At 42.0% G+C, this 72,089-nt stretch overlaps 3 protein-coding genes across 5 annotated transcripts; 2 read left to right on the top strand and 1 right to left on the bottom strand.

The window, feature by feature from the left end:
* The first annotated feature begins 1,679 nt into the window (after nt 1–1,679).
* On the top strand, nt 1,680–23,440 carry snrka (SNF related kinase a). 2 transcript variants are annotated; one of them, XM_083989150.1, is made up of 8 exons: nt 1,680–1,923; nt 2,660–3,356; nt 11,590–11,731; nt 15,963–16,175; nt 16,930–17,064; nt 18,896–19,094; nt 20,178–20,284; nt 20,382–23,440. In XM_083989150.1, exons 2-8 carry the CDS (start codon nt 2,768–2,770, stop codon nt 21,562–21,564), a joined length of 2,568 nt encoding a protein of 855 aa, XP_083845276.1. In that variant the 5' UTR covers nt 1,680–1,923; nt 2,660–2,767; the 3' UTR covers nt 21,565–23,440. The 2 variants fall into 2 exon arrangements, with proteins under 2 accessions (XP_083845276.1, XP_083845277.1); XM_083989151.1 differs by lacking the exon at nt 1,680–1,923 and having other exon boundaries at nt 3,286–3,352.
* A 3,864-nt stretch (nt 23,441–27,304) lies between these two features.
* Nucleotides 27,305–47,483, bottom strand: ano10a (anoctamin 10a). Of its 2 annotated transcripts, XM_083989673.1 has the most exons (15): nt 47,455–47,483; nt 44,726–44,861; nt 44,449–44,646; nt 43,550–43,684; nt 43,288–43,407; nt 42,933–43,117; nt 40,111–40,495; nt 36,238–36,293; nt 36,056–36,130; nt 35,571–35,759; nt 35,295–35,486; nt 33,664–33,792; nt 32,116–32,232; nt 30,252–30,268; nt 27,305–28,329 (listed from the first exon to the last, which is right to left on the bottom strand). In XM_083989673.1, the coding sequence occupies exons 2-15, from the start codon at nt 44,853–44,855 to the stop codon at nt 28,263–28,265; spliced, it is 1,995 nt and encodes a 664-aa protein (XP_083845799.1). In that variant the 5' UTR covers nt 44,856–44,861; nt 47,455–47,483; the 3' UTR covers nt 27,305–28,262. The 2 variants fall into 2 exon arrangements, with proteins under 2 accessions (XP_083845799.1, XP_083845800.1); XM_083989674.1 differs by lacking the exon at nt 30,252–30,268 and having other exon boundaries at nt 47,455–47,481.
* On the top strand, nt 47,068–66,609 carry abhd5a (abhydrolase domain containing 5, lysophosphatidic acid acyltransferase a). Its single transcript, XM_083989675.1, has 8 exons — nt 47,068–47,133; nt 47,504–47,584; nt 57,928–58,013; nt 58,102–58,477; nt 61,129–61,283; nt 62,924–63,035; nt 63,190–63,376; nt 65,199–66,609. Exons 1-8 carry the CDS (start codon nt 47,102–47,104, stop codon nt 65,286–65,288), a joined length of 1,119 nt encoding a protein of 372 aa, XP_083845801.1. The 5' UTR covers nt 47,068–47,101; the 3' UTR covers nt 65,289–66,609.
* The last annotated feature ends 5,480 nt before the right edge of the window (nt 66,610–72,089 follow it).

Below are 72,089 nucleotides of genomic sequence, written 5' to 3'. Positions count from 1 at the left end.
AACATGAAAAGAGAGCTGTTTGCTTTTCTGGCCTTAAAAGCAGAATGTAAAGGGATCAGAATGCATTATCAGATAATGGTGTTGTAATATTAGTTGGTAGCCTATCTTACCAGGTATTTTCATAAGAATGCCCCGAACACACAGGAACGGCAGATGAGGGATCTGGAGAGAAGTGCACAGAGAAAGATGATCATATAATGTGCCTATGACTGAGCTGTAAATGGATTTCGACGACTGTGGCATGAAGATAAATAGAACCAGAAGGTTTACTTTATGGATGCCGGCTGCCGAAAAATACCACAGAAGAAGAAAATTTCAAGCGTGCTGCCTTGAGCACTGGAAAAGAGAGTAACGACCGAGGGGGCAGTTGTCGGTCTGAGAAGTGAAGCTCACTTCCGCGTTCAAAAAACTGCAATCCCCTCAGCTTCCTCTGGGGGCTGGTGTCAGAAGGGAGCAACTCTCCATTGACCCCCATGTTAAAATAGCCGACTTTACAGCTTTAAAAAACATATTTACAGCCTGGTACCATTTATCTTTTTGGTCTCAACCGATAGTTTCTACCCCCGCACACACTCTGAGGGGGGTGAATTTTTTTTAAACTCTACCGTTTTACTATTATTAAGTTTAAATTTTCGCCAATTAGGGCGCGGAAACGTTGAGTGACAGGTCCGGAGACCGCTGCTTCAAGGCCAGTGGGCGGGTTCTCGGCCGGCTAACCGCCGCACCGCTCCAAAAATGGAAAGTAAAATCCAACATGGCGCAGTTCAAACCCTCGTAGTAGCGGCACAAAACAGACTCCCCCAAACCAATGGGTGACGTCACGGGTGCTATGTCCATTCTTTTTACATGCAATGGAAGCGCCTCCTGATGGCGGAATATGGGTATTGCAAAAGCGCCAAAGAACTGACATCTCTGCATTGTTGGTGAATGAGCAAGTGTGGTATTTTTTAATAATTTAAGGACATTTATAGATCACCCACGTTAATAGCATCATCGTGGATCCTTTACAGATGAATATTAACACATATGCTAGTAAAAAAAAACACACAAAAAAAAAACAGTTCTCTACATTAATGTTTCAATCTACATTTTGTAATAAACAAATTATAAGTATATTTGATATGACCAAGACACCTAAAAACAAAAACACGGCCGTTTTCATCAATTTACAAGCACATTGGAGTGAATCGGTTTTCTGGTCGCTTTTGCAATACCCATATCCTGCCACTCGGGGCGCAAAACCCTTAAACCCTTACCACGGGAGTCAACTCTCTTTTCCAGTGCTCTAGTGCTGCCCAACATGGGTCTTTGGCGCCCCCCTGTGGCGCCTCGGGCTCATAGACCTACTAGTGATCTCCCTACTTCATTACAAGTAGCCTACTAACGCCGTTCTAAACGAGACTTTATTAAGTTAAGAGGTTATTAAGTAAAGACCTTTATAGTTCAATGTTAAAACTTTATTGATAAATAAGTCTGTATTGCTTTTGCAAGTTTGAAAGTATATCTTTCTAGCTGATGAAATATTAAGTTAGGGTATTTGGCCGTGGTTATTATGTTGTTATGAATAGCGTATCTTGAAAAGTGGAGGTGATTTTCCTACGGCAGTCCTGGGGCTGTGACCGGTTTGGAAATGTCGATTCTTTTTTTCAGCACGTGAAGGCAGCATCATAGCTCCACCACCTCGGCTGGGAGGATATTACCATTCCGATTAGGGCGACTGTTGCCAACGATGCAATTCTTCGTTTTAAGAACAAACATTGGGCACGGGCACCTCCTGAGTGCCGCGGTCATCCGTGACAGCCTGCACCATACTCGTCTTCTCTCATAATTTGCGCTAAGCTTCACTTGATAGCATCCAAAGGGTCCAAGGCATCCGGCGATTACTGGACTCAGGGCTTTCTGTTTACCGAAGACACTGGAGAGGTGAGCTTAGCGAGTCATAGTAACTTTAGCATGCTATACGCTACATGCTAACCACGGCTAGTTTGGAGATATTAGAAAGCCCCGGTGTGGCCGTGTGGCCAGCGCTCTGTTGAATTTATATAAACTGTCTGTGTAGAAATTCTTGGCGGGTAGGTTTGTGGATTAGCTGGCAACGTTGTAACGCTGCAGTAGAGAAGCAGTTAACGTGAGCTTGCTGACGTTGATCAATCACTGTACATCTAGCTAGCCCCTGCTAACGTTAGGCTAACGTCAGTTGCTTGTGCTACTGCCGGGCCCGTTATACAACCGACTTGTGGGCCGGTTTATCAAACTCGGTGGACAGTCGACAATATCTGTGACAATGGGACTCGTGTATTTGTAGTTTGAGCCGTGTTCAACGTGGTTCATTGTAGCAGGACGAGGCACGAGACATGAGGATGTATGAGCTAACGACGGTGCAGCAGCCATTCTGTCAAAACAACAGCTACGCCTCCTCCTGCTGAATAATCGTGGGGTTGGTTCAGGAACTAAACTAAATATTATGTCAGTGCAATGCTTTAATTGGGACCTATTTCAAATGTGGCATTGTTTTGTATAGCTAATACATAATGAAAAGGAGGTTGGGCAGATACAATAGTATTGTCAGAAATATAACAGAATCAGGAAAAACACAGTATTTGTACACAGTTGGTGTTAATTTGACCTGTTATAACTCTGTGTCTTTTGTGTTATTTAGGAAACTGGAGCCATGGATTTCTTCTTCTGCCTTTGATAAACCAAACTAAGCTGGACCCACACATCTCAGCCAACCAGTCCCTACCTTTCCTCATCACTGTCTCCAGATATGGCAGGCTTCAAGAGGGGCTATGATGGCAAGATTGCTGGCCTGTATGACCTTGACAAGACACTGGGCCGCGGCCACTTTGCCGTGGTTAAGTTGGCACGGCATGTCTTCACTGGGGAGAAAGTGGCGGTCAAGGTGATCGACAAGACTAAGCTTGATACTGTGGCTACGGGTCACCTTTTCCAGGAAGTGCGATGCATGAAGCTGGTCCAACACCCCAACATTGTGCGCCTTTATGAAGTGATTGACACTCAGACCAAACTTTACCTTATCTTGGAGCTTGGCGATGGAGGGGATATGTTTGACTACATCATGAAACACGAGGAGGGTCTGAATGAAGAGCTGGCCAAGAAGTATTTTGCCCAGATTGTCCACGCTATCTCGTACTGCCATCGGCTGCATGTGGTCCACAGAGACCTCAAACCAGAGAATGTGGTGTTCTTTGAGAAACAAGGGCTGGTGAAGCTCACTGACTTTGGATTCAGTAACAAGTTTCAGCCGGGGAAGAAGCTGACAACCAGTTGTGGATCTCTGGCGTACTCTGCACCAGAAATACTGTTGGGCGATGAATATGATGCTCCAGCCGTAGGTATGCAAAACATGTAGGCTGATGAATGATGCTAAAGTAATGAGATGAGTCACACCATTAATTAGAACATGGCAGGATTATACTGCAATGCTACCAGACAGGATGTGAACAAGATCTTTGATTCAGATCGTTTAGGGAACTGTATAGATTTTACCCAGAACCCAGAATTTCACTCCAGACCAGCCTTGTTGCCTGCAGTGTCAGCTCAGTGTCCAGTCCACTTTAAACCCCCTTGCATCCCGTCTTTGTGCCTGAACAGAGTTGTGGTATTGTTGTTAACAACTTGGCTGTTGGTTTGCTCACAGAGTCTGGATGATGTTATGTCTTCAGTTGGGAACACACTACATGTGTGGTGCGAGCCTTGCAGCAGATATCACCTGTCAGCTATTGCTCTACGTAGAGTTTGCATGCTACTGCAATTTGGGATGTTTCTTTGTTAATTCAAAAAAAAAAAAACCCTAGCCAAGTCAAGTATAACAGTCTCCACTTACAGATGCACTAATGTTAAATATATTTCTTCATGTCTGTGCTGCATTCAGATGCAGGCTAGAACCAGGGCTGCACGTTAACTGTTTCAGCACATAACAACAAAAAACGGCCTCTGTAGTACTAACTACAGAGGCCGTTTTTTAGCACAGGACCAGAGAGTAGCACAGTTAGCACAATGCCCGTCCCCGCCAATCAATGCAGCTCATCACTTACACAGTAACATCAGCAAGTGTAATTCATATATACATAATGTAATACAATTATAGAATAATAACTCGAAATGTTTTAGTTACTAGGGGTGGAACAGTTTACAAATTCACGGTTTTCGGTTTGATTCGGTATACGTTGATCGTTGGAAAATCAATCATGTCTTGTATGTTCAGGTACAAACTGAAAGAATGAGGCAGTCTGACATCTTATCCATCATTGTGACAGTCTGAGGTTAAAACAAGTAGGTGAGATTCTGGCTGCAAGAGAGGAGACATTGATTGATAGTTCCAACATACTTTTAATTTATTGGGCAAAGAAAGTTATCTAACAAATGCTAAGAATGATTAGTTATTCACTGAAATATATAACCTATATTTATTAATTGTGGTTCTTACAAAAATTATATCTTTTAAAATATAAAAGCAAAAATGTCTCTTAAAGCTCTGCCCCTTGAATTAGTGCATACAAAATAATTAAACTTTAGCCTACTACTTTCACAACCACATTATTTACCAGCAACATAAAGTGAAACAGAGGCAGAGGTGTCCTGCCACAGTCTCGTTTGGGCTCTCACCAAAAAAACCCACTAAAATTATTGTGGTGTTCAACAGCATATCACCACCTGTCCTCTCTGTCAGTCAGCCTCGTCTTCCTCCTGCTGCTGCTGCTGCTGCTGCTGTACAGGTCGCGCTGGAGCTAATAAATGCTAAACGCTAATCGCTAATTGGTTGCGATCATCATGATCACACACGCGGTCCCATACAGCAGACCTATACAACGCTGCTGACACATCTTCTAGCTCCGACTCTTTCACTCGCCATGCTCACAAACGTTTCCACAAGTGACCAGCTGATACACTGCTCTGCTGCTTCTTCTTGTTTACCCATAGCACCATGCTACAGGGCAGATTAATTCTTAGCACAGGCATGTTGATGTAGCATGTGCGAAATATATACCACACTGTACAGCCCTGGCTAGAACACAAGACATGTTGCTGCTGCTGCTGCTGCTGCTGCTGATGTGAATATGACATCAACAGGTATTACCTCTGTCTAGTTTTGCTGCTCATGGCACAAGTGGAAAAACAGCTGATAGATCTATGCTTCAGATCACACAATACAGCCGTTAAGTGTTTTGGGTGTGTGTTTGCTCTCATTTGTTGCTGAATTTAGGATGAGATAACTTGAATAAGAAGCAGGCAACAGCCATATGGGCTTCTGCTATCCCAGGGGTTAGCAACCTTGTTTGGGCCCTTTCCCACCATATTAAAACCCACTCAGAGCCATAAGACCTATTCCACCATTAAAATGACATTCACGAAAAAACAAGCCCGTCGCACCGAATGCACGCCTCTTATGTTGTTGCTTTGGGTTGAGAGCCACATGACACAATTCTGTTGTTTTATTTGTTAGGATTAGCTGCGCTCTAAAGCACCGCTAGTCTTCCTGGGGTCCACATTTAAAACCAGTACATTTACAATCACAACACGGAAAATAACAAGACAAGTCAACAAAAACTTAAATTAAATCTGCACAGTCTACATTGACAGTATGTGCGCGCAAAAGATGCTACACCCCCCCATGCACAGACACACATGCTTTAACCAAGGATGTAGCCAAAAACACTTAGGCCCAGATAGGCAGAGAAAACGGTGCATTCTAGGGTCAGCTGCAGTATATTCTCTTTCATTAATAAGGGAAACCCAAAAACATGGCAGTTTATATCAGGTCTATGTCAGTGTGCCGTCATTCTTTAATTTCTGTGGTACAGCAGCCAACCGTCCACCTGAATATGAAACACAAATACATCAGTTCAGGGTCCCATAAAGAAATATATATTTTCAAAATAATAGCTTATTCAATTATTTGTCTCACCTGGTTAATGTGATTTCTAGGGCTGACCCGATTATCATATTTTGATAGTCGAAGCTTCGCAGACATGAAATTGATCAAAATCAAAGTTTCGATGGCCCGGGGGTTGCACGATCGTAACGTCTGGGGGGGGATTTTTTGCGTCAACCCTAGTGATTTCTACCCCTGAACTTCACTGCACAGCATAAGATGTCACTTTGATTTTCACGATCTTGCAAACTCTCATCTGTGAAGCACGAGCGATTTTTGTAGTTGACGGTGGAAAAAACCTGACGTGACGCATATTTTGATCGACAAAATATTAAAACAAGTTTTATTTTAATGTCACAAGAGCACTTCAATCTCCAAAAGAAATTACTATTACAATTGAAAAAACGAAATTGTCATTATTTATTCACATTATTATTTTTTTTTCAAAATGAGCTGGTCCTCTCTAAACCACGGGAGCCACAGCAGAGGGATGAAGGAACCGCAGGTTGCTGACTTCTGTGCTATCCTGAATATTCACAGATGAATTGTGTATTCTAGCTGTTTGGATGTAGCAGCACTCGACGGTCATCATTTTGCAGGGTGCCATAGGCCAAGTGTTACGAGGTCAGCTCTACTAGCACTGACGTTCATGGGTGTACCATTGGACTAAATTAACCAGGTCATTGATTTTCTGTGAGGTCTGACAGTGAGCAGACAGACGGATCGTGTGTCTGTCCATAACTGATATGATACCTTTCACAACAGGGAGGTGTAGGGCACGTGAACTGGATAGTAACATGTGCTCAGTGAAGCTTGTTTTGCAGCTGGTGTCATTGTTAACTCATTGAGTGCCGCGCTCCTTTCCAAAGTTTTAGTCAAGTGTACCGGCAATTTAGACAATTTTTGACTTTTTATGTAGAGCCACAGTGTATTCTATATTATTGCCACCAACACATACTGTGGCTCAATTGAAAGGTTTAACTTAATGCTTCAAGTGGCCACAAACCGTTTGTTTCTACGTGCCTCTGTTCCTGAGAAAAGTCAAGCTAAACATGGCTGGGTTTCACCAAAATCCCTCCTTTTTTTCTAGAAAAGGAGATAGAGCGTCTTTTATGAAAGCTGCTCTGTTTGTGCCTGTCGCTCTTCTCACACTCGCATTTCTGGATCAAAGGGCTCGTATAAGATAAATATATACAACAATTGTTGTTCTATTCACAAAACCACCAGCGGGGGCGGGGGGGGGCGCCACTAAACAACAATAACACAGACGCACCGTGCCGTGTCACAGCTTCTCGCCGCGGAGCGTGAGGGTCAGTCGGCCACCGCGGCTCGGGAAGACCGGTCCCGCCGGTGGTCGCGGTCCTTCTGTGGTACGGGTCGGTGATGCCGGTCTGCTTTGGCCCAGAGACCATCAGATTTTACCGCGGGAGGACTTTGGGGAGGACACGGTGTTGCTCCAGCTGAAGACCGGGCGGACTGTCGGCTGAGAGCTTCCTGGTTCAGCTCCGAGCAGCTGGAACAGCTGGAGCAGCAGCGCAGGTGAGAGCAGAGCAGCTGCGCTGCATCTGCATGCAGAACTCGTTTGCAGAAGCCGAGTTATGATAAAAACTTCCAGATCATGAGCTGTCATGTGACTTTGATCGTCATCTATTTCAGTTCTCCTCGTCGTAGAGTCCCCAAATTTACATATAATGTGTATTAAAGTGTCTATTTTCATAATTTAAAAAAAAAGCAAAAAACGTAAAATTACGTTGTTGGCACTCAACGCATGGGAACGAAAAACGAGAAATTACGTGGTTGGCACTCAATGAGTTAATGTGGCGCTAATCCTGAAAAAGGCTGAAATTGGCTGCATGATTGTTTATGCATGTGGAGAAGGCAGTCACCTTGGATTGTTTGATTCCTATTGGTATTGTCACCATAAACTGAAGATGTGCAGCAGAGAAAATGCATGAACTGAACTGTGGTTAATTTCTCTTCGAACCTTGCACACAAACCCACACATTTTGAAAACTGTGATATTGGATACTAGGCCCCATGGCATGAAAAATGTGATTTTGGTTATTTTTTCGTGCTTGGGGAGGTCTCTGGGCCACGTATATACTGCCCCATGCATCAAATTGGTCATAAACGGAGAAACACACACCGCCCATTTGTAGGAACATTCTCTTTGAGACGAGCAGATAGCACTTCCTCCTTTCTGTGATGTCACACACAAGGTAACTCCGCCCACCGTGACCAGTTGTTTTTTTTCAATTTGTATGAATGCAGCTTAGGTTTCAGTTACTTGCCTGTGATTGGCCCGACCACATGCCACTCTAAAACAGTCAGCCAATCAGAGGAGAGGTTCTCATTCTCTCTTCTGATTGGCCAAATGACCTGTGCCTGTTAGAACTCCAGAAAGAGGCAACAGAAAGGGGCAATATAAACGATATTAAGCAGATCACAGGTACTCAAAACCAATGATACATTTTGTTAGGGACATCAGCAGGTAAATAAACCCAGAGAAAAGTGCACAGCATGGGGCCTTTAACCCTGGATAGTGCAGAGGGTAGTATGTTATTCTGCAGTACTGCCCTGTACTGCTTGGGCAATATTTCTCAATAAAGGCAGTCCATTTCTTGAAGCAGTACCTCATCTAACAGCTCTGAGATTGTTGGGAATAAAATGAATCGTGGAGCGACTAGCTGTATGTGGTACATATGGACCTAATAATCTGAAAACATTACAGGAGCCAAGGCTGGTGAAGTTTGCTGAAGTGTGAATATGAGCTGTGTTGTGAACACATTTGTAGAACTAAATATGTTTCTTGAAAGAGAAGTTGAACAGTTGATGTGTACATGGGATCAAAACACTGGGTGCACAGAGACAGCAAGATGTTCCATGAGAATTACTGATCCCCCCCATGATTGGCTGCTGATCATGATTAGAAATCTTTTTTTTTGGTCTCATTTCCCATAGTATTTAAGCCTGCAAAGCACACCATGCATCTGTCTTTAAACCTGCCTGTGTAGTGATGTTTGTTTGCATAATGGAGTGCATCCATGGTACATGTTCAGTTACCTTGTGGCTCCTTCAGAGGTTGTGAAACTGAAGCAGACAAGTGTAAAACACTGACTTTTCATGTTTCTGTGTACATGCATTATTACAGATATAACTGTTAGGAGAGTGGAGGATGGATGGAAGATTTTTCTCCCATTACAGATGAATGATTTTAGTCACTGTGAAAAGGTGGAGTGTTGTTGATAGTAACTGATTGGTATGCCTTCAATTTCAACATGTCAACTTGAATATTTCATTTGTTTCTTGCATCTTGATCTCTTGCATGCCAAACACTTAAATGATCAGATCTTTGAGCACTTAAAAATGTAAACAGGCTTCAACTGGATTTAATGTTATTTTAGTTCAATCATTTTTGATCATAAAATTGGTTGACTCTACATGTACGCTTACCTGTCCAGATCTTGCTGTGTCAGCTTAAAGACATGTATTATAGACTGATCTTTGTTAGAAATTGATGCTGGAGTACTCAAGGTGGACTTTGAGAATCTTTTGGCAACCCAGTTCTAGTTAACAAACTGGTGTCTGCAGCTGAGAGAAGCACTGTGTGTTGTGCAGTCTAGTCCCCCGTCTTATCTTATTCACTATGCTGGCACGTGATACACCCAAACCATGGCTGTGTGCAACGCTAATATAACATATGCCATCTTCAGTGCCTGGCAAAGCGTACCCAAATCACCATGCGCGAATGTCTGGGGAGCCGGCTGGACTGCAGGTTTTTCCCTGCCTGTCTGCAAAGGCCATGGGCGCTCAAACCCATTCAATGTAGACACGTGTCATGTGCGCTCACAACTCAAAAGCTGTAGCAGCGCTCATTTGATGCGACGCGGTTGTTTTTCCGTGCACGTCCGCGGCGCACAGCTACACAGACCTGCTCCTCCCCTGGTGTTGTGTCCCGATTCCCAGTTTCCCACTGAGCTCCGCCCTGTTTGAAAGGCGAAGGAAGCCCATGTGTGGAAAGACGTTGCCTCCAAGATGTAAAATGTGTGTTACAGAAGAGAAACACACATGTTAGGACCAATGACTTGTATCATCAGAACAGACCTGTCCTGTGATGGTCAGCCTCCTTGCATATTTAAGCTGAAAATCACAGCTTGCTTGCTAAATGTCCAGCCCTAGAAGAGGGGTATGTTTGGTAGATTGCAGCATACTGTACATATGGGAGAATGGGGATCAGGAGGATCAGGAGGAGGACAAGTGAGAGATGTGGGTATGAGAGATCAGGGTTCTAAATTAACACCCACCAACTCGCCAGATGCGGGTTAAAAATCATTTTGCGGGTATTAATAAAGACTTACTTTGGCCAGTTTGGCCGGTGATGCATGAGGCTAGGGCTGCCCCCAAATAGTCGACCAAGCACTGGTCGACCAAAAAATCATTAGCCGACCAAAATGTCATTGGTCGATTGGTCGCAGGAAAAAAAACAAAAACATTTGGAGCCGTGTCTTGTCAAAATTAAGTCAAAATCAATGACTCTGTATGAATCTGTATAATGTACACTGAAAGAGGAACTAAGCAGGATTTCTCCCGTGGCTATGCTACATTTTTACCTCAATTAAAAAGCCCCAGAGTGATTGTGATAGTTAACTACATGACCTGTGACTGGTTACGAGTGAGAACGGAGGCTCTCTGCCTTCACCTGGCGTCTCTCTCGTTGTAACATCAGTGTAGTAGGCTACCTGGCCGCCCCGCGGTGTCCGTGTCCCAGCTCTTGTCTCTGTGGCACCGCGACACAGACGCGCTGCGTAACATAATGTTTAGAACAGTTACGTAATCCACTGCTCCATTTATTGATTTCTCGCTGGCTTCGTTGTAAACACATACACGTGGCCAGGCGGAGGTTAGGAAAAAAAAGCGACCAGACGAGTTCCTCTCTAAACGGGTGTATTAAGCCCATACAGGGGATTTAAATGAGGAGGGGGCGTTCAGGCTCCTCCGTTCCTCCGCTCGCCATGGCCACGCTGCACTTAACAAGTGTGTTTATTAAACATGCGCGCAACTTTTTTGGACAAGTTGTGACCTGCACAATCACCACGCTATGAGATAATAATGGAACGTTACGAATCGGAGCCGTTTTCGAGGTAAATACAGAGTCTGCTTGCTGTAAAACTGTCCCTGAACGCAACGCACATCAGCGGTTTTGCATGAATTTACCACTAAAACAACTCTGTCTGGTAACATTACATTATTATCTCATAGTGTGGTGAATGTGCAGCTCACAACTTGTCCACGACAGCGATTTGGAGTTGTTGGATTGTGTATTTGATGAGTTTGATGAGGGAAACCAAGAAATTCCTTTAGTCTCCGTAGCGTAGCTCTGAGCAGCTCACGGCTCTGCTCCGCCGTTCTAAAAATAGCTTGCACCGACAATTAAAGGTAACGAACCTACTGCTATGACTATAGGGATTATGGCAATGGGCCAATTTGCCAAAATGTTGAACTATCCCTTTTAGAAGAAATGATTTGTATTATAATGAAATACTTTCATATTATGTTGAAATGTGTCCAATTCAGAACAAAAGCATTTCATCAGTAGGCATGAAGCTCACTGTGTCATATTTACATGATTCACTGTAACTGGAAGTTGGATCATGTATTCATTGTATGCTTCTTTGTACTTTCCTCCTCCTCAGATATCTGGAGTCTGGGTGTGATCCTGTTCATGTTGGTGTGTGGCCAGCCACCCTTCCAGGAAGCAAACGACAGCGAGACCCTCACAATGATCATGGACTGTAAATACACTGTACCGGCCCACGTCTCCAGTGCCTGCAAAGAGTGAGTGGAACATTCACAGAGCTCCTCCTTTTGATGAAATACTCTGACCTCGGAGGCATAGAAAATCCAAGATAGCCTTCAGTCTGCTCTCTTTCTTTTTGTTTTCATGAGTCTTGCCTGTTACTGTTTTTTTTTTTGGTTATATCACCTTGGCTGAGGTTACAGGTTTCAAACTGAGGCAGTGCCAAGGTGATGCAAAAAACTAGTGATCCGTCAGAGAAAATGATCAATACAGTGTCATTTCTGTGCAGGAATAGCTTGTACAAATGCTAGCATGCCTTGTGACTTGCACATTTGCTTGGCTGATGCCAAAGTATTCTTCATCAAATTGTATGTTACCAGAGCGCATTATTTCACCAAAAGCCTTGTTCACAGCTACACACTACACTACTACTACACACACTGCAAGCTTCTCTGCAAATGGAAAAGCCTGCCCATGATTACTGAGGGCAGCAAAGTTCCCTGTCACACCACTATCTTATTTATTTTATTTAATGTATTTGTTGATTGGCATGTTTATGAATGTTTTTCTACTGAAGTTCAATATGCAGAGTTAGCTTACTGCTAATTTGCATCCATAGGGATGCAAATGCATAGGGACTGATCGTTGGGAACACACAGTGTGTGATCAGTGCTCATAGGAGTAGAACTAAAACAATGAATCTGAAAGAATCCAGATGAGTTGATCCCCTCCTGCTGCCTGGAGGGTCAAGACAATGGAGAGTTAGCAGCAGAGGATACATGTACGTACGCTCTACACAAGCATACAACAGTACAATATCCATACATTTATTTGTTGGCAGAAAACGGCAACATGATAACTAGTGTCTAAGGTTAACGAGTGTGGTGTATGCACATTGCACATAGAGTGACAAAGTGTAACAACAATTGTATAAAGCATGAGAGATAGGCACAGGTAGGGGTGTAAAGGTATACCGTACTTCGGTATACCGCGGTATTGTAAAGCCACGGTGGTGACACCGTGAGATTTCCAAGCTCACGGTGACGGTAATTAATTAATTATTTTAATATTATGCGGCGCTGCGGCGCAACTCCACTTACACTTGGGAACTCAAAACATTTCACTTCACATTCACATGCAAGTCGGCCGGAAATAGCTCGCTCCTTCGTTGGTTTCTCTTTTTTACCCCTCTCCGGAGCTCCCCCACAGTTCTGGCAGCCTGACCGGTCTCTCTGCACTGCGGCGCCGCGGAGCTCCAGGCCCCGGTCTTTCTGCTCCTCTTCCCCAGACACAGCACCCTGTGGCCGGTCACCCAGCGCCAGGAGTCTCCCTGTAGCATGAGGCTGTGCTAACGGCTGCTAATGGCGGCGCTGCTCGTACGGTCGCCGCGGTCCCGTTGCCGGGGACGGCGACGGCGGCGACTGGCACCGCCTCATTACCGGCAGCTGGTGCACAGCGGCGGCATCGGGGCTGGCGCCGCTGCTATTAGTAGGCTAGCACCGAGCACAGCCTCATGCTACAGGGAGACTCTTGGCGCTGGGTGATCCAGGACAGGGTCCTGTGTCTGGGGAAGAGGAGCAGGAAGAGTCAGGGCTGGAGCTCCACGGTGCAGAGAGACCCGCTCAGGCTGCTGCAGCAGCGGTGCTGAGTTTATGTTGAACAGGTAATCTTTGGTTTTATTGTATATATATGTATATTTATTGCATACGAGCTCGGAGGGGAGGGGCGGGGGTGTGTGAGAAGTGCTTTTTTCAAAATTTTCTCATCCTCTTTCAAATCGTAGACCATAGTTTTAAGTGTAAACCAAATATAAGTTGTATTACTTTACATAAAGCATGTACTTTAATTTTAATACCGTCACCGTGAAATACCGCGGTATACTGTACTAATACCGTTACCGTACCGTACTGTAAAATCCCATACCGATACACCCCTAGGCACAGGTCAAACATACGAACCCATGCGCTGTGAGCAGCACATCACTGTGCTACAGGGTCATCCTCCTTCCTCCTTAGGCGCATTTCCACTGCAGGAAGCACCGAAATAAGCTGCTTATATAATAATATAATAATAATATATATAATCATAATTATTATATAATAATAATAATATGCTTTTTTTTCACCGGCGAAAAAAGAGAGAATAAGTCAGTAAAAGCATCCCTAATTAGAAATGAGTATGGAAATCTGCAATTAATGCAACAGTTTTTTGTTTCTTTTTAATTGAATGATTAATGTTGTTGTATATGCAATAACTTACAGGCTTTGTTAGTTTTAGGTTCAGTATGTGCAAAAAGGTAATTTCAAAAGGTCCTCAAAAAAACAACCAGTCCGGCCCTCGGCGTACCAATTTTTAAATTTTGGCCCACGGTGTATTTGAGTTTGACACCCCTGTTCTACACAGTCGTTAACTCTCAACGCTTCAATAGGTAGATCTGAGGTCATATATATATATATATATATATATATATATATATATATATATATATATATATATATATATATATATATATATATAAGGGATCTTGGGCTTAAAAAGGTTGGTGACCACCGGTCTAGTCTGCTCACACTCACACATCACAAACACACTTAGAGATTTGATAGAATTTGAAAAGATTTATTCACTGGAGCCAAAATTAGAAGGTGGTTGCAGTTTTTTGAGCCTCAATTTGTATTTGTCTGTCCGTGTCCATATGCAGATCATAAGCCTTATGTCAGTAAAGGTTATTTAGCTTTTAGTGCTTGTGTCATAACCTTATCTCACCAAAGTCAAACCATGTATAAGTCAGCCTGTGTTTTTTTTGTGTTTATTTTTTACTTTTTTGGAAATGGTTTGTAAGAATAGGTTACTTGTACCCTACTGTTTTCTTGTTTCAAGCTCTCTTTTCCTTCAGATCTGCACAACCTCAACCTCAGGATGGGCTTCATTGTACAGCTGACAAAAATGGCTGTTGTCTGGATACTTTTTTGCCTTTTTCCAGCTTTAGTTTCAGTAGAGTCGGTAGAATATATGTCCTGCCTAATCCTATTAAACTGCAGTCTCAGCTCTTAACAGTTTTATTTGTGTGGAATTAAAGCTGCTACTCGACCAGCTGTACTTTGACATCCTGAGCTCAGGCTGTCACTGTACATTAGACACCACAGAGCAGCCGTCGTTCAGCAGATGTATCCATCCACACTGAGAGGCAGTGGTGTAGTCTCATTTTTTTTAAGTGGGTAAACTGATTTTTAGGTGGGTAAACTGTTCATACTTGTATCACTGGTGGTTCTCAACATTTTTTACATCAAGGACCCCAAATTGACACAAATTAGACCACAGACCCCCATGGACAAAATTTTGAAGCAAACACCAGAAATACACAAACAATCAATGTACGTTTAAATTAGGTGTACATTTTTGAAAGATTATAGAGACATTTCTGGAAAAAAAAGTGGTACAATTTCTCAAAAAAAGTTTAAACATTTCTAGGAAAAAGATTTAAAAAAAAAAAGAAAATAAACAAAAAAATTTAAAACATTTTTAAAAAAAAGTGGTAAAAAAAAAAGTAAAAAGTTTCTTTAAAAAATGAGAAAGTGGTAAAATTTCTCAAAAGAATTCTAGAAAAAGCAAGACTTTAGATAGTTTTGTTGTACTGGGTATACTGAAATATTGATGCATTTTCAGTGGGTATACTGAGTATACCTGAGTATCACATAGACCACTACACCACTGCTGAGAGGCTAGCTCATGGATGTATTATGGGCTAGCTGCACATGTTGGCGCAACAACAGGGGCTGCTGTAAAGGGCCGTCAGGCCTAGGATACTGCTTCTTTGGTTTCAAACGGAGCGGTCAGATAGACTGAACCCCCTGAGCTGATATCTGTGCCTTCTTCTTCTACTTCTCAGTCCCATGGTACATGAAATCCTATTTCCACAAACTTCAGCACAGATGAGGTCTTTAAGACCCAGTAGCACCTGTTCTCCAGGGGGAACTTGTCTTATCTGTTGTCACTTTGAACATAGCAAAATCTCAGAAGTAATTCTGACAATAAAGTACTCAATCAATCAATCAATCAATCAATCAATCAATCAATCAATCAATCAATCAATCAATCAATCAATCAATCAATCAATAGCATCTGGGATGGTTGCACTATCTCGACCAGTCATACCCTTCAGTCATTACAAACCAAATGTTGGTTTCCTCTGCTCTTACATCATGTGACATCACTGACCTCTTTCCATCACACATCAATTAAGATGATATTTGGACTCTCTCTCCTCTCTAGTCTTATAGACCGGATGCTTCAGAGAGACCCCAAGCAGCGAGCATCTCTGGATGAAATCGAGAGCCACACCTGGCTGCAGGGGGTGGACCCATCCCCAGCCACCAAATACAACACTCCTCTGGTCTCCCACAAGAACCTGTCTGAGGAGGAACACAACAGCATTATCCAGCGCATGGTGCTGGGAGACATAGCTGACCGAGATGCCATTGTTGAGTAAGTGGACACATTAAACCCAGTACTGCCCCAGATCATTGGTGTATGAATGCGTATGGTGTGTGTGTGTGTGAGAGAGAGTATGTGAGAAGTAGTGTAAAGCACTTTGAGTGGTTGTGTAGATCACATAAGTGCTAATGTAGCGGTTTTGGTACCCATCATTGCGTTGTGTAGTTTTAACATATGAGGCAGACCTTCACCGTTGGCAACCTGGCTGTTTATTTTTCACACATGGACTGACCTGGTAGAGGAATCAACATTACAGTCAGTCCAGTTCTTCTTCTCACACACACACACACACACATACACGGCTGAAAAGTGTAAAATGAAAAGAAAGTGCAGGTTAGCTAATACGTGTAGTCCTAGTAGTTTTGTAAACAAAAATAAGAGAAAAACACCGTCAACTTTTTATGAAAAAGGACGAGCTCGACCGTTCGGGAGCTATATGCTTAAGAAATACCACTTGAACCACCCCTTAGTAATGAAATTAAAGTAATTAATATGAAACGATAGCGGAGCTCGTAGCTTGTGCACCTACCAGAGAGACAGCAAGGTCTGACTGCTGCTACCCCCCAGGGTGCACCACCCTCAGACTGCTCTCATATAAAATGACTTTACCATGCAATATTTACAAAACTCTAAGCTTTTGTGCACAGCATGTCGTTCTAAACATCACAGTATGCCACAGTTGCTGTGTCCATTCTCTTCTTTAATGTCTATGTGATATGTCTCTCACGTGTTTGTGTTGTTTTAGAGCCCTGGAGACCAACAAGTACAACCACATCACAGCCACCTACTACCTGCTGGCAGAGAGGATCCTGAGGGAGAAGCAGGAGAAGGAGGTCCAGACCCGCTCGTCCAGCCCCAGCAACATTAAGGCTCAGTTCAGGTAGAGAGCAATGTTAGAATAACAGTCAGAATGACACAAACATGAGAACTCTCTGCAGCCAGAAGGAGCGACCCCCCATGGTGTTTTGAGAGGGAGTTCATTTGTATAAATATAAACAGAAAAGACAAACTGCTGAGTGACCGATAGAGAGGAGCAGCATAGTTTAAAAACAAGAACAACATGTTGTTCTGTGATACATTTGTCATAAATGCTTTCTAAGCATGTAAGAGATGATTTCATAAACTAGAGCCATAGGCTGCACATCTTTAAATCAGATTTCTGGGAGGGAGAATGAGAGAAAGGAATGAACATAGAAACAAACTGATAAATGTACCATGGTCAAAAAGAACATGAATGGAACAGGGGATGAATTAGTTTATGGTGTAAAAATGTCAACTGAAAATGTCCTGGAAAAGTCCTGGAAAACCATTTCAAGAAAAGAGTGGAACCCTGTGGTAGTAGTAGTGCAGGCAGCAGCCTTAAAGGGATAGTTCAACATTTTGGCAAATTGGCCTATTGCCATAATCCCTATAGTCAGTAGGTAGTAGTATTTTTAGAACGGTGGAGCAGAGCCGCGAGCTGCTCAGAGCTACGCTACGGAGGCTCATGGGATTTCTTGGTTTCCCTCATCAAATACACAATCCACTCCACAACGCTCTGGTGGACAAGTTGTGACCTGCACATTCACCACGCTATGAGATAATAACACAACGTTACCAGACAGAGTTGTTTTAGAGGGAAATACAGAGACTGTTGATGAAAAACTGTCCCTGAAGGCAACGCGCATCAGCGGCTTGGCAGTTTGCCAAAATGTTGAACTATCCCTTTAATAGTGTGTGTGTGTGTGTGTGTGTGTGTGTCATAAACTCACATGCATGTGTATTTTGAGCAAATTATATTACAGGTAACGGCAATCTGATAAAAAAGTTCAGTGCTTCATCACTGATTGTTGACCAGGAATTGAAGTAAATAACAACTTAAGTATTGTGTATCCAGCTGGAGGCTGTGAGACTTAAAGGTTATAGCTACAACATTTTCATCAAAAGGATTCATTTTTAAAAACTAATGCATCCACAGAATGTCTAGAGGGGTGCAGAATAAAAGTATTCATTTGACTGAATTTTAAAAAAAATAGTATATAAATAATTGTTTAATACATTTTGGCGGGTCCGAAATATATAAATATTTACATCTGGTTACGTTGGCAACGTCGGCATGGAATGATCTCTGTGGCAAAAGGTGATAGCTACAAGTTGAATTCCTCCTGGCCAGTAGGTGTAGATCTCACACTGCTCTCGCTCCAACCTTCTGTTGTACTGGTCGCCAGTTACAGCAGTAGACACATGACATCAACATTCTAATGCTGTTGCCACAGAGATCATTCCATGCCGACGTTGCCAACGTAACCAGATGTAAATATTTATATATTTCGGACCCGCCAAAATTTATTAAACAATTATTTATATACTCTTTTTTTTTTTTTAATCAGTAAAATTAATACTTTTATTCTGCACCCCTCTAGACATTCTGTGGATGCATTATTTTTTTTAAATTAATCATTTTGATGAAAAAGTTGTAGCTATAACCTTTAACAAGATACATAGCTTGTCTTTGGCCTTGGTGGAGCATGTTAGTTTGAGTCCACAATGTCCCTTTACTGCATGACAGAGTCTTTCTCCTCTACTGTGCATGTTGAGGCAGACTTTGTTGAATTATTCCACTGTTCACTGTTTCTGAGTAGAGAAGCTGTGGTGCAGTCTGTCAGTGCAGCATATTAGATGAGGACAAACAGTATATCTTGTGATCAGATTGCCTTGTGATTGGTTGGCAGGCAATCCTGGCCTACCAGAATGGACATGCACCAGGACATAGAGGACAGCTTGGCAGCATCCTCCATATCCCACGCCGGCGGCCCCCAGTCCCCGGCTCGCAGTGCAGAGAACCTGCTGAACGGACACCGCTCCAAAGGTCTGATGGAGCTGGGCCGGCGGGAGGAGACGGTGACGGACTCTCTGGGTCTTCCAGCTCAGGTACACATGTCCTCATAATACTGGGAAACAGTTTGACTCTGTTTACCTCACTTTGGCCCGTTCTGTTTGCCCTCTGTCTCTGCACACTGAGACATTAGGGATGGGTTGAAAAACATTGACCCTCTAATCCACTGTGTCCACTGTAGGTGCTCTCTGCTTCATTAGCTAACCTCTGCACACCAAAGACAAGAACATGACAAATGTAATTCCAATGAAGTCACCAGTGAATCTCAAAGAAGCTGTATGTGTGTTTATACACACTGTAGCAGGTACACTGGCCAACACATGTGTTCTTCCTGAAGATGTGTGTCTAAACAGTCGCTCATGTTAAAAAGAATTAAAGGAACTTGGGGCAGGATTTGTGAAAAAATACAAATACATTTAAAGTTTTTTAATGCTAATGGGTGATGAAGCGTTCAAAACCAAAAAGAATGAGCCCACCCACTTGTTGCCTTGTGTACTGCATAATGCTGCAATTCTGGGTCCGAATTCCCCACGCTGTCCTGCAGACGTGACGTCAGAAGACGCTGCATGCGCATAGGCATTCGAGAAAGCGCATGTTTGTCTTTTTTTTTTTTTTTTTTTTTATTTCTCAGTGTTTTATCTGTTTTTCTTATTGCTTTTATATGCTTTTAATTTACTGTTTTGTATCTGTTGTGCAGCACTTGGGTAACCTTGTTGTTTTTAAAATGTGCTATACAAATAAAGTGGATTGGATTGGATACAGAAAAAGACAAGCGAGGTAGACCCAAACTAGTGTTTGGGTAACTGTCATTTTGCTGAATGAACGCACTAACACTGTCAAAGAATTATCCTGCCCCAAGTTCCTTTAATTATTATTATTGGATAGAATAGCACTAATGTAATTGCTTCAGGGGCCCATCCTAATGTAAACTTTGATGCAGTAAATTGAACCTCTAAGCTGCTGCATTAGTGAAAAGATGAGTGTTTTCTGAGAATCTCGTCCAAAAATTGATATTGTTACTGATGTATCTGAAATACACTGAAAATATACTCTATATAATATGTAGCCCTACTGAACAGCCAGCTTGAATTGACTTGGTCTGAAAATATCTCCCCCAGGCTTGTGCTGCCACCTCCGGCTCTACTCTGGGATCTGGTTCTGGGGTGGTCAGGGCCGCCGGTCCCTCCACGTCAGCAGCAACCAAGCAGAGAACCTGCCTGTTCAGGTCTGATCCACCTGGATCCACAAATCTACTTCTTACTTGTATAATATATCCTTCCTATTCAGCCAGAATAAACATCTAACATCTGATTGTTTCTCAGGGTTGAGGAGGATGAGGAGGAGGAGGAGGAGCAGGACCCGTCCCTCCTCCCCACCCAGGTGATTTTGCGGCGGAAGCCCCCGTCGGTCACCAACCGCCTCACGTCCAGGAAGAGCGCCCCGGTGCTGAACCAGATCTTTGAGGAGGAGGGGGAGTCTGACGACGACTTCGACGCGGACGAGGGTCTGCCGCCCAAACTCAGCCGTGTCAAAATGAACATGGCGGGGAACTCCACCAGCCTGAGCTCGGGGGCCGGCTCTTCCCCAGGGTCCACGCACAAACGCTACCACCGCCGCAAAAGCCAGGGGAGGGGGTCGTCGTGCTCCAGCTCGGAGACCAGCGACGACGACTCGGAGAGCCACCGGAGACGTCTGGACAAAGACTCGGGCTTCAGCTACAGCTGGAACAGACGGGACAGCAGCGAGGGGCCGCCCGGCAGCTCGGGGGGGAACGGCGGGGGGGGCAGCAGCTCGGGCCGGGGGGAGCCTCCCGGAGACGGAGGAGGCTCTTCCGCTCCGGATCGGGGAAGTCCTCCCGGAGGGGGCGAGAACGAAGGCGGAGGGGGCGGCGGCGGCGGAGGGAGCGGGGGAGGGGGGCGGGAGAACCCCTCCAGCTGTTGTCACAACAGCGGCGGCGGCGGCGGCCCCTCCCTCGGCGGCCCCGCCCTCAGCGCTCTGTCGCACTCGGCCCGCGTGGCGAGCCGCGGCGCCGGGCTGGTGGAGAGTCTGAAGATCATGAGCCTGTGCCTCAGCTCGCAGCTGCAGCAGCACCACGCCGGGGGGGGGGGGCGCAGGGGCCGGGGGGAGGGGGCCGGGGGAGGGGGGGTGGAGGGGAGGTTCATCATAGACCCTCGCGGCCTCTCTGGAGGGGCCGTGAAGATCCAGAAGTCGGCCTGGAGGATGTGCATCGGCTCGGCGGCGAGCCTGGACACCGTCACGCTGCCCACCACCGCCGCCGTGCTGCCCCGCTCCCACCACCGCAAAACGCCGCTGCACGACCCCCCCGGTCTGAGGGGGGGGGCGGGCGACAGGAACGCTCACAGCAACCTGAGCCCTTTGAAAAACGGCATGCTCCAACTACCTCTGTGTGAGAAGACCATCTCTGTGAACATCCAGCGAGGCCGAGGCTCCAGGGACGGTCTGCTCTGTACCTCGGCCCCCGCCAGCTGCTGCCAGGTGATCTGAGCCCCCCCTCCACGCACACACACACACACACACACACACACATACACACACCTTCACCTGGCGCTGCCCCTCCTATGACCTCTGCACCTCCTTCTCATGGTCAACTCAACACACCGGTCCACGTTTCCCACTCTGGTCCCGTGTTGCTGTAGCTGATACCTCAGCCTCCTGCAGTCGGCTCTGAGCTCGGAGCTCGGAGCTCCACAGCTCCTCTGTGCTGGGATCATGTTGCTTTTAACTTTTATGAGTGTCTTTTTACCTTTTCATTTTATCCTTGTTTTAAGTCTCCAGCTGCTTCAGTTGAGAGGAACTCGTATTTTCTTATTTACAGTTTTTTGTTTTTTTCTGGGCAAATTGAATCGTAGGCAACTGGACTTGTATTTGTCTGGGAAGACGTTTCGCCTCTTATCCAAGGAGCTTCATCACTTCGTACGAAACAAGTCTCACTAGTCCGTACTAGTTGGACTAGCCTCTTATCCAAGGGGCGAAACGTCTTCCCAGACAAATACAGTCCAGTTTCCTATGATTCAATTTGCCCAGAAAAGAACAATGACCTGGATGAATGAGAATATCCATAGACATCTTTCTTATTTACAGTTTTTTTTAAATAAATGACAACTGAAAGTTTGATTTGATGAACAACACAGAGGTGGAAAAACATTAAGAGTTCAAACAGAATGAAGTTGTAGTTTTATCTCAAAATAGTAACATAACAACAACATTTGTATCAAAGTCATCATTTTAGCTAAACATTTGTAGTATTTCCAGAAGTCCTAATTGTAGAATAAATATTTAAAATATTTTGAGAAAAAGTTGTAACTTCATTTCAGGGTGACATTTTTCCTTCCTGCTCTCTGCTCCATGACTACCAATGGCTCCAAGCCTCAGTGTGAGAGGAGCAGAAGACCACAGGTGTGTTTGTGTATTTACTGACAGCTGTCAGACCGCCCCGCACCCCCCCCACTCTGCTGTAAGGAGAACCAGGCTTCACAATTAAAACAAGTTGTAGCATATTTCAGCAAAATACTGTCAGAATGTCTCGTCCTGCAGCTTTAATGAAATCACTGTCAGGATAAATAGTGAAATATCTTGAGACTATTTGTAAATGTTTATTCTAATATTGTTTTCTCCTACAGTCAGAACATTATTCTAAATGACAACATCTTTTTCTGAGTTTAATAATTGCCACTTTTCCTTTTAACAATTATTTCTCATCAAATTCTAATTTTCCCTCCTCGACATTGACCGTGTTGATCTGCTGTAATGTTAGTTTGTGAAGCAGCTGAGAGGAGGGAAACGTACAGTCTTCACCTCCTTTGACCTGGTTGTGAGCTGGAGTGAAATCAGATCCTTTACCGACTCAGGGATGAGGGAAGGTTTTAATGTGAGTGGCCTGTGACCCAGTATCGGTTTTTAAAAAGCTGCTTCAGCAGGATGAATTTGGCTCCATCACCTCCAACAAGGCCGAGCAGCGTCGCAGCTCAGCTCTCAGAATGAACAGAAAGAGAAGATCACCACCTCTCATGGTGGTTATTCTTGTGTGCACTCCTGTGGTAGCAAACAGCTGATGATCTCCACCTGTGTGCTACATTATTACTGCTGTCTATTTATTTAAATCTATGCTATTATTATTTTTTGGGTGTCCAAGCAGCAAACTGCTGCTGGGAACCTCATTGTTATTGTTGTCCTAAGAGCCCAAGCACTGATGTGGCCGGGTCCAACCGCTCTACTCCAGCAGGCACTGTCCAAAAAGCACCACCCTAAATCCCAGTTTAGTTTTTATGTTTATAGCCCCGCCTAGTGGCAACAGGAAATGTCTTGTTTTCAATGTTCATGTAAAGATGGCCGACCATGAAATATCAACTCATTTGTTAAGCACACAATCTATCTATCTATCTATCTATCTATCTATCTATCTATCTATCTATCTATCTATCTATCTATCTATCTATCTATCTATCTATCTATCTATCTATCTATCTATCTATCTATCTATCTATCTATCTATCTATCTATCTATCTATCTATCTATCTACAATAAATCAGCTGTACCTCCTACAGAGCTTTTTTTCAGCATATCTGCTGAATCACTGTAACCTATGGTCACTTCAACGGTCCATTATTTTACATTTTTGAAAATCAATTCACCTCTTTATCTCCACAAGTCTTCTTTCTGGTGCTACAAAAACACACAGGCCATCTGGGGAAATACTGGCCACAAACCATCCTGCTTCAGTCCTGCTTTAGCAAAGTTTCAATAGCAAGTCATACATATGATATCAGAGCTGCTTGGACCCTGGTAATTGCCACAAATGGCTCTCTTTTATTTTTTTATGACATTGTGTTGCTGTTGTTGAAGAGACACAACATTTGTTGCTCTTGACGAACACAGTGTGTTGTGATTCCACCTCAGCTGGCTCCTGCTGGTTCAACCTTGTGTTGGGTGTAAATAGCTTGTTGATAAGTAGGGTTCATTTTTTAAAATGTCAACATTTTAAGAATAAACCTGCTGTGTTGACATGTCAATGTCTCGATGGTTAAAAACAAAAAGGGTGTGTTGAGGAAGTATTCAGACAGCTTCTCTGTGTCACATGTTACATTGCAGCCTTGTGCTAAAATCCTTTGGTTTACACTCAATACAAGTTTCTGAGTCAATGCCAATGTTTCAGTTGTAAAAAATGAAGCTGCAACATAACATGTGAAGACGTGAAGGGGTCTGAAGACTTTGTGAACTCTGTGCAGAAGAAAATGATCATGACTCGCAGCTTTAAAGGAGCAGGCCAAAAGATGAACAAATGAGAGAGAGGGGAGAGGAGATACTTCTTTAAGGGCATTGGCAATAAGCTTAACTGTGTGTTGCAGCTGTCTGTGCAGAAATGTTTTCCATTGGTTTCATTTTTTTTAAACCCAAACAATGGCCATATTATAATGAAAGAGAAAAAACGGAAAAAGCTGTTTGAAAACATGTTTTTGTCTTTGGTCTCTTGTCTGTTTCATGAAAACCAAATGTACATAAAGTTGTAAATATGGTGCTCTCTCTCTTTATCTAGAACAGCAGAGTGAACCTCTTGGTGCATAGCTGTAAATGTAATTTAGCCTTATGATAATTAGTAATACTGTATGAGTGTCTCAGCTAAAAATAAATCTGTGTGAGAAAAGTGACATGATTCTCTGTGGTCTTAATCAGCTGTATCCAGGTGAACAACGTGCATGTTTTTCAATGTTTGACATTCAGTGACTCTGAGAGGAAACAGTCAGCTGCAGAAATGTTACTGGACCAAAAACCAACACAAGAAGCAAAAGAGAGAAAAAAGAGGATCTGTAACTGACAGGAATATTCAATGTACTATTCTGTAGTTGGTACCTGTTGTCAGATGTTACATATAGCCATGGTAATATCCAAAAATAAAATGTGGAATATTGTCTCATACATGTGGTCTGCTGGGTCTTTCTTCTTAGACCTGAATCAAGCTGGTATCACCTCATCTACTAGAAAATACTGGTGAACTCACTGTAAATAGGAGTTGTGTCCACCTGATGAATGTTAGTCCAGTGTCTCCAGGTCCAGGAACTGAACTCAGAACCTCCTTGCTGGGAGGTGGGACAGTGACTGCTAACCACATAGCATAATAAGATTCAAAACGGCTGTTTACCTGGGGATGTCTTATTTGTAATATGTCACAGAGAATGTGCAACAGCTTGTGATCTAATATATCGAATGAATGAGTACTTCACCAAATATGTGTGTGATTTTCTATTTCAACATACATACAGGTACAGTATGTAAGAAATCTAAAGCAACTGGCCGTAAAATCCTCTTAATATGTCACAGAGACTCAGGAATAATGTTCATATAACATATGGAACTCACCAACAACAATAGTACAGCCAGAGTATTCGCATTAAAAATATTTTTTTGCAGACTGCAAATCATGTTTATGTTTTGAATTTACGTGTTGGCATGTTGCGCCACCTAGCCCTCTCTTCCAGTCACAGCGGTGTCAGTGGCATTTCAGCCTCCGGTCTGGTCCACTGAGCTGCCGCTATGGCTGGGAGATAAAACAAGATCACTGTGTTTTGAATTTGACTGCAGTTACCGTTTTTGGCCACATTCTTACATATTGTACCTTTAAAGGGATAGTTCACCCTAGAATGATATTTCGCTCATTATCTACTCACCCTCATGTTGACTAAGGGCTGGAAGAATTATCAGAGTCCACCGTCCCTTCTCTTAGTTACAGGGGGTCTTGGCGTAGCAGTGAATTTCAATGCAACGGTTGCAAAGGGACACCAGAGCTCTTCGTAAAAAAACACACACAAAAAAACATCCAAATACCTCCATGCTGCTCGTATGTAATGTCCGTCTTGTGCTGAAGCCCCAAATTGCGTAATTGTCCCGAAAAAAAATTAAATAAGTCTATATTTTAAGCTTGTTTGTAGCGGAAGCTTCTCGTCTTCTTCTTCTTCTCCTATTCCTGGTCCGTCCAAATATCGCGTGATTTGCGCCGGCGTCATTGCGGTTACTGCGAATCACGCGATATTTGGACGGACCAGGAATAGGAGAAGAAGAAGAAGACGAGAAGCTTCCGCTACAAACAAGCTTAAAATATAGACTTATTTAATTTTTTTTCGGGACAATTACGCAATTTGGGGCTTCAGCACAAGACGGACATTACATACGAGCATCATGGAGGTATTTGGATGTTTTTTTGTGTGTGTTTTTTTATGAAGAGCTCCGGTGTCCCTTTGCAACCGTTGCATTGAAATTCACTGCTACGCCGAGACCCCCTGTAACTAAGAGAAGGGACGGTGGACTCTGATAATTCTTCCAGCCCTTAGTCAACATGAGGGTGAGTAGATAATGAGCGAAATATCATTCTAGGGTGAACTATCCCTTTAAGATTTAATGGGTGTCCTGAAGGGTGCAGGTTTAACATCTATCTATTAGACAGGTGGGACCTGAACCAGCTTTAGCCCTATGTCGCCATTTGTATCAAATTTGATACATGAAAAGTTTTTGAGACCTCTACATCCTCACTGATTTCTTTCCCCCTGAAAAACTTAATGTATACAATCAGATACATGCAATGATCAGACAAACCAGCAGGGTGCAGTTATTTATGCACCAGCAGCCTTCACTTGGGACATCCAATATGGCCGCTGTCAGTCACTGACCCAAATGTGTTTTCTCTTGAATATTTTTGCCAATTTTGAAAAAGTTAAGGTAAGAAAAACTTAAAAAATGTTACTGAAACTTCAATAGGATTAGTTACTGCATTGATGCAAAGTAAAATTACTTAATATTTCATAACTTATTATTTTATAGTAGAACCATGTTGAAAATGCGTGTATCGAAATAGATACAGCAGGTATGTAAGGTCATTTTCTATGCAAATCTGATATTCAAAAAAAAAAAAAAATACATATATATATATATATATACATACATACATACATACATACATATATATATATATATATATATATAAATTTTGTCAGAAGGTCCAACAAAGGGTCCAATTTCAAAATTTTCGGACAATTATTTCATGGTTCAGGCTTTACAGGGTTAGCATATTAAATGTGCTCAAGCAATGTCTTCAAGCTGTGGGATGTTAAACCAAAATAATGAGCTCATGGAGGCTAAACTGCCCTGTACTGTAGACCAGCGAGGCTGGCCCTGCAGGTCCCAGACTGGAGGCTGTGATCCAGGTCAATGGAGGTGTTGAAAAACAGTCAGTGGTCAGGCATCACACTTTATTCAGAGTTGATATTTCTATGAACATGCCTCTTCACCTCCACTTCACCACACTAGCCAGGCTGTGTCAAGTATGTTTGAGGCTGACAGCAGTAAAACCCCACAAGAGAACAGTCAACAGATATGGCCACACCTTTCATCTTGGTGTTTATAGGTTTACTGAAAACAAAGAGCAGTACTGAGCCATCATTCCTTCCATAAATACTGTTACAGCATATACATGACACAAATACTGATATCAGCATTTCATTTCAAGGCACCAGGGTGTTCATTCATGGTTTACAGGTTCAAGTCATTTTCATCAACACTGGAAGAAAGAAAGTGATTATAGGACTAATACAATACCCAGGTTACACCACACACTGGGAAAATACAAAAAAATCACCACAATACCTTGTAAACGGAAGCAAAACAAATCAATAATAATAGTAGATGAAATATTGCGAATTTTTGGTATTTTTCATATCCAGGTAAATCCATGTAGTTTGAACTCCTTAAAGTGTTTGTTTAACATGTGACTTGTTCAGGTTCAGAAATTCAGGATCACATGACCTATGTGACTTCAGAACAGAGGTCTAATGTGATTGATTTCACCCAGGTGTGATAGAGTGACCTAATAACAATACATTTTGAGTCAGTAGGTGATTGGTGAAATGTGTTTGCATTATCAGTCTGTGACATAAAATTTAAATAATCCCAAACCACAACCCCAGTTTACACCAAACCTGAATATGACCCCATTTCTCTCAGAGACCAGACTAATACACCTGCTACACAGGTATGCTGCTGCAGCAGTCTAAATAGTAAAGCTTCAGTTGTGCAGTGAAGACTCTGCAGATAAACGTGCAAGAAGACCAGCAGTGTAAACTCAAAGTGTCTGTATCATGTCATGACACAAAGGTGGATGCATAAAAAACAGTATGTCCTGAAGCAGCTGCAGCTCTCAGTATCTGTAGACTCTCCTGTCCTCCTCACTGCATCTTCCGGAGCTCCGAGGCTTCGAGCATTTTCTGAAACACATAATGAACAGCAGCACAGTCTTAAAACCTGAGCCTTAAAACCATCTGCCAAGACGTCTCTAACTTTGTGATCCTCCATATGGTCGGCAATCTTTAGCTCCAACTTGGCTGAAAATCTCATCAAAGTTTGCACACGTGTCAGGACCTGTGAGAATTTACCTTCCTTCCCCTTGGGGTTTTTTGTTGGTGGACAAAAATTGGTATGCTGATGAAAATGTCAAGATGCACAAAACAGCCACTGGCATCCATAGTCTTATTAACCCCAACTCCAAAGTTTGTTCAAACTCGACTTTTTGTCAGAAGGTGTCTATAGCCTTGTGGCAAATTTTAATGATTCGCCATGAAAAATCGAGGTGCTTTAACTGCAGCAACCAATGTGACAGAGTACCAACCCATATGGTATTGAGACAAAAAGGTCAACACTGCCCCCTATGAAATAAGAACTCCAACTTTATGCACTTAAAGGGATAGCTCTACATTTTGGCAAATTGGTCAATTGCCATAATCCCTATAGTCTTAGCAGTAGGTTCATTACCTTTAATTGTCGGTGCAAGATATTTTTAGAACGGCGGAGTAGAGCAGCGAGCTGCTCAGACCTACGCTACGGAGGCTAATGGGATTTCTTGGTTTCCCTCATCAAACTCATCAAATACACAATCCAACAACTCCACAACGCTCTGGTGGACAAGTTGTGACCTGCACATTCACCACACTATGAGGTAATAACACAACGTTACCACACAGAGTTGTTTTAGAGGGAAATTCATGCAAAACAGCTGATGCATGTTGCCTTCAGGGACAGTTGTTCATCAAGCAGTCTCTGTATTTACCTTGGAAACAACTCAATCTTGTAACATTCTACGTGGTGAATGTGCAGGTCACAACTTGTCCACCAGAGCGTTGTGGAGTTGTTGGATTGTGTATTTGATGAGTTTGATGAGGGAAACCAAGAAATCCCTTTAGCCTCCGTAGCGTAGCTCTGAGCAGCTCACAGCTCTGCTCCGCCGTTCTAAAAATACCTTGCACCGACAAATAAAGGTAACAAACCTACTGCTATGACTATAGGGATTATGGCAATGGGCCAATTTGCCAAAATGCTGAACTATCCCTTTAAAGCCCATGGGAATGTATCCAACCTTAAGATGACTGTTCAGATGAACATTCTCTTTTTTTGTGTGCAACAAGCGTGCTGTTTATTCTGTGTAAACTAAAACGTGGCACTTTTCTTTACATGTTTATGATAAGAACGTGTAAAAGGGAGGCTTGTCCTGTCTTGACTGTAAACCCAACTTGAAATGTATTATTTTTTCCTCAACATGGTCCTAATAGTTTTAAAAGTGAAGTGAAATTATTTTTTCTGTATTCAAGTCACAAGGCATGACTTCAGTAGTTATATGATATCCACAAACAGCACAATATTATGTCACCAAATCCATTATGGGTAAAGTACTGTTATTGTCATTTAATGTACCAGATGCCCTCATCACCTGCAATCGCTGCAAAAGTTAGCAGCTCACAGGAAATCTTAATTACGGTAAAAATCTTGCACAGTTCCTCTATAACAGTCAGCTTACAGCTTGATTGATTTGACTGTTTTTCACATTCTCTGAACCAGACAGACTCCAAATGTTCCTTTCTGTGTCTGTCCAGTTGATGGCTGGCCAGTCTAACAACACTCATCTACTTCTGACTGTTTCTAAATGAATCATTTCTGCACCAACTAAATCCCAAAGTTTACAGCTGGTTGGTGTGATGGAGTCGAGTATTAGGTATTCTGATGATCAAATATGTGAGTATTGACATTCATTAATATGATAATACTTTCAGCCAGAACACATATTCACACCAAAACCGTGAGTTAGAACATTAGATCACTGCATCATCCAAACACACACACCTAGCCAGCCACTCACCCTGCATGGAGCTGTCTCTGAAAAACCACAAGACCACAGAAGAACACTCATTAAACCAACACACATACTGGACATCAAGAGGCATCTACAGATGATTCCTGCCAGTTTCTTTCTAAACCTGTTAAATGTGATTCAGATTACATTCAGATCTGAACCTTTAAAATTGTGACGTACAGAGACCCGAGAGAAGCCAGACAGCTGGTCACAGAAGCTCTCAGCCCCATCAGTCCACATTAAACAAATGGCTGCAGTGCTGAGTGAGTCGCTGCTGGACTGTGGAGCCATCCATACTACTGACACAGATCACACCACAAAGTGGTCTGGGATAGGCATCAGGAGCCCACTGTAATGGACACATGAGATCCACACGGTGTCTACACTGCGTTGAAGTTCTCATTTATTTATTATTTTTAGTTAACTGTATTACGGAAATCTTAAGCTGTTGGAGTATTTTCATCCCTCATGATCACATCTCTTTACTGTTCATATCAACAGACGGCTCTATCTCAATTTCATTTCTGCATGAATGAAATTTCAAAAGGGACTGACCTGACCATAATTATATAAGAGTCTTGCTACTCTTATATAACGATTTTAATCAATGCAAAGAACAAAACAGCAATGGTCAGCTGGAAGTGCCTCACCCAAGAACAAAGGCCTTATCACGATTTTATCTATAGAGCAAGAACTCTGGAATAATCTGCCTCACTACCTCTGTTGTACTGAAAGTAAACTGGTATTTAAAAAGAAACTGAAATCTTATTTCATACGAGCTGTACACAAGTACGAGAGGTTCCATTTTGCTGTCTAAGAAAAAAGTCTGTTTAAGATTTGTGGAATAGTTTATTTGAACTTTTTAACATTAGGTATATTGTGATTGACCGTATTTGTAAATGTATGATATGTTGAGGATGTGTTGTTCCTTGTGGACCCCAGGAAGACCAGCTGGCTACTAAGGTACCAGCTAATGGGGATCCTTAATAAACAAGTAAACAATTAAAACTGTGTAACTTGAAATACTTACAGATGGGACTCTATCAAGTGAAATCATTTCTGTTTGTTTTTTGTTTTTTTTTAAGTATATTTTTTGTTAATGCTGATGTGGTCTGCATCTGCAACTGTCCCATGACGCTGCTTGCTTGGACTTCAGTCCCTCACCCTAACCCATTGGAGTAAATTTAATGCTGTTCATTTTTTTTCTTACTCCTTTCCATTTTTATTCCTGGATTTAGTGTCTTTTTGTGTATGTTTTTTTCCCAGTTCCGACTGTAACTGTTCAATTTTTGTTTTTCTCAGTTTTTTCAAATTAGAGCAATAGCCAATCATTTTTCCCATTTGAACCACTTTCCAAGCATCCCAAAGAGTTTGTGGGGACACTTCTCTGTTGTCATTTTCATCGAAATACTGCTTTATAAAATGATCCGTTCTTATTTGTTCCTGCATTGGAGCTAGGATCCCTGTATTTAGCCTCCAAATGGGTCCTCTTTTTTTCAGTATCTAATGTTACATACAAATAGAGTGGTGTATGATTGGATAAATCCATAGTCCAAATACTGCAAGTTGTAACCCTATACATGTCCCTTTGAAACATTAGATAATAATAAAGCCTAGAATGGGTAAGTTTGAGACCGAGCTCTCAGTGGTCTTGTAAGCCTGTGGGGACTGGGCACCTTGTTGTGCAGGACACTTTCATCATTTTTTTTACTTACACTATGACAATGAAGACTGTTTCCACTAAAACAGTGAAAACAAAATAAAACAGCTGGATGTGCCGAGGACACAAAATATTGTCTGTGTGACACATAAAATGTGATGGCAGCTTTTTAAAACAAGTATAAATGAACGTCACAGTGTATTGTTCTACCTTTTTCTTGAGGGCCTCCATGGATTCAAACTCCAGCCGAGCCAGTTTGATCTGGATGTGTTTGGGAACATCTGGGATAAGGAAGGTCAGGAGGAACTTGAAAGCCAGCAAGGCGTGCTGAAACCACAGAAACACAGACACATCACATGGTTCAAATGCCACCAGGACATTCCTACTGAGCTGTCAGTTCTATTCTGTTGACTGAACATGTGAGACATTAACAAGTCTGCGTATGTATTCATGGGATGTTTGACGGGACAGTATGCTGTGGAATTAGAGGACAGAAGTAGACGAGGTCCGTGACAACTGAGTGGATCATCGGTTTGAGACAGACGGACGTGTTAGTCATGATGATGCACAGTCTCACTTCAGCCAGAGTACCTGAGAACTCTTCTAAGTTGCCTCCTTGTCTTTCATTAGTTGCTTTAACTTATATCATTACAGAATGCCTTCAATTCTTATATTGTCTTCAGATATACATTGTCATTGTCAATTACTGATCTTTTATTTATTTATTTTTTGATCAGCTCTACATAACGGGAAATTATGATTGCAAATGCAAAACACATCAACTTTCAGGAGTGCTGCCTTGGAGCTCTTTGTGTCTCCACTAATGTCAAAATCAAACCTACTCCCTTGCAAGTACTGTACCTGCTTCGGGACCTGTTCTTATGAGACTGCATTTTCTATTTTCTTTAGGTGCCTTTCAACCATGTTAGCCAGTTAGTCTAATGTCCTCTCATGGTATGTATCAGAACCATCTAGTGTCTTATAAATAGCCCGTGCACTTTCCAAATAAGGGGAATTGTCACATCTATCCATTAGTTATACGTCGATCACCAGGCCAATATATAGAGACAGTCATATTTATCCCTATGAGCACTCTAGATCAATCAATTAAATGTGCATGTTTTGACTGTGTGAGAAAGTCACAGTACCCAAAACCTTCATGCCATCCTTGAATTGTTATAAAAGTTAATGTCATCAAATTTGATGGTAAATGGACTTGCACTTATACGGCGCTTTTCTAGTCACATGGACCTTTATGTACTTTACATTGAATGTCTCATTCACCCTTTCACACACATTCATACAGCACTAGGCACAGTGCTTGGAAGCTGCCCATTCACACACATCCATACACCCAATGGACACATCGGGGGGCAAGTGTGGGTTCAGTGTCTTGCCCAGGGACACTTTGACATATAGCCCGGAGGAGCCGGGAATCGAACCACCAGCCTTCCGGTTGGTGGGCGACCCGCTCTATTTTTGCCAAATCAAATGAAGAACTTTGCCTAGCTCCTAAAATAAACTAGACATTGAATACCTGACATGTCCTTTTCCTATTTAGGATGGTTGAGTGCTTGTTGTTCTGCTATGGGACAAGCCAAGACTTCTTTTGTTACCAGTCACACTAACACAAGTGGAATACCTCTGATACACCAGACAGATGCTGTGGGACCACCACACAACGGTGGATTGTTTTAAGAAGAACAATACAATATGTACATCTTTGTGTATTTGTATGTGAATATGCACATACATTACCTCAATAGCCACTGTCCACAGTATTAGCTGTGTCTCTGAGGCTGGGAAGTAAGCCTTGACTTGTGGAGACAAACCAATCAGTGCAAAGTTGGTCACCACAGCAATCACACTCATGGCCTCAAATGCGAGCTGGACAGAGTTGGAGAGAGAAGGTAACAGTTAGTCTTTTGTTTCCAGAAATGGAAACCAGCTGGATATAGTGAAAACAAGGTCTTAATCAGGAAAGCATGTTCCAAATAAAACTGACACAAGTATAATATTCTCATCTACAGGGTAGTCATACAATATTTTAGAAGAACTTAGAAGATTTTATTTTCATTGTACAATTATACACCAAAATTCTGTTTGGGACTTCTCAGACTTTACATCACTGAGGGTTTCAGTGTAGTATGACACCTTGTCTGAATTTAATCATTTCAAGGAAATCAGTTCAAATACTGCAGATGAATGTCTGTGCTCTTTAGCAGCTTATTCCATCATCAAGTAACCACAGACAAGGAACAGTCTGGAGTCTGAGTGTCTTTAGGTTGGGGATGCTGATGATGGTGACCAGATTGCCTGGAGATATGTGATATGAGTTCACGTAGATAGAGACGACTCATAAGTTACTCTAAAGATAGCATTAGAGACTAAATTTGATTCAAACAGAATTAGGTAGTGACAACCCTCGTGACATGTCTCTCACTGCAGGAATGTGAGGGGTGGTGCTGCACTATATAAGACTGTGTAGCCAGTGAACAAATACAGTTTTAGAATATTAAAAACTGGCCTAACAACATGTGCACAGACTATTCTGAGGTGTTGGAAGGAACCCCAAGCTCCCACACTGAGTATGTGGAAAACACAGATGATGGCGACTGTGGCATGCCAGAAGATGTTGGGGAGATTAAATTGTGAAAATGATATGATAAAAGAAAAATGGGATAGTTTTGGTAGACAGATGTGTTAATTTGCCTGCCTTTGCCTATTTATTACCTGCCTGTCTTATTTTTAGTTAATTTACTTTCAGATTTTTCATGTTATTTATTTATTTTATTTTATTTTTTCTATTATTACTATTTTTGACCTCCATTCTGTCTGTTGTATTTGATGTTTGTTGTGTCTGTTGCAATAATGAAAAAATTATAAAAACTTTGAATTATAAAAAAAATATTGTGTAGCCAGTGTATTTTTAGTCATGTTGTGACGGAGTGAGTTAAGTTTTACATTTATTTTGATTCATTTTGTTTGACTTTTTCCAGGGGTGCCGGCCATGTGAAGAATCATTCACCTACTACACCCAGTACACAAGACACAACACACCAGTTGAGTTTAAATCATGAAAAAACGTATTAGAAAAGAACAATGCAAAGGACCAAAATTCCCCTCTCAATGATTTTAACAGTCCTAACACAACATTTCTCTGAATCAAACTGCGACCCCTCACCCCCTTACTGTTGCATGTCTGGCACCACAACTCTGGTGGTGTTTCATTCTATGAGTCGATACCCAACCACTGCCTCACCGTCCCTCACATTCCCTCCATTATTTCTCCTTGCTCCTACTACTGTAGCTGATTGTGAAAGAACTTGTTAAGCTGAACGTGCTTTGGTTTCATCTGCATTTAAACATGCAGACATACTGTATCTCACCTGCCAGACTCCTATGTTTGCTGCTGGGTCAGAGAAAGGTCGTTTGAACACACGGCACATCTTGAAGGCATCAGAGTAAACCTCAGTGATGTTGTTCACGACCACCAGGACAGCAGCCAGGGGGTAGACACAGGAGAAGAGACTGACATAACCAAACAGCAGGAAGAGCTCCAGGTAGTCATCAAATGTTCCCTGAGGGACAGAGAGTATATCACAGGCATGTGGATCTTCATAGAAAAACTCAAATCCTGAAACTGACTGATCATGTGCACCTACCAAGTATGAGCTCATTTCAGCCTCTAGTCGGACCTGCTCAGCCAGAGGAAGCTCTTTGTCTTCCAGAGTTCTTCTCTTCTGGACCTTGCGGATCATCTTCTTATTGCGTCTCCTCTGGAGCCAATAGGGCAGGAAGGCCTCCATGAACTGATTCAAGATCTGACTAGTGATCAACAGGGTGGCCAGACTCTAGATGCCGATGAGAACCAAAACAAAGAGCAGGTGAAGTAAGGAAACAGGGAGAAAGGGTGATACAGTATAATGTAACTGAGGAAATAATATATAAATCAATGATGGACAAAGGTAAAAATACAAAAATAAATAAAAAAAGAATAAGGAAAGAAGGAAATGGAAGCAAAATGAGAACAAATCAAGTAAAGTTTGGTAAGTTTCTGCCCATGGGAAGTATGACTTCCTCGGAAGTGCCCGGACCCTAATAAGGAAGATTGTACAAAGGAATATTATTAGATGGATGATGGGCCTACCTGTCTGAGCAACACCATGTCTTGCATGACAAAGGCAATGTAGAACAATGAGGCGAAACAGTTGAAGAAGTTGAACTGCAGAGAAAAGTCAAGTCAACAATGATAAGTATAAGTATCAACAAGACAAGCTGTAGTCTGAGAGTAAAATTAGCAATATTTTGGAAAAAGTTATTTTAACTCACGATTAATACTTTGAGGACCAAGTGATTCTGATATGTAGACTCCAGCCTATGATTCTCTAGATGCACAGAAAGGAATTTACATTTGGAGCATGTCATGAAAACAAATGATTCTTGGTCTTTCTATGACCAGCATCACTTGTACTTCCTGATCATGCAGAATACAGTGAAATCTATAGTCTTTCAGTTTTCACATTCACAGTGGGTGGGTGCTTTTGACTACACAGACTGGTCAGCATTAAAGGGACAATGAGGAGTTTTGGAAAAGCGAAGCGTTTTCACACTACATTTATGAGCCTCCGCACTGTGAAATTCTTTGACCGGCGCAAGACAGACTCATGTTTTCATTCATCAAGAATTAAAGTCAGAGGTTGGAAGACGATCACATACCGTCGTAGTTCCCACCATAAACGGAGATTCGGCGACGTTATTCTCATGACTCGCCACGAAACCGAAAGTAAAGAAACGCTGGTCGGCTCGCCCAGCATTTCCACCACCACTAATAATAACAAAATAACCATAGAGACAAAACCATATATTTATATTTATAAGTGGTAACGTAGATTCATCCACATTAAAGCAGAAGTGAGTGATCCGGTCGTTTTCGCTAATGCTGCGTTCCAGGCAGGCTTTTGAAATCATAAATTACAGCTTCAAGTCACAACTTACGACTTTGTAGCGTTCCAGGCAACCCACTCGTGTTTTTCCGACCTGTTTTACCGGTGAAAGTCACTATAACGGCCACTCGTAACTTCTGACCCGTGAAATCGTACCAGTACGTCTTTTTGTACAGTCTATGTACCAGATCGAACTGGTACGACTTCACAGGTCGAAAAAAAACAAGTTTCCTTGAACGCACCATAACAGTCCTCGTCCCTACGTCGCCACATTCACGGCGTCCCTTGGCTGCACACACAGCCCTGCATGCCGTTCTCTCTCCTCATTGGATAAAAACTGTAGGATACGATAAATGTTTTCTCCTCGGCTCAGAGCAGAGCAGAGTGACTGACAGACCCGTGTTTCGGTCCAAACACTCTATGTAAGTGATTGCTGTCGGAAGATAGAACTATTTAAGACTTATATTAACACAAATATATCACTCACTTCTGCTTTAACGTGAGACTTTTAAATAACCAAATAGAAACTCCTCGTTGTCCCTTTAACTGGGACGACTGACAATATTGATGAGCTAACTGATGTTCTGGCTACATCTCCTTGAGCAGAGACACAACTATTCCCACAAAGTTGGCCAGGTTATTCCCCAATAACAAACTATGGATGTCAGCAGTTCTGAGGGGTTTGTTTTTTAAAAGAGGAAATGCATATAATGATGGCAACACCACTCAGGTTAAAGAAATGAGGAGTGAAATTGAAGTCTAAATTCAGGTACAAATTACTAAAAAAAAACTGAAGTAGAGCTAGGAAGTACCCATTTAAAGAAAACCTGGCATTGCATGAAACACTGGATCCTATGACAAAGGTCAGGACTGACCGTTCTGGGTTTAGCTCTGACAAGCAATTAGCTAATAAGCTAAATTGTCTTTTATGCAAGATTTCATGTTCATGATTTCACTGTTCTGTCTCTCTCTCCCAGTTCTACTGTATCTACTGATATTGACCAAGTGTTGACCAACTTGTCTGTCGTCATGTGCTTGAAACTTGCAGTGAGCAGCAGAGATACAACTTTAATTTTATCTTCTCATTATCATCCAGCAACAGAAAGTCCAAGTTATGAAACACTCCATCATTGTCTCTGTTCTCTCTGTTGGGTGGACAACCAAAAAAACTCGACTATCAACAGTGAGGAGGCAGAAAACAATCCGCAACTTTGCCAAATGCACCATAAGATAAATGTTAAACAAATGTTATTCAATTGAATCGCTCATTTGATCTAGAATTGCAACTTTAAGTAATAAAATATTTATATTATCACGTTGTAACACATGATTTGTATAATGTATTTTATGATATATGATTGTATGATACAATATATTTCTTATTTGTATTAGCTCTGTGGGATAAAGGAACTATTTTTGCAACTGCGCTACATAGGGACACTAAGTTGTGTAACTATGCTTCATGAAAACATATAAAAAAGGAACAGGAAAGAAAGTAGAACAATATGGGTTTTGTAAAGGTAATGTACTATGTGTTTGTTAGGTTTATTTTTACTTCATTTATTCCCTTTTGATCCTTAGTTAAGTTGTGTATGTATGTTTATGTTTTTGTAGTTTAAAATAAATTTAAATTGTAGATTGAATGAGTAGAAAAAGTTAATATATTGGGGAAAGGTCAGTTTCAAGGGTCAAAGGCAGAATTTTTGAATTCCTTGTTCTTGTAAACTTAAAGGTTCTTGAGGCAAGATTTGTGAAGAAATGCACATGCGTTTTAAGTTTTTTACTGCTAATGGGCGACGAAGCGTTCGAAACCAAAAAGAATGAGCCCACTCGCGTGTCTCTCCGTTGCCTTGAACAGGCTGTGTGCTGCAAAATGCGCTGCAATTCTGGGTCCGAATTTCCCGCGCTGTCCGCGGATGTGACGTCAAATGACGCTGCATGCGCGTCCTCGACAGCTTCGGCTTTCCACCGCTTGCGCCCAGCGGTCGGCGGATGTCTTGCAGCCTGAACAGTTATGTGAGCAGCGAGTAGAGAAATAACGTCACTTTCTTACATTTTAATATTTTTTCATGCGAGAAAGTGACAGTTTAGATTCCCAATCTGTTGTCAGTTTATCCAAATAACGTCTGTAAGTAGATTTGCTCTGACATTTTTCGGAGGAGTGCAGAGCCACACACACGCAGCAGCAGCGGCTCGTCACAGAGGCTGCAGCCGGGGAGCTGAGCTCATCGGCCGGGCAGCCTCTGTCCTCCTCCCAGGGAAGAAAACCAGCCGAGTAACTTCCCCACAGGTTTTTAGAGGTTTTCTGCCGGCTGGTTGAATTGTTTTTAGGAGATAAATGCTGGTCTCATTGATGAAATCTAACAGTGGCACTGTGGCAGTCGGATTAGTTCATTTGAATGAAAAGTGAAGCTTCAGGTGTGTGTGAGCAGCGCAGCCTTGGGGCTCTGTACGTACAAAAATCACCATATTTAGGCTACTTCAGTAAATAAATAAATAAATAGTTTTACAATGAGCCGATTGATTCATCCGTGGTCAGTTTATCCAAACAACGCCTGTAAGGAAATTCTCCGACGTGTTGGGAGGAGCAGAGCCACTAGAGCAGCCGAGCGGCAGCAGCGGCTCACAGAGGCGGCGGCGGCGGCGGCGGCGGCCGGTGGCTGACCTGATGCCTGGGTGGTCAACCTCCCGGTGTCGCGGTAAATTGAGCACTGTACAATGAGCGCGGCATGGCGCATTTACTGTGTGTGTCGTGAGAGAGACAGCAGGTAGAGGGGCTGACTGGCAGAGATGAGAGATAGTGAAAGCTGTTCTTTTTTTCTGTGAGAGACTGCTGCGGCGGACACAAACCAAACTGTGGCGGCTGATTAATGGAAAACACTGGTATAGTAACGTTAGGCTGTTTCCAATTCAGCCACAGTGTCACTGTCACAGCATCAGCTGCACTGCTGTGGAGAGTTGATGCGCGCTCCCGCACCAGCTTGGCTGATATGGCTGCAGTAACCCTGACGGCCGCTACGGCCGTTGTATCGCTAGTGAGTTTTATTCCTTGATCCTGCCTCAAGCTCCTTTAAACATATCTACATTTTACATTTTCAAATAAAAGGTCATTATGAGAAACAATCAACAGATGAATTCTGCTTGATAAATGCCTTAAAATTATAAATTGATGTCAGTGTCTGATTAGATGTAGGTTTTTTCTACTCTGACACTGACACTCTGAAAAATAAATAACTAAATAAAAATGTAGAAAACTCACCCCACTCTGTGAGGAACTCTGCAGCATACCTGTAGATCAGGTTCATAACCTCTATGACCACAGCATAGATAATACTGGGGATGAACAGCAGTATACCAGTCCAAAATGTGGGCTCCTCATCATGCACTGTGAGCGCCCATCCCTCCATCAGAAAATAGATCATCATCACGTAGAGGGATAGGTAGAGGCAGAGCAGCACAAAGGGCACAGACACAAGGTAGATCCGCAGCTGTCTCTTGACGTTGGGGTAGAGAGGCTCCTCACGACCCGTTACGGGGTTAAACCCAAGCACACCGTGGAAACCGGGCCGAGGCTCTTCAAAGGCCTTCTTCCTGCTCAGTGTGCCCCAGCTGTAGGCTAGAGAAGCACTGCACCGCTTCCAAAACTGGTGGAGGAAAAGTGGCATTAATCTTCTTATCTTGTCACGTCATCCTTTTTTTTTTTTTTTTTTTTTTAGAAATGATTCAAAATCAAGTTCCCTCTTAAAGGAGTTATTTGTTTTACCACTGCATTTACAATGCAAGAGGTCACAAGGAGCTACTGCCTCAGGACAGACTGCACACTACAGTGAGGGTGACAGTTTATACACAAAACATAAAACAAAACGGTTTTTTTTCTGAATTAAAGGGACAACAAGGAGTTTTGGAAAAGCGAAGTGTTTTCACACTACATTTATGAGCCTCCGCACACCGTGAAATTCTTTGACCGGCGCAAGACAGACTCATGTTTTCGTTCATCAAGAATTAAAGTCAGAGGTTGGAAGACGATCACATACCGTCGTAGTTCCCACCATAAACGGAGATTCGGCGGCGTTATTCTCATGACTCGCCACGAAACCGAAAGTAAAGAAACGCTAAATAAACAAAATAACGATAGAGACAAAACGATATATTTATCGAAAATGGAGCCATTAACAAGTGGTAATGTAGATTCATCCACATTAACGTGAGACTTTTTTATTGTCGCGGAATTTTTCGTTCTGCCGCTGGAGAAACTCCTCGTTGTCCCTTTAACAAGATGCTTCAAAATCCTGTATTCAAAAGCAAGAAGCACCCATCATTTATCATTTTTGAATAAAATTCTTATATATTTAAAGGGATAGTTGAACATTTTGGCAAATTGGCTCATTGCCATAATCCCTATAGTCATAGCAGTAGGTTCATTACCTTTAATTGTCAGTAGAGCGGCCAAGCAGAGCGGCCAGCTGCTCAGAGCTACGCTACGGAGGCTCATGGGATTTCTTGGTTTCCCTCATCAAATACACAATCCAACAACTCCAAAACGCTCTGGTGGACAAGTTGTGACCTGCACATTCACCACGCTATGAGATATAATAACGGAATGTTACAAGACAGAGTTGTTTTTGAGGCAAATGCAGAGACTGCTTACCGAAAAACTGCCCCTGACAGGAACGCGCATTAGCGGTTTTGCATGAATTTCCCTCTAAAACAACTCTGTCTGGTAACGTTGTGTTATTATCTCATTGCATGGTGAATGTGCAGGTCACAACTTGTCCACCAGAGCGTTTTGAAGTTGTTGGATTGTGTATTTGATGAGTTTGATGAGGGAAACCAAGAAATCCCATGAGCCTCCGTAGCGTAGCTCTGAGCAGCTCACGGCTCTGCTCCGCCGTTCTAAAAATAGCTTGCACCGACAATTAAAGGTAGCAAACCTACTGCTACAACTATAGGGATTATGGCAATGGGCCAATTTGCCAAAATGTTCAACTATCCCTTTAAATGGTGTTCCATATAAATTCAGATACTAACACCTGTTACAGAACAATTCCACCTCTGACTGTTAGTACTCAGCATTTCAGAATAAACATCCCCTAAATTTTGCATTTTGAACTACGATCTCTCTAATTCCACACTAATATTAATTAAAGCAGAAGTGAGTGATATATTTGTGTTAATATAAGTCTTAAATAGTTATATCTTCCGACAGCAATCACTTACATAAAGTGTTTGGTCTGAATCACGGGTCTGTCAGTCCCTCTGCTCTGCTCTGAGCCGAGGAGAAAACATTTATCGTATCCTACAGTTTTTATCCAATGAGGAGAGAGAACGGCATGCAGGGCTGTGTGTGCAGCCAAGGAACGCCGTGAATGTGGTGACGTAGCGACGAGGACTGTTATGGTGCGTTCAAGGAAACTCGTATTTTTCCGACCGTGAAGTGGTACCAGTTCGATCTGGTACGAGTTCACCGGTCGGAAGTTACGAGTGGCCGTTATAGTGACTTTCACCGGTAAAACAGGTCGGAAAAACACAAGTGGGTTGCCTGGAACGCTACAAAGTCGTAAGTTGTGACTTGAAGCTGTAATTTACGATTTCAAAAGCCTGCCTGGAACGCAGCATTAGCGAAAACGACCGGATCACTCACTTCTGCTTTAAGTAAAGTTTCCTTACAGACTAATATCAAAATGATGCTGATATGTAGGTCACCATAGGTGGTATATCTCTGGAACATGATAAACCAGATCATCCGTTTCTCAGGGTCAATATTGATGTGTAATTTAATATAAATCCAAATTTACATGGAACACTGTTTAAATATAAAATAATTTAGAGTGCTTTTATTGTGAAATGCTATATCAGATTGCTATGGTGTATATGAATATTAATTTGATATAGGCTCAAAAATTAACTTGAACTGATTTAAACTTGTAGGTGAACAGCTTTAATGGGAACGTTAGTTACAATATGTGGTAGTAGCAGTAAATCTGACAAATAGCTCCTTTAAGCCTTTTGGGTTGTTTTTTTTAAAACTGACTCTATGACTACCGGTATATCTGTAAATAAGAAAAAAGTGAATCTCATTACCTCGAGCATAACTGTACACCAGACCACGTTAAACACAGCAAAGAGCACATATTTATCGTAGCCCTCCCAGTCAAACAGATAATAAGGCAACCCAATAAGAGCCATGGGTACCAGGGCGAAGGTGAAGTACTCCAGGAACCCAAAGTAAAAGGCCAGACTTTCACCAAAGTAGTGTCTGATATCATCTGGGGACATGGGACCAAGAGGAAATGAGTGGGTAGGAGCACTAACAGAGCATTTCAGTCAAAAATATGGCAAAGAGGAAGCCATTATGAACTAAAAGAAGATATAATATAATATAATATAATAATATAATATAATATAATAGAGAAACAGTCCCTATTCTTCCACTTACCAAGAGGCTGAAGAGACAACTTCACCTTTTTATACCAGGAAAAAGACAATCTTTTTAGTTCCTCCTTCTCATGGAGAGGAAACATCTGGAACAGGATCCCTTTGGACTGAAGTCTGCGGACTACCATGGGAATAAAACAGTACATGTTGTATGTTGTCACACCATACTCATGTTATTTACTGTAATTAATGGTTAGCTGAAATGTTGTATTCAAATACTGAATAGAGGCTCTCTAATAGAGGTAGACACTGTAGACACTCACTAATTGATTTCCCGGGGTAGAGCTTGACCTGGGTGTATCCTGGTACATGAGTCTCATCTCTAGCTCTCAATGTGTCCAGCTCGTGTTTAATGATGTACTGACACTCAGCCATACTGAGGAAGCTGTCTCCATCCCCTGTAGACAAGAGACCAACCACAGTCACAGCGAAAGCATGTTACACATCTCAGTGGGGCAAGTCTCTTCAAACCATGACAAATACTGAGATAATTACAATGACATCAGTCTGTCCTTCAACCTCAGGTCATTTTACTGCTGCTATGTTGATTTGATTCCACTATCATGGTTAGAAACTGGCTCCATTATAGGGTAAGGTGTTGGGCATACGCGGTCCAGGGGAGGTCTGAAGGTGTTGGGGGGCAGCGGGCCAAGGCATACAATAAATTAAAAGCCCCCCCCCCCCCCACCTCTCTCCATATTGTTCTTTTTTTAATGTATTAATTAATTAATTTTATCATCTTTGTCTTTGCTCATAATAATGTTTTTGTGTATTCTGTAATTTTGTCTATTTATTGTTTTTTGTCTGTCCTGTATTGTCACTGTAAAAGAAAAAAAAAAGAAACTGGCTTCATGACGGCCGGACATCAGTCAAGAGCCAGATTTTAAAGTGGAAGCTAGAGATTATTTTCATTATTAATTCAGATGCTTTTCAAAGGCGGCTTTTGAGTTGTTTTGTCTGATCATCAATAGGCCAAAGCCATAAAGATCATATTCACATTGATATAAGCAAATCCTCATACTTGAATGAAGAGATTAGTTTTTCTTGAAAATGGTTAGGATTAGGGATTAATCAGTTGTTTAAATACTTGCTAATTAATTCTTTGTTGCCCACTAGTCTAAAGCTCAAAAAGCAAAAGCATGAACCTGCTCCTAGACCTTACCTTTAAAGTCTTTGAAGCTGTGTCTATTAGCACAGGTGAAGGCCCTCATAGACCCATCACTGAACTCCTTGAAAAGGCCCACATCCTCAGCACCAGACAGCAGCCTCTTCTGGGATGCCCCAACCAGAAACATGTTGGGCTTTTCCTTCTCCTGAGCCATGACTCCAGGGCCCAGCTTCTCCACCAGCAGCTCAGCACCTTCGGAAAATAACACTCGATGTCTCACAGTAACACATATTTGAAAAGAGGGGGAGAACTCTGATTGCAATAACGTTACCTCCACTCTGCTGTTGGTCTCTTATCCTGCTCAGCAGCCATTCACTGGCTTCCTCCTTAGTATCTGAGGCCAGCTCCAGCACCACTAGAGGACTGAACCTGGAGCCACTGCTGTCAACCCACTGCATCATGGGAACCTGCATAGGCAGTCAGAGAAATAATCAAAGAAAACATCCATTTCTATTTTTGACAAACTATATTCAATTCAATTCAATTCAATACTTTATTTCGGACACAGCGGCGGTCCATAGAACAATAAAAAAAACAGACAGATATTCCAAAATATCAGCTAGAACACCAGTCCCTCCAGAGCCTTGAGGTGAACCTGACCGTACTCAGGGCAGGGTTTGCCAGCGCAGAAATGATGCCGTTTGTTGATTTAGATATTCTACACATACAGCTGAACATGAGGTTCCTGAGTACAGCAGGACACACACACCAGCACTCACAAACATTTGGCTCGCACTGCTTCCTCTAGGCACATTGAGCAGCATCCTCAGGCCATCATTCTATGCCACATTGAGTCTCTGCATGGAGCTCCTGTTGTAGTGCCGCCACAAGTGGGCAGTATACATTGGGGTGCAGAAAGTTTTAAAAAGAGTGATCTTGACAGGCAACGAGCACATACTAAATTTTCTCTTCAGCATATTAGCCTGTGCATACATCATACGGCATTGTCTTTGAATATCCCTATCATCAGACAGGTCATCACTCAAATAATGTCCTAGATATTTAACTTCTTCACATGTTTTAAGGACATTACCAGAGAGAGAGAAGACAGGAAACTATAATTTATTGTCTTCCTTGCTTCTGACTATCATGATGTTACTCTTTTTCCCATTAAATTTAATGTCAAAGTCAGAGCCATATTGAGAACATATCCTGAGTAACTGCTGGAGGTGACCAGATCATCTGCATACATCAGGTGGTTTATAATAGTGTCTCCAACCATACAGCCTGTTCTGCAATTGTTCAGTTGGTTGGATAACTCATCCATACAAATATTAAAAAGAAATGGAGATAAAATACTCCCCTGCCTAACTCCATTGCCTACGTTGAAGGGGGCAAATGTAAAATCACCCCATTTCACGTACATTGTCTGGTGTGAATACCAAAAAAATCAGGATTCTTATAAGTGACATGGGAACCCCTCTATTTTGCAATTTATAAAATAATTTTTCATGATTCACACGATCAAAGGCCTTAGAGGCATCAATAAAACACAGTGTGTGTGTGTGTGCTTAATTCCTTCCTTACTATGATGTTTTCAGTCTGTCGCTTAGCCTAATACATAGCCTCATCTATGTCTGTGTCACACTTGCTGAAAATGCATTTAAAAAAAAAAAAGCTGCACATTTTGTGTGCTGCCACAAGGTCACGTATAGAATAACAGTGGTCACAGCTGAGTTTACATTCCGACTGTGAGCAGGAGTGAGATGGCTCAATCAACACTGCTAAATATCTGACCAGGGTCAGTCAAACAGCTGCTAACACCTGTTACGCGCAAATGGATAAGGTGCCATTCATTAAACCAAATGTTCATGACTGAAATGTTATTTATTATTGGAATGAACTTTTGTGTCTTGTCATCTGTATATTTTGTTTCTTTTTTTAATCACCAGGTTGGATCTATAGACTCTTTCTCACACCTCCCACATGCCAGGAACAGTCAGCAAATCAGGACATGAACAGTCACATAGATGTGTGCAGGTAGATAAGGGAACAGCGTAGCACTGAGTAGCCTACAGCCTTGCTTTAATTCTACAGCTGAGCATGAGCAGCGTCTAGCACATAGACTGTAAAAAGATCTAGCAGCATCTGGTAATGAAAAACCAACTCATTGTGTAGTCAGCATTACACAATTACACATTTACACAAATAGGCCCCATTCATTTAATAAGGCAAACGGACGTAGCGGACGTAGCAAAGCAAATCTACTTGCAACCATTCAGGTCACTTGCAGAATGAGTCAACACAAACCTTCAACTATCCACCAAACATAACATTTTAAAAGCGCAAACGTTCCAGCCTTCCGTTATCTCAACACGTCACAATTATTCTCTATTCAAAGTCCCAGCTGTCATTTACAAACTTACCAAAGTTGTCTCTCCTTCGCTCAGCAGCTTGTTGGGATTTGACAGCGAGGCTACTTCCGCCTCACGCGCAGAGGATGCGGGGTGCGTTTGTTTTGTACAAGGGACCAGAAGAGAAGCGGTAGTAGGCAAGGAGTCGAAGCGTCCCTGACGCGTCGCCACTCGGCGTAGTTACCCTGGGTTACAAATCAAACGCCTCCAATCGCTGATTTACGTCAGGAACTGAGGAACACCGAGACCACGTGACCACGGAAAGCAACAGAGGAGTGTTGTGTTGTGGCAGTATGGCCGAGCAGGCGGAGGTGACAGACAGAGGGTAAGTAGTTCTCAGCTCACGGAGAGAGACGATGTCCGCTCATATTCTGTAAGACAGCGACACCACTTGTGTCGGTTCTGTAGACGTAGTTGACAGACACCGACTGTTAAACACGTTGTCGACAGACCGGACTAACTTACCGTAAAGTTAAAGTTAGCAAACATTGAAACTTTGACAGGACTCTGACGGAGAAACATACGTAACGTTAGGCAACAGCCTGCGACACAGCTCAGTCTTTACCTACCGTAGACTACGGTTTTGCTTTCACAATGAAGGTGTGTGTCGTTGGCATTTGTATTTAGCTGACAACAGTTTATCTACCCTGTCATCTGTCAGTCACGGTGTTTGTGTCCCTCTCCTCTGGCTTCAGGGTGGTCCAGAGAATGCTGTCTGTTGTTGGTGTTGACGGCCTGGCCAGCAGTGTGTGGGGTTATGTGGACACCACTTTAAAGTAAGTTTGAATAAATGTTGCTCTCAGCTGTACAGAAGAGCAATAGCCTATGGCAAATAATAGGTTCTCCAAACCTTTTTTGTTATAATGATCATTCAGGGTAACCTATTCTGGACTCTCCGTTCATTCTTCCCATTGCTAATACTGAACCACATGAAAACAAAGTGTTCAATTTCCTCTGTTTAGCTTGAATCTTAAAGCTATGGTCTACGATTTGGAGGATTGGTAATTAGGGCCACGGGCCATCGCACCGGGCACTCCGAGGGGCGGGGTGTGTGTGTGGGAGGGGGTGCTTTTTCAAATTTTTCTCATCCTCTTTCAAATCGTAGACCATAGCTTTAATTTAAACATACAGTATGTACACTCCTAGGACATGTGACATCACATGTAAATAATGATCCAGTTTGTCCACTACTGGGTGGAGAGCCTTCAGCCTCTGGACCTCTCTGCACAGGACACAAGACACTCCGACTCAATCACCTCCTTTAAATCCCGTTAGAAAACTCATCTCTTCAGACTGGCATACACTTTAACCTTGGACTGGAATGACCGCACTTTGGCAGGGTTGCACTTTGATATTGTTTCATGTATAGGAGTGTTATGTTTGCACTTTTGTTGACTGACCGTGGGGGGGTCTTGACCTAAAGTGACCTTTAGTGTCAGCAAAGGTGCCTTATAAATAAAATGTATTATTATTAGGGTCAGAGCATCGACAAGGACCCTATTGAAATCGCATTGTTTATTCTTACACAACTTTAACCCCAATTTTGGGGGATTTCCCATGCTCAAAAACTCGTGAAACTGTGAACACCTGTCCAGACAGCCCAAAATTAATCTATTTTGTATTCATGTATCTTGAAATTTTCAAAAACCCCTCAGCATTTGGGTTACTTTGTCATAGGTGGACAGAAATCATGGGTTTTGTTTTTAAATATCCTCTCTTATGGCGCATTTCCACTAGCACGGCTTGGCTCGGCTCGATACGGCACGGCACGGCTCGGTTTGGTTGTGTTTCCATTACAACTGAGTATCACTAGTGCCGCCGTGACGTCATTTACACGGCGCCGAGCAACGCTCTAAACTCTGTAAATATATAACTTTAGCAACATTTGAAACATTTTCAGGCGAGAAAGTAGTCGTTTAGATCCCCAACGTGTTGAAAATCTGACAAAATACCAGCTGTTTACAATTTTGTTCCGACGAAGTCGGCGTTACTAAAGCTAGTCGTAGTGAGCAACGCACTTCCGGTTATCTTCACAAAATAAAATACCTGTTGCCTTTTATCATAAGGAAAGCCATTACGATAGAATTGGTGCTTTTACTTTGTAAACAGGAAGTGAACCTACCCTCGCTGTAGCTAGCTTTAAACCGCCGTTTTGACTGCTTTCGTCCCGTTCAGTATGCCTTACCGGAGAGTCTTGCCAGCTCTGAGATCGGCCTGGTTCATTGTAAAACATTTATTTATTGATGTAAATGTGGTGTTTTCTGTGCGTACAGACCCCAAGGCAGTGCTGCTCTACAGTCTAACCATGGGTTTTTATTCAAACAAACTTCTGCTACAGCCACAATTGTTAGATTTCATCAATGAGACCAACATTTATCCCCTAAAAAGAGTTTAACCAGCCGGTGGTAAACCTCTAAAAGCCATCAGGTAAGTTTGTGTCTGAAAGGGACAAAAGTGTCCATTTTCATTTTTCAACTGTTGATTGTCTTGCAATGGTTAGAGTTATTGCCATCAAATTTGGTGAAAAGCCATAATTTTTCACAAATTTTGAAAAAAAAAAAAAAAAAAATTTGGAACGATACACTAACTACCCTAACTAAAAAAAATCACACTCTTCATATTGGGGACAAAAGTGTCCACGGAGAAAACGCCATAAAAATAGTATACCTTCATATTTTTTTCCAGTTTCTTTTGCATAGATCTTCTAGTCTACTTCTCCTCTGTTGATCCATACCAAATATTCAATTAATTTCAGACGTTTAACCCCTTAAATGCCAGAATATAGGGTCCTATGAAAAAAAATGGCTAAAAACACACACAAAAAGGGGGTATTTTCAAAATACTGAATGCAAACTGGATATGTTGGGTGGGGATTTTACCAGGCTTGGACATGTCATTGATTAGTAACACACTTGATTTGAATGGATTTTTATTTTTTTTGCAATCCCACTTCCTATTTTTTTGTCACACTCTTCATATTGGGGACAAAAGTGTCCACGGAGAAAACGTGATAAAAATAGTATACCTTCATATTTTTTTCCAGTTTTTTTTGCATAGATCTTCTAGTCTACTTCTCCTCTGTTGATCCATACCAAATATTCAATTAATTTCAGACGTTTAACCCCTTAAATGCCAGAATATAGGGTCCTAGGAAAAAAAATGGCTAAAAACACACACAAAAAGGGGGGTATTTTCAAAATACTGAATGCAAACTGGATATGTTTGGTGGGGATTTTACCAGGCTTGGACATGTCATTGATTAGTAACACACTTGATTTGAATGGATTTTTATTTTTTTTGTAATCCCACTTCCTATTTTTTTGTCACACTCTTCATATTGTGGACAAAAGTGTCCACGGAGAAAACGTGATAAAAATAGTATATGTTAATATTTTTTTCCAGTTTTCTTTGCATAGATCTTCTAGTCTACTTCTCCTCTGTTGATCCATACCAAATATTCAATTAATTTCAGACTTTTAACCCCTTAAATTCCAGTGTAAAGGGTGCTAGGAAAAAAACACACACAAAAAGGGGGGTATTTTCAAAATACTGAATGCAAACTGGATTTGTTGGGTGGGGATTTTACCAGGCTTGGACATGTCATTGATTAGCAACAATATTGATTTGGGGGAATTTTTTGTTTTTTGGTAATGTCAGATTAAAAGAAAAGCTCCCATAGACTCCCATTATAATTTTTTATAATGGAAGTCTATGGGAGCTTGACGACTATTTCCCCATTATCCTTTTAATGAGGAAATAGTGACATAAAAATACTATGAATCTCATATATATAGATAAGGTGGCCTCAGACACACAGTCACGCATGCACGCACGCACGCACGCACACACACACACACACACACACACCCCTCAACAAGACTGCTCCCGTGAGCGACTGTACGTTATTTCTAATTCACTCTGATCCAGGTGTCTGTTTGAAGTAAGGATCAAACTAATAGTTTAAATGTCCTTGTTTCCATAGAGACCAGTACAGATACCAACATGACCCCCCCTCCCCCACTCCCAACCCCACCCCCCCACCCCCTCTGCTCCAATGACCTAACAACAACAAATCACAAAATGTAAACACACCACTACTGGGTTCATTCAGCTGTGTGTTCAATTGTCATCATTCAGTCGTGGCAGGCACACACACACACACACACACACACACACACACACACACACACCGGTCCGACCAGTTTGAGGCGTTGCAACTGTCCTCTTCTTACTCCACCTCCCATGAAGAGAGCTCCAATTATGGTGTATGTGTGATAGTGTGTGTGTGTCCATGATGTAATAAAAACAAGTATTTGTGTGTGTGTGTGCCACGACTGAATGATGACAATTGAACACACAGCTGAATGAACCCAGTGGTGGTGTGTTTACATTTTGTGATTTGTTGTTAGGTCATGGTTTTTCATAGGACCCTATATACTGGCATTTAAGGGGTTAAAAGTCTGAAATTAATTGAATAATTGGTATGGATCATTAGAGGAGAAGTAGACTAGAAGATCTATGCAAAAAAAACTGGAAAAAAATATTAAGGTATACTATTTTTATGGCGTTTTCTCCGTGGACACTTTTGTCCTCAAGTGGTAAGAGTGTAACTTTTTTTAGTTAGTTAGGTGTATCGTTCCAATTTTTTTTTTTTTTTTTTTTTGTGAAAAATGATGACTTTTTACCAAATTTGATGGCAATAACTCTAGCCACAAGTGTGTGTGTGTGTGTGTGTGTGTGTGTGTGTGTGTGTGTGTGTGTGTGTGTGTGTGTGTGTGTGTGTGTGTGTGTGTGTGTGTGTGTGTGTGTGTGTGTGTGTGTGTGTGTGTGTGTGTGTGTGTGTGTGTGTGTGTGTGTGTGTGTGTGTGTGTGTGTGTGTGTGTGTGCCACGACTGAATGATGACATTTGAACACACAGCTGAATGAACCTAGTGGTGGGGGGGGGGGGGGTCATGTTGGTATCTGTACTGGTCTCTATGGAAACAAGGACATTTAAATTATTACTTTGATCCTTACTTCAAACAGACACCTGGATCAGAGTGAATTAGAAATAACGTACAGTCGCTCACAGGAGCAGTCTTGTTGAGGGGTGTGCGTGCATGCGTGCGTGCGTGCATGCGTTACTGTGTGTCTGAGGCCACCTTATCTATATATATGAGATTCATAGTATTTTTATGTCACTATTTCCTCATTAAAAGGATAATGGGGAAATAGTCGTCAAGCTCCCATAGACTTCCATTATAAAAAATTATAATGGGAGTCTATGGGAGCTTTTCTTTTAATCTGACATTACCAAAAAACAAAAAATTCCCCCAAATCAATATTGTTGCTAATCAATGACATGTCCAAGCCTGGTAAAATCCCCACCCAACAAATCCAGTTTGCATTCAGTATTTTGAAAATACCCCCCTTTTTGTGTGTGTTTTTTTCCTAGCACCCTTTACACTGGAATTTAAGGGGTTAAAAGTCTGAAATTAATTGAATATTTGGTATGGATCAACAGAGGAGAAGTAGACTAGAAGATCTATGCAAAGAAAACTGGAAAAAAATATTAACATATACTATTTTTATCACGTTTTCTCCGTGGACACTTTTGTCCACAATATGAAGAGTGTGACAAAAAAATAGGAAGTGGGATTGCAAAAAAAATAAAAATCCATTCAAATCAAGTGTGTTACTAATCAATGACATGTCCAAGCCTGGTAAAATCCCCACCCAACATATCCAGTTTGCATTCAGTATTTTGAAAATACCCCCCTTTTTGGGTTCCAGGGTGCCATTCCGAAGGGCCGCCACTCCGAACGTTTACTTTAATTTGTCGGAATGCCGACCCTTAATTATTTATGGGAAAAGGGTGCCATTACGAACCTGAAAGAAAGGGTGCCATTCCGAACCTGAAAAAATCTCTAATGGTTTACGGCACGGCCAAACAAGCCTTATTGCGGTGGTAGCGTAGTGGTCAGAGCATCTGCTTTTGACGCGGTGGATCAGGGTTCGACTCCCGGGGGAGATACATACTTACTGCGATTTTATTGGCCTCTACCTAACCTTTTTACTAAACTTAACCAACTCCTTTCTACATTGCCTAAACCTAACCAAAGCACAGAGCAAGGACATTTATTTTCAGCAGGAGTGCCGCGGCTGCATCAGACCATGGATGTAATGCATCAGACTCGCACCTGGGTGAAACTTTGGAGGCGGAGGGGGAGGGGCCGGTCGGGCGCTGTCCCCGCGGCGCGTCGTGTCAAGCCGGGCAGGAAGTCAAACCACGAGAGAATCCGGTCAATTTTCAAAATAAAACACATTCGGAACGGCGGCCCCTCGGGAAGTTCGAAATGACGGACCTTCGGGAATTTTCGGACTGGCAGACCGTCGGAATGGCGGTCCTTCGGAATGGCGGTCGCCCCCCCCCTTTTTGTGTGTGTTTTTAGCCATTTTTTTTCCTAGGACCCTATATTCTGGCATTTAAGGGGTTAAACGTCTGAAATTAATTGAATATTTGGTATGGATCAACAGAGGAGAAGTAGACTAGAAGATCTATGCAAAAAAAACTGGAAAAAAATATGAAGGTATACTATTTTTATCACGTTTTCTCCGTGGACACTTTTGTCCCCAATATGAAGAGTGTGACAAAAAAATAGGAAGTGGGATTGCAAAAAAAAAAATAATCCATTCAAATCAAGTGTGTTACTAATCAATGACATGTCCAAGCCTGGTAAAATCCCCACCCAACATATCCATTTTGCATTCAGTATTTTGAAAATACCCCCCTTTTTGTGTGTGTTTTTAGCCATTTTTTTTCATAGGACCCTATATTCTGGCATTTAAGGGGTTAAACGTCTGAAATTAATTGAATATTTGGTATGGATCAACAGAGGAGAAGTAGACTAGAAGATCTATGCAAAAAAAACTGGAAAAAAATATGAAGGTATACTATTTTTATCACGTTTTCTCCGTGGACACTTTTGTCCCCAATATGAAGAGTGTGACAATTTCTCTCCCAGACACAAGGGTTAATTAGCGGTGGTTTTCTCCCCGGGGTGACGACCGTAGGCTGGCCGGCGGAGCACGTCAGGAGCCGGGCTGCTGCCTCTATGATGTCGCGGTCGCTGCTCGGACCTGGAGCTTCACTTCTCCCAAAAACATCGGGGCAAACTTCTAAACAGCCGTCGTTTGGATAAACTAACCGCACATGGGGATCTAAACAGTTACTTTCTCGCATGAAAAAATATTAAAACTTAATAAAAGTCACGTAATAACAGAGCCAGTCTCAATATAAGAAATTATCTGGTAATAACAGGCTTCAGGCTTCAGCAGGAACATTTCTGTTGTCGGTCGTCGCTTCCAGTGACGACACTCATCGGCCAATCAGTGGAAGGCAGTCGGCTGACGTCACGTTTTTGTAACGCTTCGGCTCGCTTGGAACCAGGGCTGAGGTGATACCAAAAGTGTACCTGGTTGCAGGTACTGCGTGCTTGTGGAAACACGCAAATAGCGCGCCGAGCCGAGCCGAGCCGAAGCGCGCTAGTGGAAACGCGCCATTAGTAATTCATCGTCTGAACAAATGCCTGAAATTAATCTAAGCACTGAAACAAATCCTACCTTCAAGGATATTACTGCATCATACTGAAAGCCCTTTGAATATTTTGTCAAGAGTAGACCATCGTTGTACAAATTGGACAGTGTTCTTCTCCTACAATCATCAAATGAGACAAAACATCAACATAATAATACAGGAAATTTGTATATTTATCAAAATATTGGGCTATATGGCTGCAACACACTTCTGTTCAGTAAGCGATGGAGCAAGTGAGCTCACAAATGAGATTACTGACATGAAGATTAGATGATGCAGACACAGCCATTATGCTGATGACAATAAAAGGCCATGACATGAAGGGGAGGAAGAGGAGGAGGCTGCAGTACGTATGAGTGAGAGTATCATTCAGTTCATATAAGTTTAGGGGGTTAAAGAGGGATACAGTATATAAGTATTCAACACAATAGCATTTTTTAAAAATTCAACATATTTCCGTTACATATAAAATTTAGATCAGATATTGGTCAATAAAATGACACTAGGTCAATGACAAATAAAGCTTCTAAAAAGGTATTTTTTAAAAGTACTTTCAGGATAGATGCAATGCATATTTTTGAGTCCAGAACAATGTGTTTGAACAAGTCTCATTTATTGAACAACTTTTCTAACCGTTTTAACCAATTTTTTAACAGTATTTTTAACTTCACGGCAAAAAAAATGTCAGGTGGCGCAACCAAATATTTATAAAAATATATATACATTCCTAATCTTTATTTTAAGGTTATTTCTTTGGTATCTATCCCTTAGGGTGTCTACAAACACATTCTTATTTTATCATTGTGGTTTTTTTTGTTTTTTACAATAATTTAAGATTTTTGCATTCTGTAGGTCAGGTTTTGAGTATCGTTAACAGCCAATTTTACATTTAAAGACAGGAAAATAATAACACAAATACATAAATTCATATATTCAGTATAATAACTACACACATTACATATAGAAACCATTTGGTTAATTTAACCTATCATTTTTTGGTTTAAATTGGTTGCACCACCTGACGAAAATTGGTTGTACCACCTGACAACATTGGTTATGACATGAAATATGCTAAAAAACATGCATTTTCATTTCAAATAGTAACATGTGTTTAGTAATCATCAGTCTCTATTTAAGTTAAATAAAGACTTAAGGGGATATATTATGGAAATATCACTTTTTGAAGGCTCTTTAACATATTTTGGGGTGTTTGTTTTGCCTTCCGGCCCCCAAAATGCGAGAATTGACAAAAAAATATCTGTAATTTGAAATCTATGTGGTTTTACAAACTGTTTCCTCAGTTGTTGGATAGTGATGTAACTAGATTCAAATTTGCATAACCCCACCCCTACCAAGTACCAGTAGAAGGGGTGGGGCAAGCAGTGGTTCATTTGCATTTAAAGGGGCAGACACTGAAACCAGCAGTTCTGAACAGGGCTGTTTTGAGATTTTTCTTTAGTTGATAGTGGCATCTAAAATGTACAAATTATCATGTAAAATGTTTTAAAGTGTGTATTATCTTTACATTTAAAAATAGTAAACATTTTAGAAGTTTCATGGATAATCTTAGAGCTTTAAATAGCATTATAGTGACATTCCTGGCAGTTGTGCCACCTGACTATTTGGTTGCACCACCTGACAATTTTCAACTAATCTCAAATTAAACAGACTTCTGTTTGGATGCTAGCATTAGCTTCTACCCTTATCATAAAGCTCAAACAGACCACCTTTTTAGAAAATAAAGACTTTTATGATAAAATAACATTTTTCTAGTTTTACATTGGTTGTACCACCTGACATGGAAAGCGTAACAGCCTACATATGAGTTAAAAGTAGTTATTTTTATCAGTATTTGACAGAGATCTACAAACCTTTTAGCTTAGTCCCAAGGGTCTCTTGGGGTCCTATGGCTGAAGCAACATGCTCTTTACAACTATTGTCTCTTCACTTCAAAATAAAAGTCCAATGTTTATGGTTGCACCACCCTGACATTTCGGAAATGTAAATTGCTGGACGGAAGTTTTGCAGTTATTTAAAAAACTTTAAAACTATTGATATTAGAAAAAAACACATTATCCAAAAGACATCAAACATAAAATAATGCCAGAGTATTTTATTTTGAATTTATAATTATTAAAATACCATTTTTAATAGTTTTCTTAGTCTGCTCACTTGCTCGGACAGTTGCACCACCTGACATTTTATGGGTTTGAGAGACCAAAAACATAAAATAATATAATTATTTGAATTTACAGAAAGATGTATGAAAATAAATAGGTTTTATAGAATAAAGTGACAGATGTCATGAATAGATTTATTTTAATTTTTTTTTAAATAATGGACTCGGACACAAAAATATGCATGTCATGTCATTGAAGGGGGCCAGACCAGTACAATATTAGCAGAATATCCTATAAGGAACGAGAACTCTAAACTTTTCCCTTTATCTTAGTGCAAAGAAGTACATTATTAAGATGTTTACATTACATGAACTATAATTTTACAAAACATATTATGAACAACTTGAAATTTCTTGAGACAAATACTGTATTCCTAATTGGAAGTTCCTGTTTCAGGATAACAGTTGGTTTTATTACTACGGTGATCTTTCAGATAGTAGAGACTAAAGAAGGAGAATGACAGCTGACTGTCAAAGACTGTCAAAACTGTTAAGAAATAATTAAATTTACTGAATACAAATGAACATGTTAAGTGCTTTTTGCACCTTTCACTGTGCTGCCCTTACATTCAGTCTACAACATGGTGAAGCAAGATTACTCAATTAATAAAGAAATTATGATACCTAGGGATTTCATCTGACGAACTTCATATAGTATGTCCATAACAGTGTCAGGAATTTTAATGATTCGTCATGGAAAAAATTGAATTAGGCACACAAACTGCCCCATACAGTAGCAGTCTGTAGAAACCGATCTGGGTAGCTCCACAGCGCCCCCTAGAAAACTCCAACTTTAACCACAACCTTAAGCGTAATTATAGGTAGTCATCCATGTGTGCCACTGTGTCAATATGCTGAAATAATGTTAGAAATATGGAGAGATTTGGAGTAATATTCAAAGATTCCTAACATTTTTGCTCTCTGTGTATTGTTATCTGCCATTTAGAGGGCCATCTTGTCACTTCTTTGCACACTGGCTGGCTTCAATTAAAAGACAGGGTGGCTCTATTTCTGTCATAAATTGTCGTATCTTCCCTCAATATGAATATGTTTGCATATTCACATGAAGTCTACTCACAGTGCAACCTACTAAAAGATAGATAGCTACCTGGTGAACTCAACCATACATATATGAACATTTAGTACATTTTGTCTGCAGCCACATCCCCCCACATTCCTGCAGACCATTGAAACACATAAGTGCAGAGTCCAGCAGTTGCTACAATGTACATATGCTTTGAGTGGCACGGGAATGTGAGGGCCTATTCTTTAGGTTATCTGTTTTTCTCTATATTCTGTTATCATAGTTTCAGGCCTCAGTGACCAGGTCTCTTCTGGATTCATAAGGATGACTGTGTTTGTAGGTGGTGCTGGATCCCTCGCTGGTTGCCATCATGGTGTCCCACCTCTCAGAGCCAGCTCCAGTCTGCAGAGGACATGATGCTGAGATGTGAGTATCTGTAAAGTCTATGTTTGTATAAAAGGCCGTCTGGCTTTTCAGCTTCTCTCTCTGATTGCTCCTTTCACTGTGTCTACAGGTGTATGCAGTCCTTTATCCAAACAGCATATCCCCATCTCCTCTGGCAACCAGCTGTGGACCCTGACCCTAAGCAATGACAGTGTCAAAGACAAAACCCCCATGGTTCTGCTGCATGGGTTCGGAGGTGGCTTGGGTCTCTGGGCTCAGAATCTGGATGTTTTTAGTCAGCATCGACCGGTCTTTGCTCTGGACCTGCTGGGCTTTGGTCAGAGCAGCAGACCTGTGTTCTCCTCAGAGGCCCAGGAGGCAGAGGACCAGTTTGTGGAGTCTATAGAGCAATGGAGAGCAAAAGTGGGTCTGGAATCCATGATCCTGCTGGGACACAACCTGGGAGGTTACCTTGCTGTGTCATACTCAATTAAACACCCAGGCAGGTGAGTGCAGATGCTACAGTACTTCCTCTTATCTTACTGTTGGGTACAGTAGTGTTGTTTTTAATTTTATATGGTGTGATAAACTGTCTTAATCATTTTGACAACGATTCGAATCGTAACACGATTCGTGGTTGCTGATACCGGAGTTATTGTACCCAATGGAGCCAATCCCGGTGACATAGAGCAAGGGCAAGGTACTACAAAGTTGTGATACAACAGATATTTTACAGTTCTGGGGTCTCATTTATAACCGTTGCGTACGCACAAAACGGGGCTGAAAGTGGCGTACGTGACTTTTCACGCCAAGGTTGTGATCTATAAAAAACAAACTTGACGGGAGAATGTGCGCAGCTCTAAGCAAACTCTGACCCAGGCGTACGAATGGTTTGGAGGAAAAGGGGAATTGGCGACACAGACGGTGTGGTGGTGAACTGAAGTCAGACTCAGGAAATGATGATTGAGAAGAACGATTATGTTTTTATTATCGGCCGTCACACATTTAATTTCAACCCGTATGCGTTAGATCCATGTTGCCACGGTGATTTAATTCAACAGCCTTATTTTGCATCGGACTGATGTTTCAGAAACATCTTCTTAGAATCTAACTTAAAATTCAAAATCAAAATTCCTTCTCTATATTTAATCACCACCGTCTCTCCGTCATATTGTCCACTCCCAGAGCGCAGGAGGAGGAGAGGACGCCGCGGCTGCATGGAATAAATGGTGTAAATAACTATATGTTCCTGTGATAGTGTGTGAACATATGATCGAGAGTCAATTAAATCTCAAACCCTGGGGGGGGGGGGGGGGGGGGGGGGGGGGGGAATCCAGTAATCGTTCGCACAATTGTTAAATTCTGTTTTCTTGTTATCAAGAGAAGTGTCATGTTTGATCATTCCTCAGAATGTAACTGATTCTGCTAATTATTCAAAGTTTTATCGATCAGTCTAATTACTGTAAATAACACAGCGGTGCCCCGTGCGTAATTCTGCACCACGGCACCGCTGGAGGAGAAAGGAGGGAGAGGGAGACGAATGGTTAATAACTCGTTTCAGATTAGAACTGTTGTCATTGTTGTAACTATGTGCCGAACCGGGTCCAGCATGTAAGAGGGCAGCGCACCAAAACAACACCGCGTGCGCTCTGAGCCGCTGACGCCGTTAACAGCTGCAGCAACACGTCACGTTGTCACTTTCACACCTGCAGCTAATTCACAACACCAACAGAACAACAGCACGTCAGGCTCATTGACATGCAGATCGCATTCATGTGGTGGTTTGCATTGACCATCTAGGGTTAAAACAGGGCGTGTACAGGGCGGAACGTGAAGCGGATTCAGCTGCGCACACTTGTAGGAACTCTGTGATTTATAAAGGGAAGTTTGCTTGCAAGTGTGCGTACGCAGGGTTTTATAAGTCTGAATATTTACTGGCGCACGCAAAACTTGGCTTTTGGGCGTACGTACACTTTTAGTAACAATCCCACGCACAGTTTTATAAATGAGACCCCTGATGATTTTATAGGAAGTCAATTTAAAACCAAAAATAATTAAAGGAAGACTTCAGCATTTTGTGGATTCTTTTGTTTTCTCTCAGTGCGTCAGCTGAGAATTACAACATACTTGTCTATTTAAAGCAGAAGTAAGTGATATATTTGTGTTAATATAAGTCTTAAATAGTTATATCTTCCGACAGCAATCACTTACATAGAGTGTTTGGACTGAAACACGGGTCTGTCAGTCACTCTGCTCTGCTCTGAGTTGAGGAGAAAACATTTATCGTATCCTACAGTTTTTATCCAATGAGGAGAGAGAACGGCATGCAGGGCTGTGTGCAGCCAAGGGACGCCGTGAATGTGGTGACGTAGCGACGAGGACTGTTATGGTGCGTTCAAGGAAACTCGTAACTCCTGTTTTTCCGACCTGTGAAGTTGTATCAGTTTGATCTGGTACGAGTTCACGGGTCGGAAGTTACGAGTGGCCGTTATAGTGACTTTCACCGGTAAAACAGGTCGGAAAAACACGAGTGGGTTGCCTGAAATGCTACAAAGTCGTAAGCTGTGACTTGAAGCTGTAATTTACGATTTCAAAAGCCTGCCTGGAACGCAGCATTAGCGAAAACGACCGGATCACTCACTTCTGCTTTAATGAAGTAAGAGCAAGGACGTCATTAGTTAAGCTTGCCCTTCGTTACTGAGTTGGGTGATTCTTCAATTGCAAACACTTTGACCTTTGAAGTCTTGAAAAAATACATTTCCATTGATTGATTCATTGATTCATTGATTTTCAATTCCAAAAGCTTTCTTATTTCTGGGACAAAGATCTTAGTAAAGCTTTGATCCGATTGTTGATTGATTGTTTTTTGAGGTTGAAAGAATTGCCCCCATAGGTTAGCGTTGTGGCTATCCCTAGTGCCGGGTAGCCGTCGTGTAACTCCGCCTGCATCAATTTTAGTCGTGTTTTTTGCTCCCCCCCAACACTGGGTGACCATCAGGACAACGATTTAGGGGTCAAAAATGACCGGAATTCTCCTTTAAATAAACAAGCTGTAAGTCATCTGTTGGTTTATTGCTATGTCAGCTGTTTCCAGTCTTTATCCATTCTAACCTAGATAGTAGGTGAGCTGAATGAACCTTTGGTGTCTTGTCCACAGAGTCAAGCACATCCTCCTGGTTGAACCGTGGGGCTTTCCTGAGCGTCCAGATACTGTTGAGGCCGACCGGCCCATCCCGGTGTGGATCAAAGCCCTCGGGGCCATGTTCAGTCCTTTCAACCCATTGGCTGGCCTGCGTCTGGTTGGGCCACTGGGTGAGAACAGAAAATGACACAACACACTACGACGCAAATAAACACAACAGGATGAAGTCTTAATCGTATTGAAGGGGAAATAGTTTCAGTGACATACTGTACATTATCTTTTTTCTTTTTTTTTAATGGGAACAGGCATATACAATGTATAAACCGACAATACACTGACCAATAAACAAACAGACAGAAGGCAAAAGACAGAGCAGACTCAACAACACAACAAAGACATGACCAAAACAGGACAGAAAAATAAAAAAAATAAAAACACGCACAAGAAACTAAAACAAAACAAAACAAAACAAAACAACAAAACAACTACAACAAAAAAGGATGTGAACTACTAAAACAGTAACTACTTAGTATCCATTCACTCAAAAGTAAGTTTTTCCCATTTTTTGTTATGTATTTCTATCTTGTCTTGATTAGATGCGATAATTTTTTCCAAAAGAAATTGGCGTCGCACTTTATTTCTAAAAAAAACCAAATTCAAAAGTGTTTTTGTTTGGGTCTTAAAAATAAATATTTTCCCCAAAAGGATGATCGTGTTCACAATCTGTGGGCAATTTATCTCCAGTACTGCCAACAAAATATTTAATGGTGTAAATTCAAAGTGAATATTTTTGGGTAGCCACTTTTGAATGTCTAACCAAAATCTGTACATTATCTTGAGAAATGGAGCTAGAGAGAAATGTCAAGTCAGCTATCACAGAACTGACTTCACATTGTATTAATGTTAGGATCAGTCTGTGTGTGTGTTTGTACTGTGCTCTAGCACAGAAATAAGACCTGTTGCAAGTGTCCCCAGTCTCCCCTAATACTTACATTTAATATAAGCTGTGATTTGGTCCTTGTTCCTACAATATGCTCTCTTGTTGTTGAAAATCGTTTTTTTTTTTTTATTTATAGTGCAATGCAGGTGATAAACAACACAAGTGTGAGAGTGTGTAAGACGAGTGAAAAACAAACATATATAGCAACACAGGACAAGACAATACACAGTGATAACTACTATAACCAATCAAATGAAATAACAATAAATGAAAAATAAAGAATAAAATAAAATAACACAATTGAAGTAACAAAGACAATGTTTTTGTTTAGGATACGCGTCCAGCACTCGTGAAAATAGGAATGGGGGCCCGCTTCAAAACTCATTCCTGTGTGTGTGTGTGTGTGTGTGTGTGTGTGTGTGTGTGTGTGTGTGTGTGTGTGTGTGTGTGTGTGTGTGTGTGTGTGTGTGTGTGTGTGTGTGTGTGTGTGTGTGTGTGTGTGTGTGTGTGTGTGTGTGTGTGTGTGTGTGTGTGTGTGTGTGTGTGTGTGTGTGTGTGTGTGTGTGTGTGTGTGTGTGTGATGAGCATAAGTATGTTGGACTTCTGATGTAGATATGGCAAAAAGAAAGGGGGGAGAGATAGCAGGACAATAGTAAATAAATAATTAAATAGGTAGTAAATAATAATAGTGAGAGAGAGAAGAAAAAAAAAAAAAAAAAACACAAGGAGGGCTTTGGGGAGGCGCCTCCTGCCGGCCCCCGCGGACCGGGACTTCCCGGGGTGGGCCTAGGTTTGTTGAAAATCATTAAACAATGATGTTTCCTTGTCATGAATGAGTTTGACAAGTCAGTGCTTTTGTGACCCCTGCAGGTCCCACTCTGGTCCAGACTCTGAGACCCGACTTCAAGAAGAAGTTTTCCTCCATGTTCCGCGACAACACTGTGTCAGAATACATCTACCACCTGAATGCACAAGCCCCCAGGTCTGCCTCCATCTCTGTTCCTCTGTCAGGCTTCATTATTGCTTCTCATGTGAATAACTGCAATGAAGGCAATTCATACATTACCTTAATTACAACGCAGTAGCATGTCTTGATGACAGCCAATTGCCCTGATTGTTCCTGTGTATTGTCACAGTGGAGAAACAGCTTTTAAGAACATGACTGTTCCCTACGGCTGGGCCAAGAGGCCGATGCTGCAGAGGATAGAGCAGCTGCAGCCTCACATTCCCATCACCATCATCTACGGTTCCCGCTCCAGCATAGACAGCAACTCAGGAAGCACTATCAAAGAGATGAGACCACATTCTCATGCAGAGATCATAGTAAGTTCACCTTGACCCTGAATCATGCTCTTTATTTTTCCTATATTTTCCCATCTTCTCCTTCTTCCTATTCTTCGTGGCTCATGTTGGATTTAGCAGATTTCTTAAGTGTAACTCATCTGCAGCTACAGTGGAATGCAAAAAATTCTGTTAATGTGAACAGTTCAGCAAGTGGAAGATGAAATGATCTCCAAAAGGCATAAAGTTACAAATGACACATTCCCTTTACAGTTTAAACAATCTATATACACTTTTTATTTTCATCTTTTACATTTTCAAAACAACAGAAAAGGAAAGGGGCCCTGCATAGTTAGTACCTAGTATCTCTCCTTTCGTCAGCTCCAAACTCACTCTTCTGCACCGCGATTATGAACCACAGCATGCTTTCCAACACATTTCTTTTCACTTACTTGTATAGAATAACTATAGTCTTGTGGGGAGGGGGGGGGGGGTAGTATTATGACTACGGCCAAAACAAACATGAGACGCACAGTCATCCACAAGCCACTGACATCACTGACAATTATAAGCAGATGCAGCCCTTGCAGGTAATGACGTCATGACGTAGGTAGATCCTTTGGTCCGCTGGCATAATAGCAGTGCGAAAGCAAACTTTACTGGACTACATTGAAACAATGTAACAAAAAAAAAAATGAAGTCCGGACCTTGGACTTTGGTCCGGACTTTAGGTGTGAAAGCGTAACCCTAAGTCGTCAATTTTCAGCTGCAGCTGCTCCACTGTTTTTCCATGGTGGCTATGCAGGTGCCGTGAGCACCGTGGTGTGGCTGTCCTGTAGCGGAGACCCTCTCTTCAACCTCTTCCATGCGCTTTTCCAGGTCCGTCACTCAGTTAGAGAGAGCCAATGATGAGCTCTCCACCGAGGGGACAGATACTTTTATTTCGCTCAGTGCTCCGCCACTGATATCCAGGCGAGCGCCAACTGATTCATCCATGTCGTCCACCTGGGAGGCCAGTCCACAGACTTCATTTCAGCTAAGATCTGCTTCATAGTTGCCTGGTCAATTAGCGTTAGCTCCGTGTTAGCATCACCTTGCTTAGCAAATTTTGGGAACATGGCGTTACTGTAAGCTGGCCCTCCTCGCATTCATATTTCATACACATACACATGCACATGTGGGGTCATTTCTGGTGTGTCTTGGTATTTTACCATATTACAGGCAGCTGGTCCACCACAGGTTTCAGGGAAGAAGTCTTTTCTTCTTTTCTTTTCTTTTCATCTCAATCTGCGTTGCTGTATTGGTTGGTCCCCTTGAATTTAATGTTATATGTGTGGGCTCCTAGGAAAAGGGTCCATCACTGAAACAGGTTCACTGATATCACTTGGATTTCCTTCCAGAGGTTAAAATTGACAACAGGGGTTGGTGGTCTGTCACAACAGTGAATATCTGTCCATACGGGCAATGGTGAAATTTCTCAATACCCCACACACAGTTGATGCATAAGTACATAAGTTTGTTCTGGGCTTGTCAGCAAATGCAATTGGTCATGAAGACATAAAAAGCCTCTGATGATAGAATCAGTGAATATAGGAAATGAGGAGAATAAGTGGAGGATTGACAAATTGTAAAGGACCCATCCAAATGTGAGTTGACCCAGAAGTCTCCTGCTTTGGGGCTTGGTATCCCCATATGGTGGGTGCTCTAACCAGGCTCCCACCAGACCACTCAACTGTCTTCATTCTTAACTCTGATCATTTCTTTCCAACATTATTGTGCTGATATGAACTCATACTGCCATGTTGGTCATCACTGCTTGTTTTTAATCACCTGTCTCTCTCTCTTTCGTCACTCCTCCATGCAGACAATCCGTGGAGCTGGACACTACGTGTACGCCGACCAGCCAGACGACTTCAACCAGCGAGTTTTGCAGGTGTGTGATAAAGTGGACTGAGGTGTCATTGGGTTGGCGGATATGGGGAGATGGACTCTGTGGTCATCACTTCAGCTGCTGCTGCAGAACCACAGGATCAGGATCAGGATCAGGATCCCATGAGACAGGAACTGGAGCAACCTTCTGTTGAGCAACCACAGAGCTTCAGAGCTCAACAAATCACTGTCCATACACTGTTGTCACTGCATCTTTATTTTTTGTTTGTTTATTATTATTAGTTGTTTGTTATTAGTTAGTTGTTATTATTATTAAAAATAATAATAAATAATGGTTGAAATAATAACATTATTATATTTAAAAATAATAATAATAATAATAATATGAAGGTAGTACCATATTCATTCATATTTACTATTTTTATAAACAATTATATGAATACAATCAGATAAATTGTATCACATTAAAACAGAGTCAGATCAGTGCTGATCTGTTGATTATGTGGATTTTATTTGTACTGAACTGCATGTTTTGTGTATGACAGTGTGTCAGCGAACTATAAATTATAACAATGAGTTACCTGATGAGATGATCAATGATTTTTGCATTTTTTTGTGTGCTGACTTTGTGTCTCAAGTAAAGATTACTGTAGTTCACTTTATAATTTAAATTTTTTTAAGAAAATGGTTTCTTATTCTTAAAGGGATAGTTCAACATTTTGGCAATTTAGCCCATTGCCATAAATCCTATAGTCATAAGAGTAGGTTCATCACCTTTAATTATCAGTGCATGTTGTTTTGAGATTGGCGCGGCAGAGACGTGAGCTGCTCAGCGAACACAATTGAGATAAAGGTACATTTTCCCAAAATGTGACCGCCACATTCACCACGCTACGAAATAATAATGTGTAATGATGTAACATTAGGGTTAGGGTTAGCATTACGACACATGAAGCAAATACTCAGAACTACTTGCCCCTTTGAAATCACTCTGCTCAGCAGCCTGGAATGTAGCTCCGGCTATGCATTTGCCTCAAAAACGACTCTAGTAATATTATTTGACAAATTGTTTTCAGCTTAAAAGCAAAAAAATGTGCTGTCTGGAACAGGGGATTGTGCTAGTGCTGTGGTGCACAGGGGGGTGTGTGACATGAAAAGAGTAAAGGCGGCAGTATGGTGATATATATATTTTTTTGGGGGGGGGGGTTTTGCCTTTAATGGACAGGAGAGTCTAGAGAGAGACAGGAAACGGGAGGCAGAGAAGTGGGGGAATGACACTCAGTAAATGTGAAAAAAAAAAAACTTGTATTGCACAAATTATATTCCTTCTAAATTGCTTTGACAGCTCTCCAGTTTCTACTTTGAAGTGTAAACACAAATAAAATGTTTGCTGTAGTGTAACTATGGCCCCATTGTTGCTTGTCTTATTTTAATTTCTGCTTCTCTCCATCTTTTTTCTTTTCAATTTAATGAAACAAAAGTGACAGATGAATCAATATTTTTTTCCTCCAGCCCCCCTTATCATTTCAGAGCTGTCAGCTCTCTGCCAGGGAGAGGAATGATTCCTACACGCTTGTTTTCAGCAAAGGGCAGCTGTAGTTTCCCCGACATGACCACCAGAGGGCATGCGTGTGTAGATGGGATGTAGAGTCTGTGGAAACCACACTCGCCCTCTTTTCACTGATATCTCAACTTATATCCACAGCAAATTTTACCATTTACATGGATTGTTATGTGAAATATGCGGGATCATATTAGAACATTTCTGTAATTCTAATCATATGAAGCCAGTGAAGCCAATTTTCTCCAACTCAGCAGTATAGGTGAGTTTTGATAAGCCCTGGAAACTGGACGAATTTCATTCATTTCCTTTGAATGAGCCCTGGAAACTGGAAGAATCCCATAGATTTCCCTTAAAAAGCAGATCACACCAGGTAATTGCCTGTCTTGTATGCCTGAAGAAGGTCACAATGAGCGAAAGCTTGCAAAAAATTGAATATGCGGTTGCTGTTTTTCTGTTGTATTCTGTACTACATTCTTTGTGAGATTTTGGCAATATCATTACCAGAATATGAACCAGGTTGGAGATGCTTCACCACCACAGGTGTCTAGAGCCACTGGCACAACATCCCCTCACATATATGATGACATCACACTGAGATTGAGTGCCACCCTCACTATTCACATTTCTTGATTTATACGCAAACGTCCTAGTTGACGTTAATTGATGAAAGGATGAACCAGGCCCTTCCCTGGACCAAATTCAAATGGCAATTTTTGGAGGGGCCCCTAGAAATAGCATAGTATTTTTTGAGGAGTAACAAAGCACATTTTGAATTTTGTTTAACTTAAAGAGTGATGATGATGTTTGAGCCTGTTTCTTGTAAGTGTCTGAGTTGTAAATCAGTGGTGCTACCACAGCAGATGAATCTGTCTCTAGCTACATAAACTTGTCTGTAACAGTGACTGGAACTGGGTCGGGACCTAAAATGAGTGAACGGAGGAGGAGGAAGAGGTGCAGGGAAAAGACCTTTCTTCTGGAGCAGAGATCAGGCCAGACCTGGCTTGTCTTGCCTGGGTTGCTAGGAAACCGGCAAGGCGCCTGATCTAATTTATTAAATTCAGCCTCTTGCCTCCTCTATCTCTCTTTTATGTGTCTGTCGCACTCATTCACTTTCTTTCGGCCTCCATGCTGCTTTCCTTATCTGTCATCATCTCTCTGACTCTCTAAGGCGCTTATCTCCCTCCCTTCCTCTCCTTTCCAACCCCCTCCCACACCCCATCACCATCCCACTCTATCAGGCCCTCCCCAGTGTGCATGTGTGGATATATCATTCTTGTTCTCTCCTTCCCATCCTCCCTTCATCTTAGACCTCAGACAGACTTTCCTCTTACTGTACGTTCACACCAAAAGCGTGGGGAGCGTCGCGGCGGCCAGAAGTCATTCATTTTCAATGGAGACGGGCGTCGGGAGCGTCGACGCACGTCGGAGCGTCGAGAGCGTCAAATTAGAAGTTGAGAGAAATGCAAATGAGAGAAATGCAAATGAGAGAAATGCAAATGAGGAGCGTCTCCGCGGCGGCAGCAGCCAGTTGCGAACGGGAGTCTCACAGCAGGAGAAATTGAGAGGCCTGAGTGGACACATCTTCCACGCCCCTTTGGCCGCCGGCCGCTGGAGCTGGCAGGCTGTGAACAGTCAGAGCGTTGAGAGCGTCTGCTGCCCATGCTGCTGACGCTCCCCACGCTTTTGGTGTGAACGCACCAATAGGCAATTGAGTAACACCACCCCAATAACCTTCGCACTGAGCCTAGTTTTCCACCCTAGGCATGCCAGACCTACAGCTGACTGAACTATTACCTATTGACTTAGTAAGTGAACAAAAGACACACACACCAGGAAACCAGCCTGCATGACAACAATGACTGAAAATGATTCTATCATCAAGCTAGCTGGCTGGCTACAGGACAACTCAGCACAGAGCTACGCTACGGAGGCTAAATCCCATGGGGGTCAGCCCGCTATTCAGACATCCCGCTATTCCGACATCCCTCTATTTAGACATCCCACTATTACGACATCCCTCTATCTAGACATGCCGCTATTCCGACACTTTTTGGTATCGCTAGTCTGACACTTTTTTTTTTTTTTTAATACAGCGGCGATACCCAGGCAGGCGCGTCTCTCTCTTTTTTTTTCTTTTCAGCATGCCTATCACCGGTTTGATGAGGGAGTGATGTTCTTAATCTCAACAACTCAACTATCAAGTCGCAAACAAAACTGACACACATGATAAACAAACAGAACTATGCTGCAGTTTGTTTGTCAAGTTAACCTGTCACCTTCAGCACCACGGACAGCGCCGCGGATGAGCCGCGGAGCTGCAGCTGTGAGCGTCTGGGCTCTGGGCTCAGGGCCTGGGGCCTCATTTATCAAAACTGTAAGTAAGCAGTGTAAAACTGCTGCTACTAAATGTTTTGCTTAGGCCCACGGCGAAAAGACACCCCAAATAGTTACACCTTTTCCAGATCTATCAAACTGTGCGTGCACAACTCTCCGCAAATCACACTGGACCCAAGAATGGTGCACACGTGAACACACCTCATATTCCGCCCCCAGAACGTCTAGACACAACCATATATGGTCAGCACGTGCATATTAATTAGCCATGTGCGCTCTGTGGAGCGGCTACAAAGTAACAACAAAGTGACAACAAAGTGACAACGAAGACAACGGGCGGAGGGGGGGGGGGGGGAGAGAAAGCGAGATACATGGCATCGGGCAATAAATTAGTCAGAAAAATGATCTTGCATTTTAATAAGCTACAATAAAAACAAAAACCTCCCAAATCTCAACAAAAGGGAGCAGAAATCAGAATAATCTTATGTAATCTGCCCCTTTATCACAGAAAATCTTCTTTTTTTTCTCTTTTACCTATGTTAAAACAATGTAGCTAAAGCAGGACGATAGTTAGCATTACTTTGAATGCCTTTCCACTCTACTGGACTCGGTTTAGGTCATTTTCCATTACAGCTGAGTCCTTCACAGTTCCTCCTCAGGGCCGTGTTGTCTCACTCTTTATTCTCTCGTCAGCTCCAAACACACGTGCACCTGGTTAACTCAGGTGACAGAATAATAACAGTCTCAGTAGCTGCAGATCAGTGTGCGCTGCTGCCGGTGTGTTTTTAAACTTGGCGGGTTTGTTTTTTCTTCTCTCTTATAGGCCTATGTATTTGTGTATGAGAAACAGTGTCTCAGATGAAAAAAAAAAAAAAATCAGAAGGACACGTCTGACTATAACGTAATCAATCAATGTCAGAAAAGCGGAATGTTATAGTATATAACAATAGTAAAGTGCCGCTACTCCGACAATGAAAAATAAAATGTCGGAATAGTGAGACGCTTGAAAAATAATGTTAATGCCGCTATTCCGACAATTAGAAGTCAATGTCGAAATAGCGGCATGTCGGAATAGCAGCATGTAACCATCCCATGAGCCTCTGTAGCGTAGCTCTGAGCAGCTCGCGGCTCTGCTCCGCTGTTCTAAAAATAGCTTGCACAGACAATTAAAGGTAACAAACCTACTCCTAAGGCCGAATTCCGATTCTCCCCTTAGCCCTAGCCCTCGGCCCTAACCCTTTGTTTTGCGCTTTCACGTGAAGTGGTAGGGGTGTCCCAATTCTGGTTCAGACGAGGGTTAGGGTGAAGTGGTAGGGCTATCTCGCCCTCGAAACGGAGATTTTTCAGGGGCACACTACGGACCGAGGGCTATGGCAAGTTTCCCAGAATGCATCTTGCGGCAACCGGCAGCTGTTTTATTTCTCACTGTAGCGCTGTTATTACGTCATTTTGTTAAGTTTTAACCTATTTTTTCATGCGAGAAAGTAGCTGTTTAGATCCCCAACGTGCGGTCGGTTTATCCACATGAGGCTGTTTAGACGTTTGCTCCGATGTTTTTGGGAGAAGTGAAGCTCCACGTTGGAGCCTCCACCTGTGGAGCAGATCAACGGCTCGTCACGGAGACACCACCCCGTCCGGAGAGCTCGTCAGCCGGCCAACCTCCCGACCTCGTCCCGGTAGAAAAGACGAACGCTAATTAACTTACCCACAGGGTTTTAAAGGTTTACCGCCGCGTAGTTACATTCTTTTTAGGAGGTAAATGCTGGTCTCATTGATGAAATGTAACAATTGTCGCATTAATTTGTTTGAATTAAAAGTGAAGCTTCATGTGTTTTGGACACAGAAGCAGCTGCCTGGGGGATCTGTAGCCTATACAGAAATCACCACATTTACATCAATAAATAAATGTTTTACAATGAACCGATCATTCTTCATTAAATTTTATTTTATTTTATTAAGTTAACGTGGTTCTGAATAGAGGATTTGTGGCAAAAGCTCGTCACGTCTGCTTATGTGAAAGCCAGCAGAGACGACTGATGACGTATGTGATTGTTGAAGTGGTGTCCCAATTCGTAGGGGTTGACTTTCAACCCTACTCCTTGTAGCTCCGTTTCAAGGGCAAGGGTTAAGGGCTAGGGGTAGGGGTAGGGCTAGGGCTAGGGCTAGGGATGAAAAATAGAATCGGAATTGGGCCTAAGACTACTGTATAGCGATTTGCCAAAATGTTGAACTATCCCTCTAACTAGCCAGGCCATACTGTGTTCTTGCAACAGTCATTCAGAATAGACTTAAAAACACTTTTTTAACTTGTAAGTGTAACCAGCATGAAAAATGAGGTTACTAATCCTATTTTTGTTATTTAAGCAGTTCTACTAAACCTCCAGTAGGTGGCAGTATACTCCTGCTAGTGTTTGTATCCCTAGCGTGAACCTAGGTCAGGTATCGCGTGGAGTCTGCATCTGAGAGTAGACGCCATTTTCTCTCCAGGCAGCAGCAGAGCAGAGCAGACCACACCGAGAGAGTCGGTAGCTAAAACCAGAGCAAACACGACGAAAAGAGAAGCAGAAAGCTGCGGATAACGGCAGAGACGTCCGCAGGTGGACCCGGTAGTCACGGGCGAATCCGGGTTCGACCCGACAAGCCGTGAGCCGAGAGGAAAAACTCCCTTTGTGAAGTAAAATGCATAGACTCCGGTGAGTTAGCACACAGTTAGCTTCCAGTTCGGTAGCCATTTAGACGGAAAAAATGCATTTATTGTGTTATTAACTTGAGTTATCGTGGTCTATGTTGCTTAAAATATGCCATACCATGCCTTCCAATGTTTTTATGTTACTTTTGTGTATTTTTTTTACCGTAGTTATCGTGTGAAAAAAGATCGCTAGCTTCAAATGCTAAAGCTACTAGCGAACACGACATGCTAATCGCTAGGTCGGGATGCTGTTTTGTCCATTGGTTTATGCTTAGTCA

The sequence above is a fragment of the Trachurus trachurus genome, assembly GCF_905171665.1.
Source record: "Trachurus trachurus genome assembly, chromosome: 16".
NCBI classification, from domain to species: Eukaryota; Metazoa; Chordata; class Actinopteri; order Carangiformes; family Carangidae; genus Trachurus; species Trachurus trachurus.
This window is presented reverse-complemented; position numbering and strand designations above follow the sequence as displayed.

What these genes read in the sequence shown, in the direction of transcription:
- snrka (XM_083989150.1), top strand. Translation starts at nt 2,768, where the DNA reads ATGGCAGGCTTCAAGAGGGGCTATGATGGCAAGATTGCTGGCCTGTAT. An exon ending in GACCGAGATGCCATTGTTGA is followed by an intron (nt 16,176 to 16,929) that starts GTAAGTGGACAC and finishes GTGTTGTTTTAG; the next exon opens with AGCCCTGGAGACCAACAAGT. An exon ending in CAGAGAACCTGCCTGTTCAG is followed by an intron (nt 20,285 to 20,381) that starts GTCTGATCCACC and finishes ATTGTTTCTCAG; the next exon opens with GGTTGAGGAGGATGAGGAGG.
- ano10a (XM_083989673.1), bottom strand. Translation starts at nt 44,855, where the DNA reads ATGATGCAGTGGGTTGACAGCAGTGGCTCCAGGTTCAGTCCTCTAGTG. An exon ending in CAGCTTCAAAGACTTTAAAG is followed by an intron (nt 43,685 to 44,448) that starts GTAAGGTCTAGG and finishes TCTTGTCTACAG; the next exon opens with GGGATGGAGACAGCTTCCTC. An exon ending in CTACCCCGGGAAATCAATTA is followed by an intron (nt 43,408 to 43,549) that starts GTGAGTGTCTAC and finishes TTCCCATGGTAG; the next exon opens with TCCGCAGACTTCAGTCCAAA.
- abhd5a (XM_083989675.1), top strand. Translation starts at nt 47,102, where the DNA reads ATGGCCGAGCAGGCGGAGGTGACAGACAGAGG. An exon ending in TATGTGGACACCACTTTAAA is followed by an intron (nt 47,585 to 57,927) that starts GTAAGTTTGAAT and finishes CTGTGTTTGTAG; the next exon opens with GTGGTGCTGGATCCCTCGCT. An exon ending in CTGAATGCACAAGCCCCCAG is followed by an intron (nt 63,036 to 63,189) that starts GTCTGCCTCCAT and finishes GTATTGTCACAG; the next exon opens with TGGAGAAACAGCTTTTAAGA.